At 42.3% G+C, this 71,724-nt stretch overlaps 4 protein-coding genes across 6 annotated transcripts; 3 read left to right on the forward strand and 1 right to left on the reverse strand.

Annotated features, from left to right (window-relative positions):
* Nucleotides 1-4,960: 4,960 nt before the first annotated feature.
* On the forward strand, nt 4,961-14,299 carry atmin (ATM interactor). The gene is made up of 4 exons (XM_078400733.1): nt 4,961-5,229; nt 5,608-5,736; nt 6,595-6,794; nt 11,448-14,299. The coding sequence occupies exons 1-4, from the start codon at nt 4,972-4,974 to the stop codon at nt 13,267-13,269; spliced, it is 2,409 nt and encodes an 802-aa protein (XP_078256859.1). The 5' UTR covers nt 4,961-4,971; the 3' UTR covers nt 13,270-14,299.
* Nucleotides 14,300-21,677: 7,378 nt separating this feature from the next.
* Nucleotides 21,678-27,695, reverse strand: c6h16orf46 (chromosome 6 C16orf46 homolog). Of its 3 annotated transcripts, XM_078400735.1 has the most exons (3): nt 27,422-27,695; nt 24,650-25,228; nt 21,678-22,137 (listed from the first exon to the last, which is right to left on the reverse strand). In XM_078400735.1, exons 1-3 carry the CDS (start codon nt 27,656-27,658, stop codon nt 22,117-22,119), a joined length of 837 nt encoding a protein of 278 aa, XP_078256861.1. In that variant the 5' UTR covers nt 27,659-27,695; the 3' UTR covers nt 21,678-22,116. The 3 variants fall into 3 exon arrangements, 2 of the variants coding, with proteins under 2 accessions (XP_078256861.1, XP_078256860.1); XR_013547380.1 differs by lacking the exon at nt 24,650-25,228; XM_078400734.1 differs by lacking the exon at nt 21,678-22,137 and having other exon boundaries at nt 22,559-25,228.
* Nucleotides 27,696-30,820: 3,125 nt separating this feature from the next.
* Nucleotides 30,821-34,794, forward strand: mplkip (M-phase specific PLK1 interacting protein). Its single transcript, XM_078400737.1, has one exon. It carries the CDS (start codon nt 31,010-31,012, stop codon nt 31,589-31,591), a length of 582 nt encoding a protein of 193 aa, XP_078256863.1. The 5' UTR covers nt 30,821-31,009; the 3' UTR covers nt 31,592-34,794.
* Nucleotides 34,795-49,467: 14,673 nt separating this feature from the next.
* On the forward strand, nt 49,468-61,217 carry LOC144594352 (protein phosphatase 1 regulatory subunit 3E). The gene has a single exon (XM_078400738.1). The coding sequence runs from the start codon at nt 49,681-49,683 to the stop codon at nt 50,551-50,553; it is 873 nt and encodes a 290-aa protein (XP_078256864.1). The 5' UTR covers nt 49,468-49,680; the 3' UTR covers nt 50,554-61,217.
* Nucleotides 61,218-71,724: the final 10,507 nt, after the last annotated feature.

A 71,724-nucleotide genomic window follows, 5' to 3' on the forward strand; every position in this document is an offset into this window, starting at 1 on the left:
CCCAGTGCATTGGCCAATGTTTCTGGTTTAGCTTTATTAGATGAGGGATAATCACGTTCATTTGTTGTAGTTTGCCTTCCCCATGTTCCAACATTCTTGTCGTTATATATTTCAAAAATATTTTGGGGCATAGTGAAAGCATGGATAGTGCTGTATAAATTGGGACAATCAATGAAATAAAGTTATTGTCAAATATTCTGTACCTTCTAACGCCATGATTCTTCAATCCTGAACGATGAGGACAGCAGGTTCATGGGAGTGTTGCAAAGCTCTCAGAACCTTCTGTGGAAGAAATGCTGTGAATTAAGAAAACCATTAAGTCCCTTTACCACCATCTCAAGACAAAAAATGAGTAATAAATGCTGCCTTTGCCAATGATGCTGGATGTACACATCCAGTAAGTTAATAACATTTGCAGATTGTTGCAACTGGTAGCCACATAACACAATTTACAGCTCACTGCCTCATTAGGGAGGTCACAAATTCTTCACAAGGAGAAAATATTTAATCTATTGTATAGATGCTGACAATTTGTGTCTTGGGATTTGAAACAAAACCAGAAAAGGATGAAAAAAGACAAGTAGATCAGATAGCATCTGTGGAAAAGGAAACCTTAAACATTTTGAGCCTATGATCCTTCATCAGAACAGGAAAGAGAGATGCAGGTTGTAGTATTGAGGGTCAGAGGAGAGCCGGGGAGTGGACAAAAGCTGAGGCAACACTCCTCGACTTGGCGGGCACAGCAGTTTCCAGTGGTCCGGGCCTGGGTTCGACCGGGAAGGCGGTGAAAGCCGGCGAGGCAGTGGATGTTGGTGCTGCACCTCGTGGTGGCAATCTCAGCCTCGTGATTTAGGGCAGGCGGCACGGTCCAGCGGTGGAGCCACCGGCCTGCGGGCAGTTGAGTCGCGTGTCGGTGGAGGGACCGGTCTGAAGGCGGGCAAGCTTGGAATCCTTGGTAGAGTCCAGGTAGGCGAGGAAGCTTTTTTTGAGGGCGTGGATCTGTCACTGAATGAAGTACAATTGCGGTCCATTGCAGGTCTGGGTGAGTGAGGCCCGGAGCTGTGGGAGAGTCAGAGCGAAGGTCTGCTGGTGCCGGCCCATCGCAGCCAGTGAAGAACGCAGGGCGCGAAAATAGAACTGTTACGAAAAGCGACAGATCGACTGTAATCTGGGTTGGTCCCGAACTGGGATGTCTGGAACCGGAGCTGGAATCTATGAGGTAGAAGATGGAGGTGCATACAAGCACTGAGAAAACACACGTGGCTGTGGTAGCGAGTCTGGATTTAAAATGTGGTCGTAGAGTTGGAGAGCAGGAGGAATCAGAGAGGGGTAGCAGCAAAAGATGTTGCAGAACTCTCGTCAGAGAGCAGAACTTCAATGTAGACCTACTTTGTAGCGCTGCTGTGAAACTGACACAATTGAGTCATCTAAGGAAGCCAGACAACTTGGAACTTGCAATTGTTCACAATATTCTATATAATAAGGTTTCTTTCCACTCTGGTTTTGGGGATTCTGCGTAAATTTAGTTTTATGATGAAAGATAAAGCTGTTTTTGCATCATTAATACAAGTAAATGAGTGTTTCAGTCTAGCTATTTATTTAAAGATTGCTAGTGCACTATTGAGGAAGGAAGTTCTGGACTGAGAAAGCTAGTATATTTAATTACATTAAATTAAAGAAGGGCAAATGGACTGGTTAGATAGGCAAAAAGTGTTTTGAAAATGATGAAGTCTGAGGTAAGTATCCTGGGGAAAATGTAACTAAAAAACATAGCACAAAAAGTAAGGAGATTTGTGTTTGGTAGATTATTTCTTTGTTGTAACAATGCTTCTTGGCAATAAATCTTATACCGTTGGATAGCCTGTTTATTTCCCTTTTAAATGGCGCCACATTTGTAAGGAACATGCATTTGTGGGATGAGCAGCAGAGCTGAGTATATGGGTTGCGCCCATGAAAAATTTGCCAAATCATCTCTGCCAATGCCAAACAGCTTATTCTGCTGTTGCTATTGACTCTTGTTTTGAGCTTCTGGTACCCCCAGGTGCTGACAATCAGGTGCCTGATTGGCACCTGATTGGCAGCATCTGTGAGCACGGGCCCTGCTACCGTGGTCAGTAGGTGTCTGCTCCAAGAATCGGCATGCCACGTTTGACTGATCTGGATAGGGCCCGTGAGATAGGGCAACTTCAAGCTGGTGTTCCGCAAAACCAAGTGAGCCCTAGTACCATCTCCAAAGTGAAGGCCAAGTTCCATATAACGGGGGATATCAGAGACAGGCCGCGAAGTGGGCGTCCCAAGAAGACGACACCCGAAGAAGACCGTTTCCTCACCCTGTCAGCACTTAGGAACCGTAGGCTGTCTTCTACAGATTTGCAGTCAAGGTTTGCAGGACGATATGGCCGACGCCTCTCTGCCCAGACAATTCGGAACAGACTGCACGCAGCCGATCTCCGGTCTCATAGGGCTGCCAGGAGGCCTGCCATGACTGCCCTTCACCGTCAAGCCAGTTTGCGCTGGTGTCGGCAACACGTGCACTGGAACCTGAACATGTGGAGGAACGTTATGTTCAGCGATGAGTCCAGATTCTGCCTACGGCAGTTGGATCATAGGGTCAAAGTGTGGAGAAGACGCGGAGAACGCTATGCTGATTGCTGCACCGATAGAGCAACATCTTTTGGTGGAGGCAGTGTGATGGTGTGGGGCGGCATCTCCCTCACTGGAAAAACGAGGCTTGTCATCATTGGAGGCAATCTCAATGCAGAGAGATATTGAGATGAGATTCTGCAACCAGTGGCAATCCCATATCTCCACAGTCTGGGACCGAACTCTATCCTCCAAGATGACAATGCTCGCCCCCACAGAGCAGGGTTTCTCAGAGACTACCTCCAGAATTTGGGAGTGGAGAGGATGGAATGGCCTGCCAGCAGTCCTGACCTCAACCTCATTGAACACTTGTGGGATCAGCTTGGGCGTGCTGTTCGTGCCAGAGTGACCAACACAACCACGTTGGCTGACTTGCGACAAATGCTGGTTGAAGAATGGGATGCCATCCCACAACAGTGTGTGACCAGGCTGGTGACCAGCATGAGGAGGAGGTGCCAGGCTGTTGTGGCTGTGTATGGTTCTTCCACACGCTACTGAGGCTCCTGTTTATTAAATGAATAAATTGTTAAATTGCCAATATGTCTTGTTTCTTCAGATTTCAATCATCCAATCCACCAAACAACACCGAACAAGAGTCAATGGCAGAATAAGCTGTTTGGCATTGGCAGAGAAGATTTGGCAGATTTTTCATGGGCGCAACCCACATACTCAGCTCTGCTGCTCATCCCACAAATGCATGTTCCTTACAAATGTGGCACCATTTAAAAGGGAAATAAACAGGCTTTCCAACGGTATAAGATTTATTGCCAAGAAGCATTGTTACAACAAAGAAATAATCTACCAAACACAAATGTCCTTACTTTTTGTGCTATGTTTATATTAGAATGAGCAGTAAATTGAAATAGATCCACTTCCCACAGAGGGAACAATGCAAGGGGTCATGGATTTAAATTGATTGGAAGAAGAGAATTGAGGAAAAAATTGTTTTTCATTGAAGTAATTGAAAGATGAAACATGGACATAGGCTCTTTGGCCCACTGACTTTACACTAGTTTTATGGTATTCCCTATTCTCAGCCAATCCCCCTACACACGGGACAATTTTGAGAGGCCAATTAACCTACAAATCCGCACGTCTGGGATGTGTGAGGAAACGTACATGGGTGCAGGCAGAACTCCAGTGCATACTCCTCACAGACAGCACCAGAGAACAGGCTCAAAGGATTCAGGATATCTTTATTTGTCATCCAAAAAACAAGTTTTTTGGACGAAATTTAGTCACCCACAGTCCAACAATAAGAGCAATAAAATAATCAAATTACACAACCCCAACCAACACAAAACACAAAAAAAAGAAACATCCATCACAGTGAGTCTCCTCCAGTCCCCTCCTCACTGTGATGGAAGGCCAGGATGTCTTTTCTCTTCCCCTGCCGTCTTCTCCCGCGGTCAGGCTGTTGTACTTGCCATGTTCCAGGCCGCGCCGGACGGTCAAACCCAGGTCTCTGGTGCTGTGAGCTAGTAGCTCTACCAGCGGCGCAACATTGCCCTCAATTTGCAGGGGGGGGGGGGGGGGGGTGTAAACCTCATTGGGTAAAAGTTGTGGAGGCAGATGGATAGTGGAAGACCTACAGGATTACACTGGGGTACTGATACCATGATCATATTGAATGGTGGTGCTGGCTCGAGGGGCCAAATGGCCTACTTCTGCACCTATTTTTCTGTTTTTCTATGTATCTGTACTGCAAGAGCCAGAAGTGGAATTAACCCAAGGTGCATGTTTTTGCCTGGTGTGGACACTGTCATGAACAGTCGCTTCTTATCTACAGATTGTTGTGATTGCATTCCATCCCTGTCTACTGCCTTTAACCTTGCCAGCGGCATTCGGTGTTTTGTGTCCTAAACTGTTTGGGTTGCTATGGGGCAGCTTGCAGTACACAATTAATTGAACGCAACAAAATAGCAAAGATAACAAGTATTTTATTGTCATTTTTGGACCGAAATGGAACAATGCCATTTATCTATTTGCAGGAGCAGCAGCAGCACAACAGGTTTGTAGACAAAGTACTCAATAGATGATATAATAAACAAACAGATAAACTTTAATAAATAAAATAAACAATTGTTAACGATGAAAAACAAAGGGAAAATATTGCTTTTCTTTTGTTCGGCCGACAAGTGTTTGAAATAGATAACAATTAAGCGAACTTTACTGATAAAATAAATTGTTTATTGAGCAAGATAAGCACCATCTCAGGGTAATATTTAAGGCGGGGCATGATTTGAGGTCATGCGAACTGACGGGGGTGGGGTCAAGGTGTGATGGACGGGCCCTTCAGCCAATGGGTGGGCGGGACCGCGCGGCAAGATGGCGGCAGCGTGTGCGCATGCAGGCTGCGAGCGGGATAACGGCTCATCGCCCCCGACCCGCTCCCTGTCCGCGCCGCCACAACAGCAACAACAGCAGGCGGCCGGTCCGCCGGCCTCTCAGCTCATCCGGCCGTCGGTCAGCGAGCTGAGTCGGGAGGTGCGGACCAACATCTTGTGCACGGTGACGGGCTGCGGCAAGGTGCTGCCCAACCCGCCGGCCCTCGGCATGCACCTCGCCAAATCCCACAGGGTGCAGGTAGGTGCGGGGAGGCCCGTGGCGAACCCCCCCCCCCCCCCCCCCCCGGCACATATACATCCCTGCCCCTCAACCCCCTCCGGCTCTCTACCCCTCCCCCCCAGCACTCACCTCCTTTCCCAGCCCTCGCCCCCTTTCCAACCATCGCCTCCTTTCCCAGCTCACCCCACGTCTCTCCCCTCGCCCCCCACCCCACACACACACACCCCCCGCACCACTCCCCCTCCCACCCCACACACACACACACACCCCTCCCCCCACCACAAACCTGGCACACCGGGGTGGTGGTAGAAACAGATATGACAGTGGTGTTTAAGAATCCGAATAGCTTTTGTAGTTGTGCGTTATTTATTTATTTGCATTTGTTTCTAATTGCAGGGTTGCAGCCTTAACCCAACTGTTAAGAAGGATTTGAAATCTTCTGTTCAGAAAGTATACTGCTGCCCCATTGAAGGTTGTCCAAGAGGACCAAACAGGCCATTTTCTCAATTTGCCCTTGTTAAGCAAGTAAGCAGTGGTATCCTACAATTCTGTGTTTACATTGAGCTTGTTTATGTTACTGACTGAACCTTGAAGAAATTCAAATCAGTTATCAAATAATAAACTACACTTTCTGGGTTGAAGTTGCAGATTAGCAATTTTGTGGCAATGTATATTTCTTAACCAATTTTCGAAATATAGTCATAGAGTCAAACTGCAAGAACAGGCCCTTTGTCCCAACTTGCTCACATCGGCCACCATGTCCCATCCACACTAGTCCAACCTGGTTGCGTTTGGCCCATATCCCTCTAAACCTGTCCGATCCATGTACCTGTCCAAATGTTTCTCAAACATTGCGATACTACCTGCCTCAACTACCTCCTCCGGCAGCTCGTTCCTTACACCCATCACGCTCTGTGTGGAAAAAGTTACTCAGGTTCCTATTAAATCTCCCCCCCCCCCCCCCCAAAAAAACTATGCCCTCTTGTTCTCAATTTCCCTACTCTGGCCAATTACCATTTTCTAGTCATTACCATTTTTTTATGGGGGGAAACTGCATGGAAATTGCCACATGACTCGTTGTAACAGCACCTTTGCTTCCAAAATATATTTCATTTTTCCAGTGTTTGGTTTCTGACAGCAGCGAGTTAGATCTGATTTTAGGGAAGATTTTTTCACTTGAGAACCTTGTGAAGCAGATCAGCCTTCAGTGTGAAGGAGCTGTTTGTGGCCTTTGGAGAGTGAAAGATGGGAGACTGATAAGAAGAGAATGAGAATAGTTATGTCCAGAGACGAGAATGAAGGGGTTAGCCAGTAAAGGCTGTTTATCCATTTTATCTGCTGCAGTTTAAGCTCCTTTTTGCCATTTTTCTAATTTTTCTCCAGCACTTTATGAAAATTCATGCTGAAAAGAAACACAAGTGTGACAAATGTAATAATTCGTATGGGACAGAATGGGACTTAAAGCGACATACCGAGGACTGTGGTCGTATTTTCCAGTGCACTTGTGGCTGTCCTTATGCCAGCAGACCAGCACTGTTGTCCCATATTTACAGAACTGGACATGAAATCCCAGCAGAACATCGGTAAGTGAATGATATTTTGAGCACGATCCAGGCAGATCAAAATGTTCACAGCATTCTTTGTATAGCTTTCTGTGTGGCAAGTCATCTATTCTGTATCATAAACTGATGATTCAAACAGCTGTTTGTTTTTCTTCTTGAATATGTTTAACCATCACGTTAGAACCATACTGATCTAATCTGAAGAAAGGTCTCAACCTGAAACGTCACCCATTCCTTCTCTCCAGAGATGCTGCCTGTCCCGCTGAGTTACTCCAGCATTTTGGATCGACGTTCGATTTAAACCAGCATCTGCAGTTCTTTCCTACAAATACCGATCTAATGATGAGTATTCTCATTGATGATAAACGAACTCGGTTCTGTAACTTGTTTATATTGGCTGAGTTTCAATAGTTTTATTGCTGGCCAAGCAGTTAGCATTCGGGCCATTATTCTAACACTGACAGCAACTTCTGTCCCGAATAAATATCGGCAGCAATTTGTCCTGGACTAGCCATGTCGAAGCAATGGCCAAGAAAGCATACCAACGCCTCTACTTCCTTTGAAAGCTATGTGGTTCGGCATATCCCCAGCAACCCTTACCAACGTCTACCAGATTTGGGAACAGCTACATCCAAGACCGCAAGAAATTGCAGAGAATTGTGGACATAGCCCAGACCATTACACAAACTAACCTCCCTTCTATTGACTCCATCTACATCTTGCATTGCCTTGGCAAGACCATCAGCAGAATCAAGGACGAGTCTCACCCCAGTCACTCCCTTTTCCCAGCAAGCAAGAGGTTCAGATGTTTGAAAACGTTTGATTCGGGGACAGCTTTTCCCCAGCTGTTATCAGGCAACTGAATCGTACCCACACCAACTAGAGTGTGGTCCTGAATTGTGAAATGTGAATTATATATATATATAGGTCTGAAGTGCTATTCCCTCATCTCGTTTCTTTCTTAATCTCGTGTCTAATCGCATGTCATAGACTAATTTTATGTTTCTTTTTATATATTTATTAAAAATTAGAAATCAGAAAATTTCTTGATCAGCTACTGTTAATCCCCCCGACACTTGCTGAAAAGAAGCACTAGATAGGCCTCGTATCAGGATCTCACGGATTCTCTTTAGGAAGTGCCAGATTAGGAATAACATTAGAAAGCGAGAAGTATATGCCAGCGATCTAAATTATTCATTGTGGGGTGTTCCACTATTTTGCTGTTGACCAGAAAATGCAGGCAATTATTGTACCATCTTTTGAAGGCAGCATGAAGCTTGTGATCAGATGATTTTCTGATAAACAGCTGGAGGCAAAGCAGTGAGCCTGGTGTTCTGGATATGCTAACTCTAGGTATGTGTGTAGGTGACTGATGTATTTTCACAACGCTGTATTACCAAAAATTACCTAAGAAAATATTGTTGATGTTGTCTCCTCCGGTCTCGCAAAGTTTTGAGAGGATTTCAGCTTATGTTATTCTTATAAGAAATGTGGAACATTTTTCTTTTATCCTCTGGTATTTTTGTTTCACTTATTGAACTTGTGTACGATTGTACTAATTCATAATATGATCTGACTGGATAACATGCAGACAAAGCTTTTCACTCTACCTCGGTATACTTGACATTAATATGCCAATACCAACCTCGGTGTTTAAAAATAACTTGCCCTGCAAATCTCCTTAAAAATGTACCCCTTCAATTTTTTACATCAAAGCTATGCCTTCTAATAATTGACTGTCTACCTTATATATACTTCTATTCGGTTTCCCCTCAATCTCCAAATCTTCAGAGAAAAAAATCCAAATTTGTGTAACCTCACCCTATAACTAATACCTTCTAATCCAGACAGCATTCTGGTAAACCTCTTTTGCATCCTCGCCAAAGCCTCCAGATACTTTCTATAATGGTGCAAGTAGAACTGCACACAATACTCCATATAGTCTAACCTAAAGTTTTACAAAGGAGCAATTTGCCTTCCTGAATCTGGAACACGATTCCCTGACCAATGAAGGCAAGCATACACTTTCTTTACCACTCTATCTACTTGTGTTGCTACTTTTGCTATGGACTTGAACCTGTGATCCCTCTGTACATCAATGCTGTCAAGGGTCCTGCCATTCATTAACTGAATATTTTCCCATTACATTTGACCACCCAAATAGCAGCACCTCACACTCACCCATATTAAATCTATTTCTCTCTTCCCCACTAAAACTGTCGTCACTCATGCTTCAATTATTTCCAAGCATTTGGGTCTGATGAAGTCTGAGGAGCGAACCACAATGCAGACTGGCTTCGTCGTCGGTTTAAAAAGTGTAGTGTGGATTAAAGGAGTTTGTAGACCATCTTTAGCACAAGTTACATGCGTTGATTCTTCTGAACTAATTTCATTCTTTCCTTATTTAAGGGCATGTGTTCGGCAATCTTGATTAAGGAATTAATTCCTTTATTAAAATTAATTTATTCTTTTGGGAAACAGTTCATGAATTTAAAATTTGTGTTTTGTGGAGGGGAAAATGGCAGCAGATTTTGCAATGTTAATTATGTAGTTTCTCTACCTAGATAGTCTGTGGAGATAAAATTAAAATCTGTTACATAACGATGAGCTGAAATTTCTTTACACCATTAAGATTCTTCAGTCACCTTCATAAAATTTATGAATGCTCAGTTATTGAATAAATTCAAGGTTGTGATTGATTGAGGTTTTTTGGGGCTTAAGGAATTAGCTGCTGTCTTATTTACTGGCAGTGTAAACTTAAGTCTATGTAGCTTGCTGCTATTCCTTATGTTCTTAAAATAGAGCTATGTTGATCTGGCAGCTTGGCTGCCAAGTAGCAGATTTCAAGTTGCCTCGGTGAAAACATTGACATTTGTGGAAACCTGTTTAATAACTTTGGACTTATTGCAGAGCTGTATAACTCACACATGACTGAGAATCATTTCAGAAAGAGCCAAACAAATGGAGATCTTTTTCACTGAAACTACTTTCCTTTGGTTGATGTGAAATTGTAGTACAGATAGTGTCACGAAGAAGCAGGACTCACAAATCGAATAACTTGATCATGAAAGTTGAATGTTTCCAATTAAAAACTATAAGGAAAATAAAACTCTTGGATCACTCTGGTCTTCAGTGTTAGGTAGAGTAGTCCAGGCCCAAATTAAACTGAACTGCAGTTGGCTATAAGTAGTAAGCTCATTCCTGACTTTAGTTTCTGCATGTTGCAACACTTGAAGTCAGGAATACTCTAGACTTTACATTAGAGATACAGTGTGAAAGCAGGCCCTTCAACCCGCTGAGTCCGTGCCGACCAGCAATCACCCCATACATTAGCACTATCCTACATACTAGGGACAGTTCTACAAATTACCAAAGCCAATTAACCTACAAACCTGTACATCTTGAGATGTGGGAGGAAACCGGAGAAAGCCCTTGCGGTCATCGGGGGAACATACAAACCCTGTACAGACAGCACCCGCAGTCAGGATTGAACCCGGTCCCTGACGCTGTAAGGCAACACTGAGCCTCAGTACAGCCCTTGAGAGGAGATTAGATGCTAAACATCCTATGTTATTGCTGGTCTCAGCACAGAGATTGGGCAGACAGTAGCTGATTCTCGACCCTCTTCAAATCCTGGCTGAACACAATTTCTGTAATTCCTTACTATCCAATCGATCACAGCTACATCCTGGGGTTTCACTGAGGGCTGGTTAACATAAACATTAATTTGTTATCTTCCCCTACCTTGTTACAGTGGTGCAGAATCCAAATGCCCCTTGCCCAATGGGAGGTTTTAATGCCTTTAAATGTATCGATGAATGTTATATTATGTTTTGTTTTTAAAACTGGTTCCCATTTGAATTATCTGACTGCTCGCCCTATTCTATGACTCCTGAAAGATGTCCATGCCTAACAATACCTGACACACAGTAGTTCCTAAAACTGCATGTGTCCTGATGGAGGGTGCTACATTTAGATTCACCCAGCCGTGGGGATGGTTTTAGCTTCCAGAGTCAGTAAACCACTTGTCTGGTGAAAGTTGTTAGTTTGATGTCCTGTGGCACCAGTCTTGCGTTGAATCCTTTCACCTGTTGCAAATATTGACTGTGGCACTTCGACTTTTGTTTTAAATCTAGTATCAGTTGTAATGTTTCTCCTTTCCATTTATGATAAATGAATGAAAAGAATCTTAGCCAGCCTACTTTTATCTGTTTGGCATTGATACTAGATGCCCATTTGTTACAAAAAGTTACCATGATGGAGATGAATGCATGGCTAAAGATAGGTGAAGGGAAAGAGATGAGCAGCGAGTAATTTTTCTTTCCCAAAATTCTGTGGACACTGTAATTGACCTTGGTGTCCATGATTACAAATAGTCAACTATGGTTGTACCCTGAATGCTTCACAGTTGGCAAAGTGCTTGTGTGTGAATGTTTCAGTGTTTAAAAAAACCCTATGGGGCAGCCTATGTTGTTCCATTTATTTTCACTGCTAGATGAGTGATTGGCACGCCGAGGGTGGAAATTATACTTTCGGGCAAATAATTGTAAATGGATTCCTTGATATAAAATTGACCTCGTCCAAAAATAAAAGATTACAGGAATTTTTGCAAAAGAGCTCTAATTTTTTTCATCTACAGGTTGTAATGAGCTAACCTGTCTGTCTACTGTCTAGGGAACCACCATGCAAGAAGAGGAAAAGTGAATGGTTAAATCAGATTCATTTGAACAACATTGCAAAAAAGCAGGAAACCCAGTCAGTGCAAGAGGCGGTGGAGATAAACAAGGGAACCTGCACTGAACACTCTCGTGGAGATATCAGCAATAACCAACCTCCGGCTCCTGTAAAACAAATTCAGAAATTGTTGTTGCCAAAGCCCAAAGCTGCACTTGTCAAGCTTCCTATTATGCACTTAACACCTTTACCAGTTCTTTTATCTTCAGGCATGTCCATGGATAATTCTGTCAAGTCCATTGTTGTTGCTGTTGACAATCAAGGATCTGTTGTGAATACAATGCAAGTTTTGCCTACATCAGTGGGAACTCTGATACCAACAGTTGAGACAAAACCATTGAATTTTAAAGGTGGCGTGCCCACCTCTAAGATGCCCAGCATCATGATGGTCAAACCCGTCAGCACTGCAGTGCAAGTTAACATGGATTCACCTTTTGCCAGTAATCATGGATTACAATCACTCGGAGACCTGGGTCAAAAGAACAAATACATTTCTATGAACGTTCAGACAGACATATCGTACCTTGCACAGAGCACACCACCGGAATCTCTAAATATGTACTGTGCTCCAGAGAGCACTGTGTCAGCCTGTGCACAAACAGTTTTGAGTTTTGGTGCTCAAGTATTGCTCCCTGTAAGTGTACAAACACAAACATTTCAACCAGACTCCAAAATCACCACGTCAATAAGTGCTCAGACAGATCCTTTTGGTCAGTCCAGTTTCCCATTATGTAATGTTTCCAGGAAAGCTCAGACTTTAGTCAACTCTGATCAAGAGAAAGACCCTACAGTTCAAACACTAATTAACGCAAGTAATCACGAGGCGATTTTTGATCATTCTTTAGTTACTTCTTGCAGTGTCTGCAGGCAAACTCAAACTACTTTTGCCCGGGAAGCAATGGGAACGGACCATAGACTATCCTATAACAATGATGCTCTTTTACAGAACTCTAATAAGTCAGCTGTTGATTTTCACATTCAATCCACTTTACTTCAGCAGAACGCAATGACAGACAATCAAACTCAGACAATTAACCTTTTTAATGACTTAGAAAATATCTTATCTGAAAGCATAGCGGAACATTCGTTAGAACACCGGGGTCTTTTATCTGATGCCAGCAATGTTTCTGCAGAGAGTATGACCGGCAGCCAGTCGCAGAATGCGGGTATTGACTTTGACATTGAAGAATTTTTATCTGCAAGCAACATACAGACGCAGACGGAAGAAAATGAGTTTGGCACTTTACAGACAGAGTCTGCATTGGAATCTTTGGATATTGAAACTCAGACTGACTTTTTGTTTTCAGACAATCCTGCCCTGGTATACAACAGCAGGAGACCGTCCAGCTATTTAGGACTAGAAATGTTTGACACACAGACTCAAACAGACTTCACTTTCTCATTGGACAGCAGTCCACATCTACCTCTTGATAGCATTTTGAAACAGCCCAGTTTCTCCCTAAATGTGGAATCGTCTGGGACGGAAACCCAAACAGACGATTTGCTTGGTAGAAATAATTTCAGTAGTACCATTGAAAGCCAGGTTCAGTTAAACTGTGTTGAAACGCAGACAGCCAGTAGTTCCTCTGAAAACCTTGGCAGTCTTTTTTTCACTAGCAATGAAACACAGACGGTAATAGATGACTTTCTCCTGGCTGACATGGCGTGGAAACCGATGGAGTGCCATTTCAGTTCAGTTGAGACACAAACATGTGATGAACTAGTTTCCTTCTTTGAAAATGCTACTAAAAGCACCAATTGAGGTAAAAAGATGACGGGGCATGGATTTCAGCTTTGCGGCTTGGTAGTACCAAAATTTACTGTTCAGTTGAAATACTATGTAACTGTGTCTTGTTTTGAAGCAGTCTTTCGGGGATATCAATTTAAATGGGACTGGAAATCAAAAATAACACAGATATTTAAAATAACGTGGGTATTGGGATCTTTCTTCCTGTTGGGGGCTCTGCATACTTCCTCTTGAATGACACATCTACTGTCTCCTAACATTTTAGACTTCTGATGAAATACAACTGTGATTCTCCATTCATTATGCAAACATTACTTCCATCTCATCCAATTTGCCTGTTTAGCTTCCCTCTCAGTGCCTTTATCGGACACACCATTAGATGTGCGTATCCCACAGGGCAATTGCAGAATCAGATGAAAAACATAATTGCCCCTGTTCCTACTCTTGTATATATCAATTTAGTACATTGTGTGATACTTTTCTTTATTTTTTGTTGTACCAGACTACTTTCTGGTTTAGAGTTTCATGAACGCCTGGCATATTTGTCTAAGGGGTTACTTACATATGTGAATCTTCCTAACCCACAAGAAAAGGCTTTTGAGTAAGAAAGCAGCACGTTGGCGCAGCGGTAGAGTTGCTGCCTTACAGCGATTACAATGCCAGAGACCCGGGTTCGATCCCGACTACGGGTGCTGTCTGTACGGAGCTTGTACGTTCTCCCCGTGACCACATGGGTTTTCTCTGAGATCTTCGGTTTCCTCCCACACACCAAAGACGTAAAGGTTTGTAGGTTAATTGACTTGGTATAAATGTAAATCGTCCCTAGTGTGTGTAAGATAATGTTAATGTGTGGGGGTCGGTGCGGATATGATGGGCTGAAGAGCTTGTTTCTGCGCTGTATCACTAAACTAAATTAAAACATGCCATTTGGCAGCACAAGTTATGTTTTGAGCCTAAGATAGATGTAAAATGCTGCAGCAACTCAGCGGGTCAGGCAGCATCACTGGAGAAAAGGAACAGGTGGCATTTCAGTTCAGAATCCTTCAGACTGAAAGTGTGGGGGGGGGGGGGGGGGGGGGGGGGGTGGGGGGGGGGGGTGGTGGTGAACTGGAGGTAGGAAAGGCCGGAACAAATCAGGGTTGGCAACAAGATTAGGGAAGGGTGGAGGCCATAGTGGCCCATTGTTAGCCTTGGAAGAGGTGATAACGAAGGGATACAGGGATGCGAACAGTGGAACTAGTGGGATGACTAGGGTGGAAGAGAGGGAGTGCAGGGGTTTCTTGAAATTAAAGAAATCAAAGTTTATACTACTGGGTTACCTTTTCTTGCCTCTAGTTTCTCTTCCCCACCCACCTACTTTTAGTCTGAAGAAGGGTTCCGTCCCAAAATGTCACCTGTTCCTTTCCTCCAGAGATGCTGCCTGTCTCACTAACTTGCTCCAGCATTTTGTGCCTATCTTTGGAATAAACCAGCATCTGCAGTTCCTTCCTACACATTATATTTTGAGCTTCTGTCCAATCAAACAGCACTTTTCAGCACGGCTGCCTGCCATGCTGAGTGTTTCTAGCATTTTGTATTTTTATTTCAGATTTCCAGCATTTACATTTTTTTAATTTTCATTGAATGTCCATCATTTCAATAGAACTAATGCACTTCATGCAGTCAGATTATAGTTGTTGTGCGTAATTGCATTAAAGTCTAGATCATTGCTTTAAATAAAAAGGAATACCTGTCCTCAGGATGTTTACTAGTGAACCTCGCCCTTCTATTCCTGCAATGTAGAATCTCCGGTGTAGTTGCTCTTTGCTCTCCTGTCGTTAATTACTAAATCTGCACACAGCAGCTTCAGCTCTTTCATTTACAGAAAATAATTAGTCTTGTGGTCATTAGTATTTAAAAACTCTAGTGTCATATCCTGGATATTCACATATTTACTTCACCAGTTCACATGAAAATATGAAGTTATTCTCTGCTCAGTTATGTGTGCTATTTTTAGCAGGATAAAATGAACAAGATTTTCTTGCATATCATGAAAAGGTAGTAGACTACATGAGGCAATCGGGGATATTATTGAACTATGTGTGACATTCTTCCTGACTTAAGAAATCTCAGCTGAGGTTCCATCCATTAATAGTGCTTACAAATTTATTAAATTTAGTTCTAATTAATCAGAATATAGTTAATTTTCTTCACCTGCAATCTCTTTGCAAAGCATAACTCTGAATACATGCTTATATTTGGCATGCGTAATCATCCTTTCTTAAAGAATTACTCTGGTGCAGGTCCAGGGCTGGGTACTTGCAAGTTAATGCCACCCAAATACCCGGGCATTGGTGGGGCAAATAGACGTCAGGTTCAAGGGAGATCCTGGGCTTCAAAATCAAGGCTTGCAGTGTATATCATGAGTTCCATTCAAACCTGACTAAATAATGTATATAATTGTGTCACTGGATATTTCTGATACCTATTTTGGATCATACAGTTAAAATAATTTTATGGGAAACCTTTTTGCTTGCTGTATCTCACGACTGAATCTTGTTTGCCGGATTCACAGGAAAAATGGTTAATCTTCCATTTCTATATTCTGCGCTTTCAGGTGGATGCTCCTTTTCCATTTACAATCCTTTGATAATTGACATTTTCTGGTGCTACCAATAAACTTGGAGCTTTGAGTGTAACCAGAAGCACTTCTGGAAACCAGCCTCGGCCTGAATTGGTGGTTCCACCATAAAATCGTTACGATGTTTTATCAGAATTGGTGATTCCGTGAAAAGAATTGCCATAAAAAAAACTTGTATTCCATTGGTTCCACCAGTTGAACAGAATTAACAAAGAATCAATAAAGGTCATGAAGTCAGGGATGTATTTGTAAATGTAAATTGCTCTAAGACATGTTTCTCAGAGCTATGGTTGTCTGTATTGGGTATTCATGCCTTAAATAGTGTAAACACTATTCGTAAATAACTTGCAGCTTGGACTTTGAAGACAGTTAAAAGCTATGAGGCATTGGAAACTTTTCAAAAGGGCATTTTGAAGCTATATTTATAACAGGAATGGGATGCAGTGTGTTCCGTAGTGCTGGGGTAGAGGCACAGGGACTAGGCATGGTGTAAATAGCCCTTTCGTAATGCTGTGATAGAATCAGGTACTTTTCTTCCCAGGTAGAAGAATTGGTAAGCAACGGATTTGTCCGTGGATTGCAGTCAAAATGCATATTTCAAGTTGAAATGTCATTTAAATTTTGGAGGTTTCAACTTGGTTTCGTTGATGACAAATGATATGGTGACTTTCTATCTTTCACATATCCTGTCATTTTTCTCTTTCTGAATATTATATTTTACTCGCTTCCTGAAAGTGCATATGGTTGGTGCGTGTGCTATTTGTTTCATTAGCACAGTGTTCACATTTAGGCCAAAAACCATGTTGCACCCAAAATGATCATCTATTTTTTCCAGCCCAAAGTTGGTTGTTTTGCACAGCATCAGCTAGGTTGTCCTATGTGTATTTGTGTTTCAAGGATCACCCTGCATTTGGTACATTTTTAAAATGTTAATTGACATAGGTTGTTCTAATATCCAGGTCAAATTACAAGACCTCTTTTTGCATCTACTCTTTAGGGTTATGCTGCAATTATTGGACCTATTTAACACTGATAGCAAAAGAGTACAGGTAGTTTGTTCATATACTTCTAATATGTAGGTACACTGCTACTATGACACTAATGATTCATTGCCTTAACTTATTTTATTCACCCAGTGCCAGTTTTAAAACTATAACCGCCAGTATTATTTTTTGTTTACAGTGTAGCCTAAAATGATGTTGCCAGATAAACTGCTCATTTTCCTCCAATCCAGTTGAGCTTATAGGACTTGGTATTACAATCCCTACTGTAATCGGCACCTTCTTAATCTCTTGAGTGGGGGTAGGGGTAAAGACTTAATTGGGGTCATCAGGTGGGCACCCTCCTTCCTTGGTGTATCGTTGATAGGCCCACGACACCTCCAAAGGGCTCAACAGCGATACCTGGCGTCCCAGGTGCGCTCCCCTCCGTTTTTACCCATGTTGCTGGTCATTTTGCAGCCCAGTTGGAGTCTTTCCACTTCAGCCACAGCCAGTTGGTGCTTCGCTCGGCAGCCTCTGACAGCGATCTGACGGCTTGCCGGAAGGCCTGTCCTCGGACCCATTCCCTTCAGGAGTCTGGTTGTTGACATGGCTACAAACCCTCTACAACCAACCTCGACAGGGAGCACCTGGGCACGCCAGCAGCGTTGTTCTGCCTCGGCTGCTAAGTCTGAATACTTCATACATTTGTGTTCATGCGCTTCACCAACTGCAGCCTCCCAAGGCACAGTTAACTCCACGATGTACAGGGACTTCTGTGAGGTTGACCACAAGATCAGGTCCAGCCTGAGATTAGTTGTGATGATCTCTGGTGGAAATATGAGCTTCTGGTCTAGATCAACCTGCATTTTCCAGTCCCGGGCAGTGTCTAGGAGGGTCGGTTCCTTTCTTGCAAATGGCTTCTCTGGAAGTTGTCCTGCTCTTACAAAATGGGTGGTTTTCAAGAAACCAGGCGTTGGGGAGGGAGGGCATTGGTGGTAGTTCTTCTTCCTTCCAAGATAATCGTCAGTTGTCGCAGGACCTGATTGTGCCTCCATGTGTAGCGGCCTTGTGAAAGACTGGTTTTGCAACCAGTGAGGATGTGCCTTAATGTTGCTGGGGTTTGGCAGAGAGAACATGATGGATCTTCTCCAAACCACTGGTTCAGGTGTGGGAAGAACATCGTAGGTGGCTCTGTTGGGTTCTTTCCCTCCTGTCAGCTGTCTTTCTACGCCGTCACATGGTCTTTCCCTAGTTGTCAGCTGCACTTTCACAGCAGTCACTGGATTACTCCAGTTTATCAGTTGAGCTTATAGGACTTGGTATTACAATCCCATTAAATAACTGTGATTTATTCCCTGGTGCGGCCTGAAGTTTATGAATAGAGTTTGGCACTTTGATCAAATTATTGATCTTTGTTGCCATAGAAATCATGGCATGACTAGCAGACATTTCAACACAAAGAACTTGGGTTAATTTTACTGTTTCACTTGAAACCACTGGATTATTTGATTTGAGTAAACCATGGACTGCAGCATTGTAGCCTTGACTACTGCCCTCATTAACATTCACCCTTTATTAAAATAAATCATTCCTGTGTTTTGTTTAATTAATTAAGAAAGTGAGAGATTATGGCTTGTTTATTATTTTCCAATGTATATACATGTCCTCTTGCTAAAGAGACATTTCATGCTGGATGAGTAAATAGTAACAGCAATTCTTAAATGATTAATGAATTAATGATGCAGTTCATTTTACATCTTGCACACTAAGTGTCCTGCTATTTTATTCGATAGAATGTAGGATTGCTTTCTTTAAAGCCCCTTTTTTGTAAATGGACAACCAAAGTGAGCTATCCGAATGAAATTGACAGTCACTGTGATATTTATTTCAGGTTGATAAGTAGCATGCTGCTTGAAATTTAGCTTATAACTTATTAATGGCAAGAAACCATTGAAAACTGTCAACTTGTAAGAGCTTCTATATCAGTCCCATACACAAACTCTTTCTACTTGTGATGGGACATTGAGCCATTTCACTGTCCTCCAGATGCCTCTGGTGAATAGAGAATTTTGGTGTATTGCAAAGTCAAACCAACCATTCAGTCAGTCTGAAATGAATTAACATTATAACTGGCATTGTTTGGCTGCTCTTTGCAGCCCTGATATGGAATGGCAACGTTAGATAAGAACGGGATGAGTAGTGAATCGTCACATGCTAAGGCTTGCACATGGGAATAGCCACCTCGTTGAGGTTGTGGAAACTTAGACACCTCCTGGAAGTGGAAGAGCAACATTGGCACAAAGAAAATATGGACAAAATAAAATTCACGGTTCATGACTTCTGCCTGAATTAGCCTTTAGAATACTGCACAAAAGGGTTTATGTGACTGAGATGTTGCATTGATAAACTGCTACTGAATACACCATTGACTTGCATATTTACATCACATCGATTTCTTTGAAAACATCTAAATAATTATCTTCTGTATAGTCAATGTGTAAATGCATGTAATAATGAAGATCTGAATGTGACTTTTCTTTTCAATATTGTGGATTTTTGTTGTTGTTTTTGATGCTTGAGTAATGTTAAAATGTCACAAGATGTGTTGTACTCCAGTTAGCTGAAATTTTGCACATTAAAATTATTTGCTGGTGTCTGATGTTAGTGGATATTTTGTGTCAAACACAGATGCTGGTTAGAATTTTGCAAAGTTGCACAAAATAAAGATCAGTTTCTTCAATATGAACAGTGTGTTGTAGTTTGGTTTGTTGGCATCCATCTATTAAAGTGCTTTGGAAGATTGCTATTTAATATAATTGAATTCCATGACTTGCTTTCTGAAAGTTTTTTTAAAGAGGTGGTAACTGCAGATTTGGCATTTTCTCACATCTGCATGGTTCAGGCAGACACCTAATTAGGTAAGGCATAGCAAGATACCATCCTAATGCAGACAAATTAGATTTGGTACAAATGGACAAATAGGTCGGCATGAACATGATGGGCTGAAAGGCCTGTTTCTGTGCCGTTCAACTCTGACTAAATAATCAGAAGAATCTAAAACAATTTTGCTGTGAAGTATCTGACTATTTAGAACAAAACTTGTTTTTTTTTCTCACCTTCCACCCCACCAGCCAGCGGATCCAACATATTATCCACCAACATTTCCGTCACCTACAACAGGACCCCACCACTGGCCATATCTTCCCATCCCCTCTCCTCTCTGCGTTCCGCAGAGACCGTTCCCTCCGCAACTCCCTGGTCCACTCGTCCCTTCCTACCCAAACCACCCTAACCCCGGGCACTTTCCCTTGCAACCGCACGAGATGCAACACCTGTCCCTTTACCTCCCCCCTTAACTCCATCAAAGGACCCAAACATTCTTTCCAGGTGAGACAGAGGTTCACCTGCACCTCCTCCAACCTCATCTATTGCATCCGCTGCTCTAGATGTCAACTTATCTATATCGGCGAAACCAAGCGCAGGCTCGGGGATCGCTTCGCTGAACACCTGCGCTCGGTCCGCATTAACGCAACTGATCTCCCGGTGGCCCAGCACTTTAACTCCCCCTCCCATTCCCAGTCTGACCTCTCTGTCATGGGCCTCCTCCAGTGCCATGGTGAGGCCCGCCGGAAGTTGGAGGAGCAGCACCTCATATTTCGCCTGGGCAGTTTGCGGCCCGGTGGTATGAACGTCGACTTCTCCAACTTCAGATAGCTCCTCTGTCCCTCCCTTCCCCTCCTCCTTCCCAGATCTCCCTCTATCTTCCTGTCTCCACCTATATCCTTCCTTTGTCCCACCCCCGACATCAGTCTGAAGAAGGGTCTCGACCCGAAACGTCACCCATTCCTTCTCTCCCGAGATGCTGCCTGACCTGCTGAGTTACTCCAGCATTTTGTGAATAAATCGATTTGTACCAGCATCTGCAGTTATTTTCTTATACTACTTGTTTTTTGAGGTTGGTCTTGGGGATAGATAAAGAGTGTTAATGAAATAAAGTAATAGAAAATGCCACAACTAGATTCTAATCAACCTTTTCTACCTTGGTCCTCAGTGTGCCTGCTCTTCTCATTGAGATTTGCACGTGTACTAAAAGGTTGGGGATTAGTCTATGAAAAACGTTATGCAAAGTCAGCCAGAGGATTTCTGCATGAGTGGTTCTCATTGCCAACCTCTTGAGGTGACAAATGCCCTCAAGAGTATGGTTTCACCAGGCAATATTTGACTGACCCAGATAATCATTCACACAAAACTTGACGCGGAAATAAAAATGGGAACTGGAAATACTCAGCAGGTCAAGCAGCGTCCGTAGAGACAGGAAAAGGTGTTAAGGTATCAGGTCACAACTTAATCTGCTATTTTGTTAGCTTCAAAAACCTTAGTTACTCGGCTGTTCAATGGCAGTGGATATTTGTAAATGAACCCAATCCTCGATTTACTGAACATTTAGATTTCTGTACTTTAATAGGCCTTATGTGTGTTAAGTGTGGAAATCCAAGCTAATTTCTGTTTATTTGGAGATCAGCATAAAAGATCATTTATGGTATTCACGCTGTGTCAACTTAGTCTGTAAAAACCTGTGTCGTTCTGAGACGCGGTGAGAAAATGGAGGAATATTGGTGAGGATTTGAGAGAGAACTTTTAGATTTAAATGTCTATATTACATTTGTAATTTAAGTTACGTTTGTAGTAAACATTTGACATGATTTTTGATCAGGTCTTATCAGTATTTTACTGATACAATAGGTGGAAGTCAGAAGCTTGCAAGAATAATTTTCATTTATGTATACATAACATAACATCTCAAGACATAGACGTTGTAAATACAAAAATTGACACTTATCCAAGGATGATATTAGGATAGATAAGTAAAAGATTCAGAAGAGTAATTTTTTTTCTTTTTGGGAATGGTGAAATATAGAACGCAAAAACCAATAGTATCTTATGATGGTTATGGATACCTTCAACAAAGCATTGAACGAAGGAGACCAAGTCAAATAGGAAAACTGGAAGTAACAATGCTCATGGCACTCCATCTAGTGTTGAAAGGATAGAGCTACAAACAATGCTTGCATAATAATACATCCGATCAAGGAGGACATGGTAATATTCGGAAATTACATGTTGGAAATATAATGCGCTGACCAGGTATTGTGGGAGTGAAACTATTAGCATTGATTACGGTTTTACACTGAAATTGTCAGCAGCTTTGGTGTTTCTGCACATGCGCAATTCAGGATGGTAATCTAAACGTTGCCACCTTTACATTTTACTCCGGAGACACTGCAAAAAAGGAAGATCAGCCATTAATGAGAAATCAAGTTACTTATATACTAGTCCCTCTGTAGGATAGACTGAAAATGTACTTTTTTAAAGGCCAAAGTCAGTTTTTATAAAATTGCTATGCTGACCATATTTTCTGTCTTTAAGAAATAATTAATTTTAATAGTAATAACCCTGCCTGAGGTAATTTGTGGCAAGCCTTGATTGGTCCTGGTCTTTTCTCACCTACAGCTTCCCCCCCCCCCCTACAATTCACAACTCATTAATCCTTTTGTCTTGCACCTATTTTTTAAATCTGTGGCCTTTGTCCAATCATCTGCCCTTCAAACCACCCCCCCCCATATGTATCAACCTATTACTTGCCAGGTTTTCTCCTGCCCCATCTCTCTTCCAGCTTCCTCCTCCCCACCCCTCTTCCCCTACAATCAGTCCGTAGAAGGGTCCTGATCCAAAACATCACCTATCCATGCTGTATGACCCCCCTGAGTTATTCTAGCACGTTGTGCCTTTTTTTTGGTAAACCACCATCTACAGTTACCTGTATTTAGCATCTCTTAGTGGTTCTCTTTCCACGGATGCTACTTGACATGCTGAGTATTTCCAATATTTTCCTTTTTATTTTAAATTTCAAGCATTTTTCCCATCTTTCATTTGCTGTTCGTCATGGATTTCTCATCGACCACAAAAACCAAGCCAATATAGATAATATTAATGCCAATCCAGGTTCCTGAGTGAGCATGCATTATATTTGTTGGGTTGTCATTGATCATTAGCCAGATATGCCCATCATCCCACCCTTCACCTCGAGCCTCTCTGCTATAACTCATGTAGGAATATAGAAACATAGCTGCCATACAGCTTATGCCAGTATTAATTAGATTATAGCTGTCATGTATCTTAATTCTGCCACCTTCTTGAAGCATCAATATCCAACTGCTATTGTGTGAATCTCAGCTTTGTAATTCTCAATCTTTTTGAGAGTTTTGGATTGCATGAAGAAATGCTTCCAGATAGTCCTTATATGGTTGCTGACTATTGCAATTCTGCATCATGAGATTCCCCGGAAAACACCATTTCCGTCTCAACTCCTCTCAGGCCTTTTATCAACTCTCAATATCCTATTAATATGAGTTACTTCATCCTTGCGTTTGAGAAATCCTTAATAATCCTTGCCTACTTCAAACGGTCTTCCCAATTTAACTCTGTTACCCCAACTCCAAGTGGTGAACCTTCTTTGCGTCAAGACTTTGGGTAACTAACAGGTTTAGAGAGATAGTGTTGAAACAGGCCCTTCGGCCCACCGGGTCCACACTGATCAACAATTTCCCCTGTAAATTTCCCCGGTGTCGGACGAATAAAGGAATATATTATATTATTATTATTATTCAATCACCACAACTGTCACTAATTCTATCCTACACATCAGGGACAATTTAACTTTTAAAAATGTGCATGTATTTGGGATGTGGGAGGAAATTGGAACACCATGTGGTCACAGGGAGAATGTACAAGCTCCGTACAGACAATACCCGAAGTTGCTGCCTTACTGTGCCATTGTGCCACCCTATGCATATCATGTTGTCTTCCAGCTCTTAACAGAAGACTGGTCTGTTTTGGGGAACAGAACATCTGTGGAAGGGCAATTTGAATTATTAATGAGGTGAGAATTTGTATCAGGCACACAAAATTGTGAACTTCTGAAAATTCTTTCCTATGTTCTTGTTTCTTTCAAGCTGAAATAAAATTGTGACACAAAACCATATGCATTATCAAGATCATAATTTAAGACTTTAAGTATTGTTGTGAGGTATAACAATTGAAGTAAAACATCATCGAGGTCTTTAAAATAATTGGATTCATTTTTACAGAATTATTTACAGGAATATTTTTAACAAAGAGAGGGAGAGAGAAAGTTTGTATCTGATTTGAATACACTCTTGCTACTCTCCAGTAAACATTTCTCAGATTACATGTGTCATTATTGCTAATTTCTCCTTGCCAGAACCAAAGGACTTCTTGTGACACCACAACAGACCTTAAAGTCTATGTAATGCTTTGGGGTCTAGGGAAGAGGATGGGTGATACAATGGGTTTCAGCAAGTGTGGGAGAATGGAAGAGCTAGAAGAAGTAAATTTAAGACTATAAAATTCTCTGGGGCAATACAGAGACTGCTATTCTAGGTCTGGAAGGTGGTGGTGGGCCTGGTTGTGGGAGCATTGGGAAAATATTCTGCCCTGTGACTTCTTGCCTTATTCTACTTTTATCAGTAGAACCACTGTGACTGAAAGCAGATTTCCCAGGAATATCTTGCTTCATGTTCTTTGTGTGATGTTTTGTTATTTTCAAAGGCCGTGGGCCCATGCTGTGGCATCCCTTTAGTTTGGAGGCTGGCACACCATTGATGAACAGATTATGGTTGCCTTGCATTAAGGGGTGTCGCCAGCACCAGTGATTTATGACCCTTGTAATTCCAATAAGTGGAGCTATTGCAGTCTTTTCTATGTCGCTGACCTGTAGCATACCCATGTTACAACAATGGGTCCTGAGGCAGTATTTGGTGGCACTGCTGCAACTGTTCTCCAATGCCTCACTCACAATTTTCATATTCGGGTTGCCATTTTGTGTTCCCCAACTAAAATTTGTCCCTGGTTTGACACTCGGAGCCGACGTTTCACTGTCATTAGCCATTTTTACAGGTGGAAGTAGGGAGAAATGTTTTCTAACGGACATCTGTTGACTGGTGCCCAGGATCGTTTCATACTCTTTTTCTTTATGTGGATTAATTTCAGTTTCTGTCTTGTCTTCAGTATGAATTTCTTTGCTTGCCTTACTTGCTTGCACCTGTGAAACTGTAGAGCTGAATGTATGCATCTGGCTCGGTGGAGTTTTCTCTGGGTTGGAGCTGACATCCTCCTCTGCGAAATCATACACAAATGTGTTACTAAATGATTTGAAATGTTGGCCCGTTTTCCTTGCGACGATGGGCAGCATCTCTGCACAGACCACACAGTGACTGTTATTTCTTGATTTATTTATTTTTTTCAACATGGGAATGAAGGAATGGAGGTTATCTGTTCTCCAGCCATGCACCTGGGAAAAGAAACCTTAAGTTACATTAGCTGTTTTAAGAATTATAAGTGACGGCAGTTTAATAAGTTACAATGTAGAAGGAATATTATTCCTTTTCTAAGTCGGATGGGTAAATGAGTAAATTCAGTACCAAGTGAAACATCTCCATCTTCACCGGTGTCTGGTACAATTCAACCATTGCTCTGTTTTGAAACAAATCATGTCCATTTTCTAATAAGCCATGGAAATCTATGCTTTTCATTTTAAGATCCAACATTATAAGTGTTTGTTTGCAATGTCAATTATTTGTTCTCATAATTGTTATTTGATAGATCCCCTTGGCTTGAGTTAATCTTGCAGGCACTCTTTTAGCTGAGTTTTCCCAATGACTCTCTTTCATTGGTGAAGAGGTGAGATTTTCCTAGACCAGTCAAATCCTCCATTTGAATGTCAAATTAATTAAATCCTACTAGAATGAATTCAAATTGGCCAAGTGGGTAGCGCAGCGGTAAAGCTTTATAGCGCCAGGGACCTGGGTTCGATCCTGACTACCCGTGCTGTTCTCCCTGTAACCACATGGGTTTTCCCCAGGTGCTCTGGTTTCCTCCCATACTCCAAACACGTACTGATTTGTAGGTTAATTGGTTTTGGTAAAAAATTGCGAATTGTCCCTAGTGTGTAGGATAGTGCTAGTGTGTGGGTCGATAGCTGGTCGGTGTGGATTCTGGGCTGAAGAGCCTGTTTCCATGCTGTATCTCTAAAGTAAAGTCTAAAGTGTTCCTAGGCTACACCTGGCAGAGTTTTGAATTCTGACAACAATCTTCTGGCTGTTATCAGATGTGCATAATTATGAGATTTAGCTGCGAGTTTAGCCTCACAACTGTAACGTCAACAAACAAATTCAAAATGTATAATGGATGTGGTAATATTTATGTTTGGCTATCCTGAAGATTTCATGTTGCAGAATTTTTGGGCTATATCACTTCCTGGTATTAATTCTTCAAACATTTACTTTCAATGCAGTTTCCTATATCCAGGGACTGGTGAATCTAGAATCAGTCGATGACCTACACAGAAAGCAGTGCTCAACTGACACTGCAATCAGTTGAGTTTAGTTTATTGTCACGTGTACAGAGGTACAATGAAAAGCTTTTGTTGCATGCTAACCAATCAGCAGATGGACAATACATGATTACAACCGAGCCAATCGTGCAGCATGATTACAATCAGGCAAGCTGAACAGTTTATACCTTCAATTGGAGCTTGTTGGGGGGGAATGCAGATTTCTTTTTAAATGTGAGTTTGCCCCATTATGTAAAAATACACCGTTTGTCATCTTCATTCCCAAATGTCCAATAGTTATTGGTAGCATGGAAGCACACAGTTTGGAAATAGACTGTTTGGCCCATTTGGTTCTTAACTAACTTTTCTATTTTTCCTATCTCTTTTGAAAGTTTATTCAGTTTGTTTCCACTGCCCTTTTGGCCACAGCATACTATATCAGAGATGTGCTGGATTTTCTTTTAAACTGTTTCCCTCCTTTGGTTATTTGCAAAATATCTTATGAGCAAAATTGAAGTTTTTATGGATAAACTGAATAATGCTTCAACAAAAAAATCATTCAAAAAAGGCCCTTAGATATCAAAGGAATGAGACTTGCATAGTAATTGTATTTAAAAATCTTGATCCTATTTTAAGATTGATGGTATTAGAGTGAATTTAGTGCCGCATGAGTTCCAGATGAGGGCTGGTTTGAAAAAGGTGGTCACTGTTGTTCAACAGATAGCCTCTGTGTCTATTATTTTGGTTGCTAGTTGAGAAGCTTACCAAATATATAACTATTTTAATTTAGTTTTTTCTCTTTGTTGTACTTTTGTTCTACGTTTTGTTATATTGTATTGTTATTCTTAGTGTGCTATTTTGCATACCTGCGAAATAATTTACAAATGCAATTATTTTGTGAATGCTGCTGTACTGGAAAAAAAATAAAATTTAAAACAACCTTTCACCATATACCAAGCAAGTATCTTTCTTTGTTTCAATGACAATGGTCCACATTCTTTTAAAATATAGAGCCATTCCACTCCTTCAATTTAATTTAGTATATTCCCCCCACAAATTCTAAATTAGAAATATACAGCAAAATCGGTGATATCAATTAAGTATGATCATGCTTAACAGAAAATTCTGTGGTGAGAAGATTAAACCACTTACTGCATCATCCCATCCACCACAAAGGACAAACGGGTCCATCGACTTTTCATCTTCATAGTCTTCCTCACTAAGTGTGATCAGAACATCAATGAGTTTTCTTTCCGATTCCCACGAATGTAGAGAATGGGTGGGGCTCATTGCTGCATCACTGTCACTATTATCATTACTGTCATCTCCAGGAGATTCACAAAATACCTTTTTATTACCGTCAACCACTTCCTCGTCCCGAAAGTCCATTTTCGAGCTACGGTTTTTAACAGGGCAAGCTCCAACTATTTATCTGATGGAGGAATAGAAGCATGAAGTTAATGCCCCACGAAGTTCAAGTTAAAGCAAGATCATTAAATATTAAATAAGGCATCACAGTTAATATTTGATGACATTGCTTCACATACAGTTACTATTAGATCACTTGCTTCATGTATAAAGAAAGATGCCATCCGAAACAGTGGCAAGTGTTTGATACAGTCATACATAAAAGGATAGTTCAATCACACCAGTATTCCACCTTCATTCTTCCTCTTGCAAATTACATAGGATCAAATGTTTTCAAAAGCAAACATATGCAGGTAATCTATTTCTAGATGTTGTCTTCACCGAATAATACATTACATGGTAGAATGATGGAGAAATACAGCACTGATGTCCTCAGCCCACTGAGTCTGCATCAACCACACTCAACCTACAGTAATCTCATTCTGCAGAAATAAGGAACTGCAGAGGCTGGTTAATACACAAAAGGACACAGTGCTGGAGTCAGGTCAGGCAGCATCCCTAGAGAATGGATAGATGTTGTTTAAGGTCAGACTGATTGTCCAGGGCAGGGGGAGGGGGAGAAGAAAGCTGGAAAAAGAGAGTGGCAGGACCTTCAGGGTTGTTAGTAGGTCAGTACACAGAGGAGGGAGTGGAGCTTTCTCAACCCTTCAAACCTGTCTCACATCTTCCATCATTTCTTATCTTTGGCCTTTGTTCCAACCAGTTGCTTATCAAACCAAACCCCCCTTTGCCCGTTACCTGCCACGTGGGTCCTGCCTCGTCCCTTTTCCAGCTTTCTTCTACAATCAGTCTGAAGAATGATCTTCTCACAAAATGTCACCTATCCATGTCCTCCGTGGATGCTGCTTGATCAGCTGAGATACTCTAGGACTTTGTATCCTATTAATCTCATTCTCCCTACATTTAGTTAATTCTCCAGATTCAAGTACTCACCTACATACGAGGAGCAATCTATGGTGGACTATTAATCTACCCACCTGCACGTCTTTAGGATGTGGGAGGATGCCCATGTTGTCACAGGGAAAACATGAAAACACCATATGGACAGCACCCTGCCGTTGTGAGGCTGCACCACTATGCCACTGAAATGTAGTAAACCATCATTATAATGCACCATAGGAGGAGGGGGGGGGGGGGATGATGTATGTTATTGCCGATTGTGCGCTATAACCCAGTAAAGGTTTTCCCCCATTGACATCACTGCCCGGGTCAGAATCCTGGAACGCCATCACTGAGCCCAGTGAGGCCTCCCTCACCACACGGAGCGCAGCGGCCCTAGAAGGTTACCCGGCACCATCTTGTCCAGCGCAGCTGGGGAACAACAATAACCACTGCCCCTGCTGCTGATTCCCGTATTCAGAGATTGGGAGCATAATGTGAGGTTTGGTGGCGGAGTGGAAACCCTGTCCAGCTCTGAGTGAGATTCCCACAATCAACTGCCCGCTCGGAGTTCAGGGTGAAAGAACATCGATCTTAAACGTTAACTCTATTCTCCTTCCAAAGACACTAACCAGTCTAACCTGCTGAGAGTATTTTTGTTACTACCAGCTAAATATACTAAAGGCTGTTTGTTACGTTATTTCATAGAGTTAAGTGTCAATGGATGCAATGGCTTGTCAATTTCTTGCCTTGTCAATTTCAATAGCCCCTGCAGTGTAATCAGCACCCTGTGTTCTGAAAGAGACAGTCCACTATAGCCAAAATCTATTATAAAGAAGTCCATAATAATGAGGGTTTACTGTATTATATAGTAAATAATATTGTTTAAGTAAAAATAGTGCATCAGCTGATATATCATAACTAATATCACAGAATCTCCACTAATATATTTATTACCTGGAAATGTTTAGATTAAGGGCAGCAGACATCTAGCTCTCAACACCATTTGAAGAGCCCCACTCTTCAAATGGTGTTACATATGCGAGTGAGAAAGAGCCAAAACTTGATCCTAAGCAAAGTTACAAAGGAAATTTTGAGAGCAAGAAGAGATGTGCTAGTTAACCGAAAGTAGCTAAGAAGGAAAGTCCCATTGAGCTTCAAAATGCAGGACAGATATTGGACGAGGAACCTGTTTGTGACGTTGTCAAAGACAGTAAGGGGGTGAAGGAATGTTGTTGTATCAAAGTTGCAGAGTCAAGCTCCATGGAAGAGGAGAAATGTTGAGGTCAAACAGGGGGAAAATGTAACTTGTACCTCAGTATTATTTTCAAGGACTTGGAAGAGAAAATGGAACATGGAGGTCTGGTAATAGTTCAGAGGTTACGGGCGAGTGGTTCAATCACATAAACATTGGACACCATTGCATCTCAATTTGGAGTTCAGCTTTAGGTTAGACATTGAAGAATAGATTTAAGGAGTGGCACAATGTTGCAGCTGGTAGAGCCGCTGTCTCACAACACCAGAGATCAAGGAATGGATCCTGACCTTGGGTGCTGTCTAAGTGGAGTCTGCACATTCTTCCTGTGAACATGTGGGATTCCTCTCACATCCCAAAGACGTTCAGGTTTGTAGGTCAATTGTCCCTGGTGTGTATGGAGTGGATGAGAAAGTTAGATAACAAAGAACTGATGTGAACACGTGATCGATTTTCAGACTGGAAGTGTGGGCCAAAGGCCTATTTTCATGCTGTATCTCTCAATCAATTAGTGCTGGAAGTAATGGCCTCGATGGTGTTACCAAAGATGTCCTACAATGAATGGCCAAAATAAACTGAGGGGAAAAAGGAAAAAAGAATATATACATATATATATATATATATATATTTTGAGCTAGGACCGTTTGATTTGATGGGTCAATTGGACAGTTCTGCAGCAGAGGCAACTGAAATGACAAAATAAATCCCTGACCTCCTCACTTTCACTATGAAAAATGTTGATACATAAATAAAGTTGGCCCCACAGTTAAAAAGTTCCGTTACTTGCCTGTCCAGAAACACACTTGCCAGGTCACATAAAAAATAAATATTGGCCTTTGTTTTCTTTGAACGTTGTCGTTGAACACTCCCTCCACCTTCAACAGCTCAGAACAAGGGCCTGGCAACCAGTCAGCGGTCGCCATGGCAACGGGACGCGGCGGTCGATGCGGGAACGCGCGACATCAGTGGGCGGTCGCCATGGAGACGACGGGGGCGAGCGGAAGTGATATGGGGAGGGCGGCCGGCCTGCCGGAAGGAAGAGCGGACGACGACGGCTTCGACGCGGCCCCTGTAAACTTCGGATCTGCTGTTACAGCAAGGGGCGAGCCGAGCCGGGCTGGGCCGGGGTTGTGAGTGAGTGCGGGAAGGAAGGAAAGAAGGCGGGGGTTGGGGGAGAAATGTTCCGCCCGATGAGGCAGGGTTTCCGCAGCCCGCCGCCTGTAGGCCCGGGTGTGGGCCCGGGCTCGTTCCCTGGCGCGGCGCAGGCCGCAGGCGGCGGAGGGACATATCCCTGGGGGTTCCAAACTAACGCCGGCACCCCGCCGTACGGAATCCGGCAGCGTCCCTTCACCAAGTCCCCTCAGCAGCAGCAGCAAGGCCAGGGCCTGTCGCCCTACCACCAACAGCACCGCTACAAGAGCCCGTCCCCCGGCCACCAGCAGCCGCAGAGTTTCAGAGGCCGCTACTCCTCGCCGCCTTATCACCCTCACTCCCCGGGTCAAGCATCGTCTCAACAGCCTTCCCCCGGTTCGGGGCATCACCGGCGTTACCCGGGTTCGCCCAGGACGTCGACTCCTTTCGGCGGGAGCGGCTGCATCCTGGAGAGGCAATCGCCGGCGCCTGTGGAGCTGTACTACAAAGCTTCCATGCTGCAGGACCCGTGGGCTGACCTGCAGCCCGTCTCCGCCTCTGACATCGACCGGCAGTACAGCAACCCGCAGGCAGCCAGCGCAGTCAAAAGGGGCAGGTACTTCAGCTAACAGCTTCTGCAAGCAACACCAGACCCCCCCCCACCCTCCCCCACCGGGCAAAGTCAAAGAGCAACCTTCTCTCCCACCTCTGGGTAAGGTAGCCAAATTGACCACCGCAGTGCTGTCAAGAACTTAACTGATGCCCATTCTCACTGCTTTCCAGAGACTAAGCCTATTTTTAAAACAAGAATTGATCACATTTTTTTTCCAGATCGACTTTTTAAAACGAGACCTATTTTTTTAACCACACTGAGTTTGTTTTTTCTTTGCAACACGTGGGAGCTCTTTGGATGTTATCTGGTGGAGTGCATCCGTTGCAGATTAGGAAAGTGCCTACTCCAAATAACTCTTTAAAATCACCAGCCAGTGGACAGTGACTAATTGTTTTGCAGATTTCCTCCACTTCTATGCATTAACGAGGCAGGTTTGAAAGCGTGTCATCTATTTTTTTTACTGTAAGCCACTGAAAATGGTCATTTTTTAAACTTTTTTGTCAACTTTTTTAGATTCAAGGTAAAAGTTTCAATGTTTAATTTTTGTAAATCCATATTTCTAATTGTGTGTGTAAAAACTGAAGAAAAAAAAGTTTTGTGTATGATTTCACAGTGAGACGTGTATCTGAGGCATGTGTGCAGTAAAGGTGTGGTGTGTTGGTGTACATCTTGTTTCAGTTTTTAGTTTTTTTTTCTGGAAATTGTAGGTAAGAACTTGAGCAAATCTTTCATTTTGAAAACTACTTCACCCTGGAAATAAAATAACTTGTCCTGGCTTGTATTTGGGACTCAAAGTGAAGGTGGGGAAGAATTTTATTACAGAGTATGGAAAATAGCTTCTTGGTAACAAATAGCTCTAATTATGGCTTGATACCATAAATTTTGCTTGATTTCATTTTTAAGCCAAGCGCAGTAGAAACAATGCTCTTTGGTACCTTCGACCATTGATTATGGACAGATGGGCACTCTAATTCTGTTTGCAAACAGTTGGTGGGCAGGAAGATTATAGAGGTATTGATCTTCCTTTTGATATACTACCATTCTATTGGTATTGGAAGTCTAACGCGACCCAGCTATTGTTGAATATGTTTAGATGATGAAGTTTGCTGGAATATTTGGCGAAATCATTGGTGAATCTCAGTGATGTGTACATCTGGCATGTACTTGATTGAAGCCTTTGTATGGTGGTAGCAACAACAGTAACTTTGCCCTTTCTCCCCTTCCCCCAATCCAACTATTGCCTCAGCTTCCAGATGAGTTTGGTCTGCATGAAGAACAACAGGGAAAACTACACCACCCTAAGCAAACACTTATTTAACTTTGGAAAGCCACCGACATTGCAAATCCATTAGGCATTTTATTGGGCTTGTGAAAGACTTTTATGGTTAAACATGTTTGGAAATTAATATGGTGGATTCAATATGTTTTATTTATTGTATCTAAACATGGAAATAGGTGACTTTTCTGCCTTGTCAAACTTTGGCTGATGTACACTGTCTAAAACTAATGATTTGGGGGAGGAGGAGGGCTTAAAGTAGAAAGGAATGTATATTTAATTTATATATTCGTATTCCAAACATGTCAGGGCCACAACATTTGTCTTTTAACTGACAATTATAGCAAGTGTTTTTCTTTATTGCTTAGATTTTAGTGTTGCGACAACAAATTACTGTACATTAGTGCTTTCTGATTTGTTCTTATCCTTGTCAAACAGCACATCATATTTTAATTACAGGAATCCTTTAGTAATATTAAAGAAAGCTATGTCCATTGCATGTTTCCTGTCTTATCACACTCTAGTCATGTTCCAACTGCCTTGTGAAGAGTACAAAGAAATTCCAAAAATGCACAACCTTAACATCAGCGGGATATGATGATCTCTGCATGTTCTTGCTATTTGATAGTTTTAAACTGTGATTGATCTGTGCTTTGGAACAAAAGTAATTGTAATTATTACTTTGGCCTGCATTAAGGGCCCTATGGAGGTTTACATTTCCTGTCATACTTTCCCAGTTCTTTTCCATTGTCTTCAAATGGAAGAGTCAGGTAAACTACAGGGAGCAAGAAGTCTGGGATGTATATGTCCATCAATTTATCTTACAAGTCACACAATAAACAACAAATCCAAAGTTCTGGTCTGCAACACACGTAATAGTTAAACTCTAATAGAATCTAGTGTTTAATGTTAGCAGTTTGAATGCAAAGTACAGTCAAATTGCTGCCAGTAAGCTTTAGACAGCAATGTCTAAATTTGACTGTACTTTGAGTTGAGGAATAATCTGTTGAATGCTCCTGTCTGAATTATCAATCGGAAGAGATACATTTTGTATTGCACTGGTGGCATATTGTTGATCTATAAATAATTTTGTGATCTTTTGAATAGCTGCTTACATTTTTTAAATGAATGTTAGTCGTCAGTAAATTCAAAATGACATTTGTCATGTATGTGCGCCAAAAACATTAGAACATAATGAAGTTCTAATTACTCCATTAGAGTAAAGGAATAAGAACATAATGGAGTTGGGAAAGTGCCACAGCTGCAAGTGCTTACAGGTTTGTACAGTGATACTTTGATATACAAGTAGAAAATACTATGCAAAGAGAAATTGTTCTGTCATTTTCAGAGATTATGACAGTACCCTGGTTGATTTTGTCATCCAATCTGCTCACATTCTTTCTATCATTGTGCTTGTGGACAGGATGGGGGGGGGGGGGGTTGTTGGTGTGGAAACGACAAAACAAGGCAATGAGAACTCAGAAAATTATTAGGTTGGGAGTTAGTTGACGTTTAAGATATTCCTTTTTCGGTTTGGAGACAGGTGTGTTTAATGACAAGCATTGAAAATTGTAGCGACTTGAATGTTGCATCAAATTGTAAGGAACATCAGAGATTGTGTGTTCTTTGCAAACTAGAGACTGAGTCAATAAATTGCATCTCATAGAGAAATCGGGTTGAGTTAATAAACTGCACGTTGCCCTTGGCTGGCCTATGTTTTTAAATATATTGCCAAGTGGTTACATTTCCAATTTGTGAATTGATTGGTTTGCAAATTTATTTGAAAAGGAGCCTTGTCATCTCCCAGGGAGAACCTGTAGTTAGTGTTTAAATTCATTCCTTTGCGCACATCGTCATAATACACCATCAATTAGTTTTTATACACAAAAAGCTGGAGTAACTCAGCGTGACAGGCAGCATCTCTGGAGAGGAATGGGTGACACTTTGGGTCGAGACCCTTCTTCAGTCTGAAGAAGATTCTCGGCCCAAAACGTCACCCATTCCTTCTCTCCAGAGATGCTGCTTGTCCCGCTGAGTTACTCCAGGTTTTTGTGTCTATCTTTGGTTTAAACCAGCGTCTGCAGTTCCTTCTTGCATATCAATGAGTTTTTAATTAGGATTGGAGCACCTTTTGAAACCCAATACCTAAACCCTCTTTTTAATTGAACGCTTGATGGGGGAAAACAAGGACAGGTAGCTGGTTTTGGATCTGAGCCTTTTGTACGACGCTAACTTCCATCTCCAGTGTTGTTTGGGAATTATTTCCACATAACAGCTTCATAATACATATTTTTTAAAATGACTGCTCACTTCTCAATTGAACATTTCATTTTTGCACAGTTTATACTTCTACTTAATTTGTGTTCATATTTGTAGTGAGTGACAAGGCTTAATTTTTGAAAATATCTTGGGCATGTGTACACTTGAGTAGGACATATTTTGAATTTTGTCCTATTTTCAAGAAAATGTTGCTTGTTGAGTGACTAAAGGGAGATCCAAAAAGAATATTGAACAGATAGTGGTTCCATTTTCTATCCATGTGTATTTAATCCAGGCACAAATTACTTGAACGGAGTGAGCACTGATCATCAGAGAGAACATTAATTATCTCGTTTTAAATTTGTTTAAAATCATTCCTCTATCTCCAGGTGATAATTCCTCTAAATTGAATAACTATACAAAAGATTTTTTACAAAGCTGTTTTATGGCTAGTGTCACATCTATAAAAATAACAAGAATCTTAACATTTGAAATTAATCACGGCAGGACATTTGAATATTATATGCAAAAGTGTGTCATATCCCTACATAGCAGCAATCTTGCTGTTCGTAATTGACCAACAGAGGTAGGTTGCATTGAAATATAAAATCATTTCATTTGTTCAGACCTATCACTCCCGTCACAAGTATAAACTGCTCTACAGAATTTCAAGTCTCGCGTCATGATAGCTCAACCTTATGCCGCCTGGGTCAAGTATTCATTCCATCATGAAGAAACTCCGAGTTAATACTCATTTTGCTTTCTTCTGACTAATGTTCTCCTGGTGTAATCTGGCATTCAGAGTGTATATACTTCACTCAGTCAGACCCGGAACACCCTAAATTAGTTTTCCTTTCATGTTAGAGGTTACTTTGTAGCTTGTGTCCAGGTTTTGAAACCTTGCCTGTTTTTTTTTTGAACCAGCATTGGCTATAGTGAGCATGTACAGGTTTAAGCTATGTTATTTTAACTTCTTGCTCACTGAATTGTTTTAAACACATTGAGAAATTACTTGAATTTGCTAGGCCATGCTTTTGTTTAGATTTATTTGAAGTAGTTTTTCTCTTGCTTTTATCAATGTGTTCTTAATGACTGAATTTGTTAAATGCCAGTGTTATAGACGCCACAGATAATTAAATGTAACTGAAGACCTCTTTCATAGGGTGTGTCTCTATTTATTCCTGATGTGATAATGCTTAGCATAGTGGATTACTCATCCAGGGTCATAAATTTGACATGCCGCTGCATTTAATAGATCTGGTCGTTTATCTGCAAAATATCCACAAAACGTATGGGGCAACCGTGAAAACAAATTTGTTCAGGCATGGGAACTTCCTTGTAATCCACGTGCATGGAATAACGATACATCAAAGGATCATTGCCTGCATTGGTGGTTTGGTGGACATTTTTAACGCTATCATAATTTGCAGTAGTGAATCATAACCATTTCCTTCATTCTGCTAGCATGAAGGAGTAACACCTTGCAAAGAAATCTAGCATCAATTCTGAGTGAATAAATCCTCTAGTAAACTCACACTAAACAGCGGAACTATGTTCATCTATAAATGTCCCTGAATGCATTATAGACAAATGTTTTAACCAGCACTTCGACATACTAATTTGTGTCTGTATCACAGAGCAAAATAATTCAGCCCTACTGAACCATCCCACATTTATGTTCCATGAGGCTTCTTCCCACTTTTAACCGTATAACAGAGCTTTATTTGAAAAAAAGAACACAAATGTCCATCACAGTAACTCCAAACACCCCCTCACTGTGATGGAGGCAACAAAACTTCCACTCTCTTCCCCACGCCCACGGACAGACAGCTCGTCCCCGACCGACCCGCACAGTCCCCGCAAGGGGATGGAAGTCCCCCTGGCCGAATCGCACCGGGCGCTGAAACGTCTCGCGGGCGATGAAAGGCCCCGCGACCAAGCCTTGCGCAGCTAAGTCCCGTGGTCGAGCCGCACCAGCGATGTAAAGTCCCGCAGCCGAGCCGCACCGGGCGATGTAAAGTCCCGCAGCCGAGCCGCACCGGGCGATGTAAAGTCCCGTGGTCGAGCCGCACCAGCGATGTAAAGTCCCGCAGCCGAGCCGCACCGGGCGATGTTAAGTCCCGCGGCCGAGCTGCACCGGGCACTGTTAAGTCCAGCGGCCAAGCCGCACCGGGCGATGTAAAGTCCAGCGGCCGAGCCGCACCGGGCGATGTTAGGCCCCGCGCCGTGAGGAAGAGAAAAGTTTCCCCCACCCACACCACCACCCCCCACCCACACCACCACCCCCCACACATACACAACCAAAAAAAATACAAAAACCATCCCAACACCGAACCGACACACAACAACAACAAAAAAGGAAAAAAGACGAACAGACTGCTAGCGAGCCGCTGCCGTTAGGCGCTGCCACTTCCGCTTTTGCATACAACCCATTAAGATGTCCACTAATCATTATCTCCTTCTCCCTCATCCTGCAGCGACACGTGTCCACGCACATTACCTGTAGTTCCCCAGGCTCTTTCAACTTATGGGATAGCACGCATATCCTGAAAATACATCTAATAAGTTTCATTGGAATATTTTGATCAGTTCTGCTAATCCTTGATTTGCAATATTAACTTTTTCTTTCCATGGATGCTGCCTGACCTGCTGAATGGCATTTGTTTCTCTTTCCAACTTCCAGCATCTGCAGTGTTTTTTTTCATTTTCTTGAGAAATATTTTTACGGCCTTTAATTGGCATACCATTTTGCAAAAGTTGAAACATTGTTTATTTATACATACATCTCCAATGTAGTGAGGTGATTGAATCTTAAACAGTTTCTCTTAAGAGTAACATGGTTTATGAAGTCAGAGCAGATCCTGGGTGATCACAATGTTGAGGATTGCTTCCAACTGTAATGTTTGTTGGGGGTGAAGGGTTGGGTGGTTGACTCAATGCAGCTTTTGGCTGTCTATGTGTGTTTGCCCCGGTTGCAGTAGTTTCCTCCCACATTCTCAGATGTACTGTCTGGTAGATTAATTGAGTGTAGCAAATTGCCTCCAGTGTAGATGGTTGGGAGAGATAAAGAGATCACAGGGAAACATTTGCTGTGATCCAGCATACATGCAATGAGCAGAATGGTCTTTATCATAAGAAAATATGAAATCAGATGCTGTTGGCTAGTTCATTTTGAGGGACAATTTAAAGGGGATGAGGCTGAATAACATTGGGTCCAATGTTTGAAATTAGTACTATCGGGGTCAGTGAGTAAATTGCTGTACTGTGCAAAGATAAAAATGGTGGATTTTTCTTAGAGTTCAAAGACCAATCATTGACTGCTGTCCAACTAACTGTGAGGATTAAATATATTAGCCTGCAGTTTAAGATTTTTAAGTGAGCGTTGAAAATGTGAATGCTATACAGCTGCATTATAAACATTCAACATGAGTAGCATTGTAGAGTTGGGGTGAATCCAGTATGTTTATTGTCATAGACGTAAGTCAAATGGCCTGCTGCAGTGCTATATACCCATTCATGGGACTTTTATCTCCTTTGTACTTGAATGATTGGGGTTGGTTACATCCAGACAGTAATCAAATTTAGTGTCCTGGTTTTGGTCTTGTGGATATGATTAGAATAAGCACAAATAAATGTAATTAATGAGTTCAATGGCAATGCATCACAAGTTTTGCCATGGTGCCCAGATTTGTTCCTCTCAAGCTACAACCATCATTATTATTTGGTTTACTAAAGTTGCTTTAGTTCCTTAAAGAAGCCTTAATTCTTATGAAATTACATTTACTTTTAACTGAGTGTAAATGAGAATTTGATCAATTGTTCCCCATGATTCCTTTACCAGAAAAATATATATATCTATCATCACACTAGAATCACCTAATTCTTTCCCCAAGTCTCCTTTTGCTTTCTTTCAGCTGTCAACTAACTAACCCTGTATCAAGAAGCAGCTTTGTTTTTACACATCAATAAATTAGTTACAACAATCAATGTTTGTGTGATAACTGCATGATTATTAAATTGCAATTATTTTCAGATATTTATTATTTGAACATCCCAAAATTTGTCCATTGTACAGAAGCAATGGATGAATCAATGAAAAACATTTGATCCCTTTGTCACATTAGTTCTTGTGTATTTTGACCCTTCTGCAATAAAAGCTCAAATGGAGGTGGTAGGCATGTCACAAAAGTGTAGAAATGTTTAGTATGGTCTTGCTGTCCATGCACATAGACTTTGTGATCTCTATCCTGATCTATTGGGAATTAACCAGTCTTTACTCCACAGATGAGACTGGAACTTGTTTGACGAATTGTTAAAATATTATCCTTTCACTTGAATAGATAAATAGAGAAAGACGTGCAAATGTCAAACTACTGCAGCTTTCATTCCTTGCCCATCCATAGAACCATTTGTCCTTGGGACTTTTTTTCTAAATCTGGTGCAGAGTTCCTGCATAAAGCCCTCTTGCGTTTATAATGGTGTCCCTGTTCCTTCAAATGCTGTGGACTTTAATTGATTCTACCCAGAAATGTCATACTTTCAGCACATCTGTCTCTTGAAATGTAGGTGGTTATAAGAATGATTTTTGCTTGGGGGAATCGAGTGGTATTATCACATGGCTTTTCTGTGAGACTGGGAGACTTTGATAAGCATTTAGAGCTGAATGTCAAACGTCTCAAAACTTGCTGCTTTAGACAAACAAAAATATATCAGGTGCTGGTGATTAGTGTCAAAAACTGGGCAGAAATTGCAGGTTAATACAACCCCAGTCGTAGAAACATCGAAAATAGGTGCAGGAATAGGCCATTCGGCCCTTCGAGCCAGCATCGCAATTCGATATGATCATGGCTGATCATCCAAAATCAGTACCCTGTTCCGGCTTTTTCCCCATATCGCTTGATTCCCTTAGCCCTAAGAGCTAAATCTAAACCTCTCTTGAAAACATCCAGTGAATTGGCCTCCACTGCCTTCGGTTGCAGAGAATTCCACAGATTCACAATGCTCTAGGTGAAAATGTTTTTCCTTATCTCAATCCTAAATGGCCTATCTCTTATTCTTAAACTGTGACCCCAGCATCGGGAACATTTTTTTGTGCATCCACCCTGTCCAATCCTCTAAGAATTTTATATGTTTCTATAAGATCCCCTCTTCTAAATTCCAGTGAATACAACCCCAGTCAATCCATTCTTTCATCATGCGTTAGTTTTGCCATCCCGGGAATTAACCTGGCCAACCTAGGCTGCAATCCCTCAATAGCAATAATGTCCTTCCTCAAATTAGGAGACCAAAGTTGCACACAATACTACAGGTGCGTTCTCACCAGGACCTCCTTGCTCCTAAACTCTTCTTTTCAGTGACTGATGTACAAGCACACCCAAGTCTCGTTGCACCTCTCCTAATCTGACACCATGGAGATAATCTGCTTTCCTATTCTTGCCACCAAAGTGGATAACCTCACATTTATCCACATTATACTGCTTCTGCCCACTCGCCCAACCTTTCCAAGTTACCCTGCAGCTCACAGCATCCTCCTCGCAGCTCACACTGCCACCCAGCTTTGTGTCATCCGCAAACTTAGAGATGTTACATTTAATTCCCTCGTCTAAATCATTAATATATATTGTAAACAACTGGCCCCAGCACCGAGTCTTGCAGCATCCCACTAGCCGCTGCCTGCCATTCTGAAAAGGACACGTTAATTCCTACTCTTTGCTTCCTGTCTGCCAACCAGTTCTCTCTCCATGTCAATACCCTACCCCCAATACCATGTGCTCTAATTTTGCACAATAATCTCCTGTGTGGGACCCTGTCAAAGGCTTTTTGAAAGTCCAGATACACCACATCCACTGGCTCTCCCTTATCCATTCTACTTGTTACATCCTCAAAAAATACCAAATGCCATGCATGATTTCCCCTTCATAAATCCCTGCTGACTTTGACCGATCCCGTCACTGCTTTCCAAATGCGTTGCTATAACATCTTTAATAATCATTCCGGCATCTTCACCACTACCGATGTCAGGCTAACTGATCTATAATTCCCCCTTTTCTCTCCCTCTCTTAAAAGTGGAGTTGCATTGGCTAACCTCCAAGTCCACAGGAACTGATCCAGAGTCGAGAACATTGAAAAATGATCACCAAGGCATCCACGATTTCTAGGGCCACCTCCTTGAGTACTCTGCGATGCAGATCATCAGGCCATGGGAAATTATCTGCCTTCAACAGTTTACCTAACACCATTTTCTGACTAATGTGGATTCCCTTCAGTTCCTCCCTCCCACTAGATCCTCAGTCCCCCAGTATTTCCAGGAGATTGTTTTGCGTCTTCCTTAGTGAGAGGCCATTCTGTTGATCTTGGCAAGTATACACAAGTCAAAAAGATTTTTTTGTGACATTTCGTTATCTGTGTCTGAAGTTTTCTGAAAATGTCAGACCTAGAAGATAAAATATTGCTTCATTAGTCATTGTACGGTTTTAAGATCAACAGATTAATTGTGAATGTGGGGTACTCATTGGCCACCTCCATTTTCTAATCTTCATTCCCATACGAACAAGGACCTTAAGTGATCCCCTGATCCACTTTGCTCTTCCCACATAGTTTCTAGAGATGCACTACGGAAACAGTTCGGCCTACCAAGTCCACACCGACCAGTGATCCCCGCGTGCTAACACTGTCCTACACACTCAAGGGACAATTTTATATTCATATCAAGCCAATTAACCTACAAACCGGTATGTCTTTGAAGTGTGGGAAGAAACCGAAGATCTCAGAGGAAACCCACGCGGTCATGGGGAGCACATACAAACTCCCGGCAGACAGCACCCATAGTCGGGATCGAACCCGGGTCTCTGGCACTGTAAAGCAGCAAGTCTACTGCTGCACCACTGTGATACCCTGCTGTGATGCCTTGAGTTTCAATATTTACATGCCACCCTAACTGAAAACCAAACACATCTAGAAGATGAGAACTAAAGAGTAATAAAATAAAATTATCATCACATGTAAATGGTGTGGCACTCATAAGTTTGGCAAAGCAGTTATGAAATTCAATGAATATTCTGTGATTTGATCACTTTACTGGAGGTTCATGTAGAATGTTTCATATCAGAAAATTGGATGCAAAATTCAATTACTCAAGCATGCTATAAATGTTAATGTTGGTTATTGCTCATACCAAAGTCTGTAATTGTAATTTTCTGATACATTAATATACACTCTTTAATTTCACTGGCACATGTAGAAATTAATAGTTCTGTTATTTGAAACTAATTGAAAATGGTTTGCTCTTGTGTAATGAAGCATCAAACTGACATGGTCAAAATGTCATGCCTCACCAGCACGACGAGTCCTCTTGAGACCAACTCCAACTTGTATGTGCCTATTGTTTAAGAGTTCATGAATTAATGTGATGTTTTCACTAACTAGTATTCACTGCGTGGATGTTTCAATGCGACGTTTCAAGGTGAGTGCTTGTGTGACTATATAATTGAAAGCGGTATATTGTATATATTTAAGATATTATTTGGTGCAGTGCTAAGTCATTGGATGGACAGTTCATATTTAAAACAAAACTGTAACGCAGTGATTCTTGCATCTCACAGCCCATTATCAAGCTGAGGCAATGTTGATAATCTGAAATTGCTCTTTGCAGGCTAACATGAAAATGATGTGCTTTTACATGATGCAGGAAGATTTTTAATTTTGTTATCTGGTTCATATCTGCTGCCCCTGTTCAGTGACATGTAGTTGAAATGTTGACTTAATCTGTAAAATATTTGTCTTTTGATTGTTTATTGATAGGAACAAATCATTCTGGTGCATATAGCCAAAGCGATGAAAAGCAGAACAAACTGTTCATTGCGTAATTGATTTTCCTGCTCTCCACTGCCCACAAAAAAAATCCTGTTGAAATGGCTTGGTTCTTTTAAAAGTACTGATGCAATTGGTGTGGATGACATCTGTGGGGAGCCTGTTTCAAAATGTCATCACGAGATTAATCCCCGGGGTGGTGGGACTGTCATATGAGGAAAGATTGGAAAGACTGGGCTTGTATTCACTGGAATTTAGAAGGATGAGAGGGGTTCTTATAGAAACATATAAAATGATAAAAGGACTGGACAAGCTAGTTGCAGGAAAAATGTTCCCAATGTTGGGGTAGTCCAGAGCCAGGGGCCACAGTCTAAGAATAAAGGGGAAGGCCATTAAAAACTGAGATGAGAACAAACTTTTTCACCCAGAGTGTTCTGAATGTGTGGAATTCTCTGCCACAGCAGGCAGTAGAGGCCAATTCACAGAATGAATTCAAAAGAGAGAGCTTTGAGGGCTAGCGGAATCAAGGAATATGGGGAGAAGGTGGGCACGGTTATTGATTGTGGATGATCAGCCATGATCACAATGAATGGCGGTGCTGGCTCGAAGGGCCAAATGGCAGCCTCCTGCACCTATTTTCTGTCGTCAATTTTGCTCTCTATGATAATGGTTTGTGTTATGACTAGATTACTGTTGCAGTTTTTAAATGAGTTAGCCTATTCAATTACTCATGGAACTGAACAATATCTTTATATAAAAACACGCGACCAAACCTTTGCTGTTAATAGAACGATGGCATCAAGCAGCAAAATTGTAGTGAATAGTGCAACAGTTCTATTTTTTTCAACTACAGCATAAGAGTTTGAGGGTGAAAATAAAAAGAACACTGACGGTTTTTTAGTTGAAATCTCCTGCATAAATTACATGAATTGCCGTTGCGATTTCCGATTCTATTTCTTATTGCTGCACTGTACTTGGGCAACGACATTATCTAATCTCGATTATCTCGTCTCGACCTGAAACGTCACCCATTCCTTCTCTCAAGAGATGCTGCCTGACCTGCTGAGTTACTCCAGCATTTTGTGATACCTTCGATTTGTACCAGCATCTGCAGTTATTTTCATACACTACTTATCTAATCTAATACTAAATTTTAATTTTCAGTAAAATATACTTTTCCTTCCTCTCCAAATCTGATATTTAATGGCAACATTTTATCGTATGTATTTAAAATGTTAGTCCTGTTTGCTACTTTGAATTTTTGCCCTATTGTACTTCTGCTCTTTTGGAGGTTGCCTGACAGGAACTGAACAATGTACGTGTCGGGAAATAAATTACACAATTGTTACCATTGTTACAATTGGACGTTAAATTCAGGTCTCCGTGGAAATACTAGATATCCGGATGCTTGCCAAATCCCCTCCACGGTTTTTTGTCTTCAAGTGCACGTGACCGAGTAGGAAGGTTCCTTCCACAAAGACACAACCTAATGTGCTATTTGAAGGTAGAAACAAAATGCTGGAGGAACTCAGCGGGACAGGCAGCATCTCTGGAGAGAAGGATCTCGACCCGAAACGTCACCCATTCCTTCTCTCCGGCCTGTCCCGCTGAGTTACTCCAGCATTTTGTGACTACCTTCGATTTAAATCAGCATCCAGTTTTTTCCTACATTAATGTGCTATTTCTCTGACTGATCCCAGATATCTTCCAGCAGGGATCTTTAGATTATGAACGGCATCACAACGCAAGACACTCAATCGCAGAGAGCCCCCATTGTAATCAAAAGAAAAGGGAAGTAGTTGTTGGCAAATAGCCAGCACAGGCTGGAATAAAAGCATCAAACCTTTCATTGAACTCGCCAGTCATTCCCGGACGCTAGGAACGTTTCTCCATTCCCCAATAAGGTTGGAAGGGACAATTATTTAATTATTCATTGCCTTTCATAGAAGTCGTCAATTCAAAGGAACCATTCAATTCCAATAAGCGTCATCAACTTGAATGCCATTTTCTTATTATTTTTAGCTTGTGCATTGATAGACAAAACTGGAAACTCGGTTGATTTTTAAAAATTTCTGCATTTGCGAAAAAGAATGGTATGATTATTAATTATGAGCTCGGACTAAATATCCCTTCTGTTGTAGCGACGATGGTTGATTGTGATCTGTGAATGTTCTTCAACTAACATTCTCACGCCTTAAACCCATATCTATGAAGTAGATCTGGCCATTTGACATGAATCAAGAGATAGGCCCAAAATGACTGCGGCTCGGTGAGTAACTCTTGGAGTCAGAAGCTTGTGGCTTCAAGACCAACACCGAAGATATGCACAAGAAGATGGAGACACATTAAGTGCAGTACTGTACTGCAAGGTCAGTGTTCTGGCCTTCAGGTAAGGTGTTAAAACTAAGGGGCCATCTATTGCCAGTTGATTTTGTAAAAATCCGACTGTCCTGTGGAAACCTTTTCCCTGGTGTTCTCGGCAATATCTTTGGACTACACGCCTCCTGAGGGCACCTGTTGCCGACCCTATTTTGCTCCGGTCTTCTCTATATTTTAGTCTGAAGAAGGGTTTCCTCTAGGCATGCTGCCCAACCCACCCAGTTACTCCAGCATTTTGTGAACACCTTCACCCTTCAGTAAACATTACTGAAACACGATCTGTCCATTTTCATTTTGCTGTTATGCGATGTCGCTTGTACGTCTCCATCGCGTGTCTACGCGAGTTTGGGCACCATTGTAATGTGGCTCTACCGCCGGCAGAGGACAATAGACAAAAGACAATAGGTGCAGGAGGAGGCCATTCGGCCCTTCGAGCCTGCACCGCCATTCAATATGATCATGGCTGATCATTCTCAATCAGTACCCCGTTCCTGCCTTCTCCCCATACCCCCTGACTCCGCTATCCTTAAGAGCTCTATCCAGCTCTCTCTTGAATGCATCCAGGAGTTTGGAGTGTGGTTGAAAACCTCAATCTACAATAAAAGTGGGATTTACACTCGTCGGCACAAACTGACGTAACTAACAGGAGGCCAGCCTCTTCTGCATTTAATAACTGAACTCTCCCAGAGATGCATAAATTCAAACGTGCGATGGTATTTTTAAACTGTAATTTCACAGGTTGCAATTGCAGCTATTTGCAAGTTACTGACCGGGAAATAGATGCACATTGTAACTGACGACGTGTAGGAAGGAGCTGTAGATGCTGGTTTACACCGAAAATAGACACAAAGGACTGGAGGAACTCAGCGGGACAGGCAGCATCTCTGGAGAGAAGGAATAGGTGACGTTTCGGACCGGCTGAGTTATTCAGAATTTTGTAACTGACAACATTTGGTGCTTATTTGAAGCCTTTACTGAAAATGAAGTGTGGAGGGGATCACGTTGCTTACGTGACGTATGTAGAGTTTCCCCCTCGTCTGAAGAAGGGTCTCGTCCCGAAACGTCACCCATTCCTTCTCTCCTGAGATGCTGCCAGGCCTGCTGAGTTATTCCAGCATTTTGTGAATAATTCCCCCTCGTTATATCAACGCAAAACTGCTTTTCAAAACAAAATGTATCTCCCCAACGATTGTCATTGGCAGTCTCGGGCATCCCTGTGGCAAAGTATATAAATACGAATTTATTGGTTCATCTTTGTGGTGGGTCAGGCGCACGTACAGAGTTGTGCATTTGTCCGCTCATTGGTTCTTCTGCAGCTGATAACGTCAGGAAATGTGGAGGGAAGAGCAAAGATTGAGTCATCAGTGTGTGTGTGCGTGCAACTGTGCATGTAGCAGTCTCTCGCTCGCCTCGGGGCATCACATTGCCTGCGCACGCGCACGGTTCCACTCCACACAAAAACAAGGTTGTGACACGACTTAATCAGAAATGAGCCCGGTAGTAAAAGATCAAATAAACACCCATCTCTATTGCTGCCATCACGAAGATGACACCGCGTATTTTATAGGGCAGGACACCGCATGAAAATCGCGATTTAATCTGGCTTTCACACGCCAGAGGAAATTACAGAGGAAATCAATATCTTGCCACGAATGAGCAAGATCTACAGATCTAAATCTACAGATCTCTCTCCCCATCGGTTGTAATACTATTTGATGATTAAATCCTAAACAATGAAACATTAGACGTGCAAATTAATTTGGGTCTTTGGGTCAAACATAAAAAAAAGCATAACAATCTCCATTTAAAACATAAAGTGTTCGAACATCTCAGCGAGTCAGGCGGCATTTGTGGAGGGAATGGACAGACGACGTTTCGGTTCGGGACCCTTGTTCAGACCGATCAAAGACTGGACACCGCCTCTAGTATACTTCATCATACCTCCCTCTGATCGGTCTGAAGAAGGGTCCTGAACCGATACCTCGCCTGTCTCTTCCCTCCAGAGATGTTGGTTGACCCGATGCCAGACCGATTGCATGAAGGAGTGGAAACATTCAACACTAAAGGACACAGTTATAAGGTGAGAGGGGGAAAGTTTAATGGAGATGTGTGGGGCAAGTTTTTTTACACAGAGTATGGTTGGGGCCTGGAATGCAATTCCAGGGGTGGTGGTGGAGGTAGATATGATAGTGGTGTTTAAGCTTTCAGGTCGGCACATGGAAGAGCAAGGAATGGAGAGATATATATGATGTACAGTCAGATACGATCAGTCTAACTTGGTATCATGTTCGGCTCAAACATTATTCTATGATCATTTGGATTGGCTTAGTGTTTTAATTTTTTTATTATTCCTGCCAAAATAGACAATTCACATGTTCTCACATTATACTCCACTTGCTTGATCTTTGCCCACTCACTTATCCTGTCCATGTCCCCCCTGTAGCCTTCTAGCATTCTCTTTAAAATAGTATGAATTAAAATAACATAAAATGTTGGAAATGCCCAGCAGGACAGACAGCATCTGCGCATGGAGAAACAGATTTAACACATCAATGTTTTTTTTACATTTACCAAGTACAGTGAATACTTTATTGCATACAGATCAGTAAGATTATTGCCATACATAAATAAGTACAATCCCTGATTAAGTACAGAATGCATTCAAACAGCCCACTGTCTATATGCAAGAGTCGTCCGGTTTTGGCACCATTTTCAAAGTCCCAGCATTAGCCTCAATTCCAGATCGCCAGTGAACCGTTGTCCCTCTCGTCGCCTGGTCACCTTCAGCCTTTGTGCCCCGAGGGGAGGGGGAGTCCTAGTTCTGATGAAAGGTCATCGACTTGAAGCATTAACTCTTTCTCTTTCCAGCCTGCTTCATCCTTCTGCTTGTATTCAACCAAGATCCATCCACGACCAGACAACATTTATCTGTCTGTTCCCTTCCTAGATGTTGCCTGACCTGCTGAGTTCCTCCAGTGCTTTGCGTTTAGCTCAGCATGCCAACATCAGCAAGATGTGCCTCCAAGGTTAGTTCTTCCATTTGTAACCCAGGAACAGCTTCATCCCCTCTGTTATTAGGCTTCTGAACGGTCCTTCCATAACTTAGGGTATTGTCCCATTCACCTCTACGCCATTGTGTACACTGGCCTTGGAACAGCTGTGCTCCAATGCTGAGAACTATATTCTGCACTGTAACTTTCCCTTTGCTCTCTCTGTTGTACTTGAGTTTGACGATTGTATTTATGTACAGTATATCCGGTATGATGGGTGTATGGAATGAGTTGCCGGTGGAGGTAGTTGAGGCAGGTACTATCATAACATTTAAGAGACAATTGGACAGGTACGTGATAGGATAGGTTTAGAAGGTCATGGGCCAAGTGCGTGTAGGTGTGACGAGTGTGGATGCGAACATGCTGGTCGGTGTGGGCAAGTTGGGCCGAAGGGCCGGTTTCCACGCTGGAGACTCTATGAGCTGTTTGGATAGCATGCAAAGCTTTTCATTCACTGTACCTCGGCACACGTGACAATAGTAAATAAAGGCCCACAACTCTCGTTCCTCTCCACTACCCCAAACTCAAATAAGATTCATCCAACACCCCTCACAATCCCCATCCAGTTCCAATCTGATCCTGTTCCACCAAATTCAACCATGACACCCCCTACCATTGCCATCTCCCTCCCGCTTCCCATGACCCGTGTCCAGGTCGAAATATGTTTCCAGACATTCATTTTGATGTTGACACCCTGTCTTTTGCCGTTCTTTAAAAAAAATAAAATATAACAATAAAATTTATTCAAAATGAAAAATATACACAAAACAAGAATTGCACAAAAAATTCTTCCGACGTTCTCGGAGGCAGCGTCGTCTCGTAGTGGGCACAGAAATATCATTATACCCGGAACCCTTGCCATTCGTGTGCCGCCTGGGGCGATATCCCTTCCTCGTTTGATGCTTCAGTGTTGCTGACCATTTGTGATCCCAGCGAGGCTCTCAGTGGATCTCCGTTTGATTTATATGCTGCCACGCTTAGCGCTTTAAATTTTAAAGAGTAGCCCGCCCCCCTCTCTCTCACGCCTCCTCCCTCCTGTTCGGCGACTGGAAGTCCTCGTCGGCCGGGCTGTTGCGAAGGTTTGATTGTCATTTTGCGTCACTGCACTTTGAGCCTGAATCGTTCCCTCGGTTGTTTAATGTCTTTCCCTCCCCTTTATATAAGGGCAGGTTGTGCCGTGCTACTGCGGGAGCCGGGGCTGTCCAGACTCACAAGGGGGGGAAATAATAATAATGTGGGTTTAGTGGGGTATTTTTTGTCCCCACTATTGAGCTGCTCGGGCTCATCTCTTGCAAACCCAGTTCCAGCAGAGAAGCGACTTGCCTGACACTAATGGAGAAGCCGGCGGTGCATTCGAGTCTGTGCATCCCGCGGAACTTCAGTTGCATGGCGGAGCTGTACGGCAGTTTGGGCGAGGAATGTGCCGGCGCCGGTCTGGATGGAGGGAACGATTGTCACCCCATGTGCCAGCATCAAGAGAGGAGCCGAGAAGGCGGCTTTCCCAGCCCGGGTCAGCGCAGGAGGGCCAAGTCGCTGCCGGCTCCCGCCGACCGGAGCGGCACCTCCCTGGAGAAAGCCAGCGCCTGCCGAGCCAGCAGGAAGAGCGTCCGCTTCGCAGACTCCTTGGGGCTGGAGCTGACCACCATCAGGCACTTCTGCGACGCCGACATGCCCCAGATCCCTCACCGGGTGATGGCCAGGCTGATGAAAGAACGACCCGAGCGAATGCTGCCCGCCAACATGATGGACATCCTGCTGGACAACGCCGCACACACCCTGGAACCCATGTTCATCAACCCGGCCAGTTGTCTCGGCTTCCTGGAGAGGGTCAAGACGGACAAGGTGTGCTTGGAGACCATCTCCACCGACCACTTCAGTATCCTGGGGCTCATCAGGGTCTCCAACATCTCTTACGAGAAGCAGGTGTTGGTCAGATACACCCTCAACCAGTGGATATCATACGTGGACATTGGAGCCAGCCACAACGCGCACTCTGCCGACGGCCAGACCGACACCTTCTCCTTCAAACTGGTCACCCCGCTTTTTCTGGACACGGGCGGCACTCTCCAGTTCGCCATCCGCTACTCAGTAGCAGGTCAAGAGTTCTGGGACAACAACAAAGGCCACGACTATCATGTACTAAGCCACAAGGTCAAAGTGTCCCCGCCCAAGGACTGGGAGAACGGCTGGATTCACTTCATTTGAGCCAAGAAGGGGGGGAAAAAAGTTTATTTACAGCATCAGGGATGGTGGTACAGTATTTGGCAGTCACGCCCAGTCCTTCCTCCCCGTCTGCTACAAGGGTTTCGGTTTCTGTTTGAAGGTAAATTCTGAGGTGGGACCACCGTGAAAACTGGAAATTCTCCTCAACACCTTCCAGCCAGTGTTTGTGTGTCAGGGAAAGTTGGTCACAGACAATGCAAGCAATAAGTTGAGTTGAATTTTAGTTCTGAGGGTGGAATTGTGTGTCTGAATTGTGAATGGCACCTTGGTTTCCAAAATAGCACTGTTTGATTGACTACTTTACCAGATATCTTTAGCTAATTTCTAAAGCTTGCATCACCTTTAGAGGGGGGAAAAAGTGTTGGTGAAATGTGATAACCTTTTCAGCACTTCTGCAAACGCGTTGCAAGTCTACATGCCACTTGGAACAAATGAATGCATTGACTCATACAGACATCCTTTGACTCATACCCCCTTCCCAAAGAAAGGTTACATGATCTGGCAGCCCTCCAACGAGGTGACCAGAATAATCTCTCAGAGCTGATAAGGGTGCTGACAACCTTGGCAAGCTGCATATTTTGGTCACTGGGAGATTAGAGGGAAGTGAGTGAGACACCAGTGATGTATTTTTGGACAAAGCGTAAAGAGTGAGTTATGAGGGAGGGGAGTTTAAGTTTAAATTATAACCAGAGTGAAGCATCAACCTGACCAGCACTTGCCCAAAGGTTCTGATGGTTCTAATGCTTCTGATGGTTCTAATGCTTCTGATGGTTCTAATGCTTCCAATGGTTCATATATCCATCCCTTCGTTATCACCTCTTCCACAGCCAACAATTGTCCCCCTTTCCATGGTCATAGGTGTCGGCTCTGATTTGTTCTGAACCTTTTTTCATACCTCTAGTTTCCCTCTCCCCTGACTATCAGGTCTGAGGAAGGGACTCAACCCAAAACATCAGTTATTCTTTTTTTTCTCCAGCGATGCTGTCTGACCCACTTGAGTTACTCCAGCATTTAGTGTCTTATCTCTGGTATAAACCAGCACCTGCAGTTCCTTCCAATATGGTTCCAATGGTTTTAATTGTTCTGATGGTTCTAATAGTTCTACTGATTCCAATGGGCAGCACAGTAGTGCAGCTGGTAGAGCTGCTTCCTCACAGCACCAGAAACCTGGGTTCAATCCTGACTACAGGTGCTGCCTCTGCGGAGTTTGCACGCTCTCCGTGTGATCATGTGGGTTTTCTCCAGGTGCGCTAGTTTCCTCCCACATCCAAAAGACGTGGGGGTTTGTAGGTTAATCAGTTTCTGTAAATTGCCCCTAATGTGTAGGATACGAAAGTGGGATAATATAGAAACAGTGTGACCGGGTGATCGATGGTCTTGGTGGGCCATAGGGCATGTTTCCATGCTGCATCTCTAAACTAAACTAAACAATGGTTCTAATGGTTCTGATCATTCAAAGGCTCTAATGATGCCTTGTTTCCTTTATTTAAAAAAATCTGCAAAGGACATAATATAATATATTTGAAAAGATTTGAAAAAAATTATCATTGATAATTATTTTCTGGACAAGTTTTAGAGTATTGTGAAGGTATGTCTGAGTGATGGACAAGAGAAATGAACTCTATGCACTTTGACCAACAGATAGTAATCTCTATATTTAGATTTAATTCATTTGCTCTTGTAAACTTTGAAGCCCTTGTTTAAACCATGAAGCAAAGATGGACTTTAGCTTCAAGATTTGTTTAGTTTCAACACTAACATAGCGTATTGCAGACTTTACATTTGGTGCTACAACGTCCAGGGATATGAGTCACATGATGTAATTTGAAGGTGTGTCAAATTGTATCTGCTTAACAAATGTACCGTGTGCCCCTTTAAATATACCCTATTATTTTTGTGAATGAAATATACCTTTAAAATGAAAGCCGTTTCCCTGTGGTTGAGCTACAAAGTTTAGTAGGGATCCTCCCAGTTTTGGTCTCAGTTCTTGGCAGAGTTGTCATTCAGAAGACAGAAGATTTGCTTGGTATAGACTATCGCCACAATTAGTGTGGGCCGAAGGGCGTGTTTCTGTGCTGCATTGTTCCATGTTCCATATTGAATGCGACCAATTTTTATCTTACCCTTCCTATTGACAAGTCAGAACTTATGGAATTAAAATTATGGCACAAAGGAGGCCTTTCAGTTCCCAGTAGAGTGTTTTAATAAGTTCATTTCCCCATAGCTCTGCAAAATTATTCTCTCAAGTGAATATTCATTTCCTACTTGAAGGTGCTGATTGATTGTGTTTCCACCACTATTTCAGGCAGTGAGTACCAGATCATTATCAGCTGCATCTGCTTCATGTTTTTCCTAATATTCCCTTGAATCTTCTGCCCAACATTTTAAAACTCTTTGCCACCTGTCTTTCCATCTGCGTACCTCTATATAAACCACAATTTTCTACCACTCTGATAAATCTTAAATCGTCATAGCATTGAACAAACAGAACAACTCCATCTTCTCTGATTTGAGATTATTTCCCCTCTCCCCTGACTCACAGTATAAAGAATTGCCTCGACCCGAAACGTCACCTATTCTTTTCTCCAGAGACGCTGCCTGACCCGCTGAGTTGCTCCAGCATTTTGTGTCTAAAGGTAAGTCAAAGATAGACACAAGGTGCTGGAGTAACTCAACGGGTCAGGGAGCATCTCTGGAGGAAAAAGGATGGGTGATTGGAATCAATTCAACTCGTGTTTATTGTCAAATGCACAAGTCTGGTCAGGTACAAGGAAATATTGCTCACCTGCAGCATCACACAAACATAGACTCAGGACAGACACGCCAAAATAAGCAGCAGCAATAACTCAAATCCTTTACCCCTGTGGAGGCCTTATTAAAAATTCTACTTGGTACTTCTGCCTAGCTTCTTTTGTTAATTTTACCTATTGAGCAGCATGCACATCACAAGGAATCTAATGCATTATGCCAAGCTCAGCATGCTTATGGTGTGGTCAAGCATTAGCTGGCCATCCGGAGATTAGAATTTCTAAAATTCAATGAGCTCTGAGAGATCAGAATAAAACAGAAATAGACACTGATGTCAAGTTTTCAATGAGCACCAGGAGACTCCTCTATCATTATGAATTGATAAAGTATGTACTCAGCTACACTTATAAGGAGAAGTATTTTTTGAATGTTATAGTTACAGTGGTGCAGCTGGTAGAGCTGCTGCCTTACAGCGCCAGAGACCTGGGTTCAATCCTGACCTCGAATGCTGTCTGCGTGGAGTTTGCATGTCCTCCCTGTGACCGTGTGAGTTTCCTCCGGGTGCTCCAGTTTCCTCAAACGTCCTGAAGTCTTGCAGGTTTCTAGATTAATTGGCTACTGAAAATTGCCCCAAATCTGCAGGGAATGGATGAGAAAGAGAACTTGTGTGAACAGGTGATCGATGGTCGGCGTGGACTTGGTTTGCCGAAGGGTCTGTTTCCAGGATGCATCTTTAAACCAAACTGAACTAAACTAAACTAACCTCAATTTTTTAGTTAAATATAACACAAAACAGAACACCAAAATTACACAAATTTAGATCTTTTTTTTGATGAACTATATTACATCCATATTAGTGTGAGCTATGGTGAGACTGCAGAAACTCGGTTTTCTTGTTGCAACCATGAAATTTGAAAGGTGAGTTTGAAGGTATATGTTTCCATGGAGTGTATTTGGGGGGGGGGGGGCTGTTTCCACTGACAGATGAACTGTTAACATGGGGTATGTTGTCTTGATCTGAATGGCACACACTGAAGGGATAATAAGACAGATTCAATGGCGACTGAAAAAATGAACTGGATGAGAAAATTTTCAGACGTTTTGGAAAAAAATTATGAGTTGGGTCAAACTCCACAGTCAGCAGTGATTAGATGCATCAAAGGGCCTCTCCCTGATTTGTACAATCGTTTCTATGACTCAATATTAAAAAATGATTTTTACAGTAATTTGTTTCAAGGATTATGTCAGCACAGAACAAGTGGACTAAATTCCACAAAGTTGTTTCACTTAATCTGTTAATTTTAAAGTGATTTTCTAAAAGAAATTGCTTGCTTCATTTCATCAAGCAAGGAAGAAAGAAATGTACAGATTTTATCTGGAATGTATTTGATAGACTGGAATACTTCTAACCCCATGCATGCACTGGTATTAATCTGCAGAGTCAAAGTTGCTGTGTTGCTACAGATTATTGTTAATTTGAAGATTATTGTTGTGGCTTTATTTGTGTTGTGAATATAATTTTTTTTAGCTTGTTCCTTTGAATCTTGAAATGTTTTTAAGATGAGAAGGATCTCTTTTTTTTTTAATGGCCAGTACAAAGTAAATCATCCAACTCAATATACTGGTGTGCCAATTTTGTGGTATTTTCTGACTAAATAACATTCTGATAAATAATTTTGAAAGCAAGCAAAGTTAGGGGAAACCTGCTGGTTCTTTCACATTGTTACTGGTGTATGAAGAAACCTGCAAATATATGAGCACACACTTAGGCCACACACTGCACTTGAGTTTCCTTATCCTACTATTCTACCCTCCCCACTGTTCACCCTTCCTGAAAACAGCCCCTACTGTAGATAGTAAAAACAAAGAACTGCACATGCTGGTTCATACCAAAGATGGACATAAAACGCTGGAGTAACTCAACGGGTCAGGCAGCATTTCTGGAGAAAAAGATGGATTTTGTTTCGGGTCTGGACATGGATCTGAGTCGGGTCCTGACTCAACGTCACCATTCCTTTTTCTCCAGAGATGCCGCCTGCCCGCTTTGTGTCTATCTCTACTGTAGATAGTTTAGTTTCTTATTGTACCTGTACTGAGGTACAGTGAAAAGCTTTTTGTTGCATGCTATCCAGTCTGTGAAATGACTATATGTGATTGCAATCAAGCCGCCCACAGTGTACAGATATAGTAAAGGGAATAACTTTTAGTGCAAGATGATGTCCAGTAAAAAAGATAAACAAGATTAAGCTGTTGTTTCTTTACAGTGTTATCTTGGTGCAGACTGATTTATAATTGTGTGCCTTTGTAACAATTAGTTTGAACTTTAAAGTTTCATGTGGAAGGGAATAACAATGCCAAAACTCAGAATTAGTCATGAAACATCTTGGCGACTGTTGCAATGTTTGAACAAGAGGACAATTCAATGTATGAGCCATAGAATATACTATTACTAGAAATGGGGTGCAAACAGGGTCCATAGAAGCTAATATTAATCTTATTGTGGGAATGGGAGCAGGAATGAGCACCATAAGCCTCAACCCTGCTCTTCATTCCGTAAGACTGATATTTGTCCGCTCTCCTGCTTCATTGTAATATCTCCTAATCCTTTTGGTCCAAAAATCCATCGGTCTTAGCCTTAAGCATGAATGCCTGAGCATCTGGGAAGGAGCTTCACCACACTTTGTACTCTCTTCGCAGCCCTAAACTCTCTATCCTGAGATAATACACTGATTTCTGGCCTTCTTAGCTAAAACTTGCCATCCACCCAGTGAAAGGTTTGCTCACACAAAGTTAAGGCCAACCCAATCATCGTTGTAAAGATAATAATCGCAAACATGTTGCTGATCTGATTCTGGCATGGAAAGGCCCAACTCTACTTCAGCTGTTAGCGATTAATCACCTAAACTGACATACATCCCCTTGATTGTGAAATTCTGTACAGAAATGCAGGTTCTATCACAACATTTAAGAAACATTTACACAGGTACATAGGACAGGTTTAGAGGGATATGGGCCAAACGCAGACAGGTGGGACAAGTATACATGGGGCATGTTGGTCGGTGTGAGCAAGTTGGGTCGAAGGGCCTGTTTCAACGCTGTATGACTCTATGACTCTAAATGAGAGCCTAGGCCAATCCTAACCAACCTCAACTTTTGAAACAAACGAGCCTTAATTACATAACAGTGATTGAATGGGAATATTAATAATTTCTGGAACTACTGAGTTGTCTATTCTCCACAGTCTTTCTACTTGCTGAAGAAAGGTCCCCATTTAAACGTCACCTAACCCATGTTCTCCAGAGATTCTGCCTGACCTGCTGAGTTACACCAGTGCTTTGTGTCCTTCTTTCTACTTTCTTCCTGGCTTAAGGGGAAATGTGGCCCAACAATCTCAGTTATCAACATCTATTATTATTTCACTCCTGCTACTCATTCCCATCAACAACAGGTGACTACTAGTTGGCACAAAAGAAAAACCTGGCTTGCTTAACACAGCCACAATCAGAAGGATTGGTGACTGTGACAGTATTACGCTGTAACTCCACATTTTAAAGCTACAATTCTTTTGGTTGGACAATCATTATGTATTATTTCTGTGCCATTAACACCTTGTTTAATTAAAGTGGTGAATGAATAAGCCACATGGATCAGAAAAATTCCCATATCTGATCTATTTATAATATTTTATGTTAGTTGGAAATAATAAAGTTGACCTGAGCTAGGAGCATGAAGGTCACCATTTAGTTATATTGCTGCAGAGCTATATTGGATGAGAACTCAACCGTTCATGATTGAATAGTTTCTTGCTGTGCACTGCCCTCCATTTATCGGTATACTGTTATTCAATGTTATCTGCATTTGAACATAGAACAGCACAGCACTGGAACGGACCCTTCAGCTCACAATGTGGTGCCAAACATTATGCCATTAAACTGATCTCATCTGCCTGTACATGACCCATGTCCCTCTATTCCGTGCACTTCCATGTGCCTATCGAAACGCCTCTTAAATGCCACTATCTTATCTGCCTCCACCTAGCAATCCTTTCTAGGCCCCCCACTACTCTATAAAAAAAACTCACCTCCTACATCTCCATTAAACTTTTCCCTCTCACCTTTACAGCTATGCCCTCTAGTGTGGACATTTCCACCCGGGAAAAAGGCTCTGATTGTCTACCCTATCTATGCCTCTCATCGTTTTATATACTTCGATCAGGTCTCCTCAACCTTTGACGATCCAGAGAAAACAATCCAAGTCTATCCAAACTCTCCCAATAGCTGAAACTCTCTGATCCATACAGCATAGTGGTAAAGCTCCTCTGCACCCTCTCTAAAGCCTTCACATCTTTCCTGTAATGGGGTGACCAGAACTGCACGCATACTTCAAATAATTGAATGTGCACCTCAACCTTAATCAGTACATTGAAGGGGAGGAGAAATTGGAGAAACAATAACAACCTAGATTCTAAATTTAAAAGAAAGCATCTTTTCTTCCAATGCAGTACTTTAACAAACCTATAAAACCTGTTAGCTTCACTTGTTTGCAGATGATTTAAATAATGAATGCCACTTATTTAGAGTAGGTTGTGTACCATTGAACTGAATTCAACACAACGATAGGCAATTTGTGGACTTCAAACCACATTCAGTTATATCGCAACCCCTACCTAAGAATATGTCTAGCATGACACAAAGTGCTGAAGTAACTCAGCAGGTCAGGTAGCATCTCTGGAGAACATGGAGAGGTGGTATTTCAGGTCAGGACCCTTGATTCTGTGAAAGGTGCCAAGGTGTTGTATTGTATCATGGAATTAAAACATCAGGAGGAGATCATTAGATCAGTCGAATCCATGCCATTTCTGATTGATCCATCTTCTCTGTCTCACTTCCCACCAATTTCTCTATAATCCTGCAAATTATTTTATCTCATGTACCCGTTCATTTCCCTTTGAAATCTCTGACTGGCTTTTTTTCCATCATCCTAACAGCAGTGAGTTCTGGATCATGACCAGTTCCTGTGCTTCAAAGAAATATTTTTCTTAAATTCCAATTGATCTAATGTCCATTCCTTGACATCTGTGTCCCCTTCCCTTGAGCAACTGGATAACGGGAAAAGGTTCCCTGTAAATCCTGAAGAAAATAGTAAAGATTATATCTCTTCCACCCCTTCACTTTTCAAAGGCGTTGAGTTTATAAATAATGGGATACAGGAACAATGAAAATCTTGCTTCAGATACACACACGAAACAGAAGTTATACATAAATTATGCAAGAGACCAAAATGAAAAAGTATGCAAAACGTGAGTGCAAAATCCCAATTGGAAAAAGATATCCATGGGAGTGCAAGAGGTAGTCTGTAGTGTATTGTTGATGAGGTAGGATTAAGGTTGTGCAGGTCGATTCAAGACTGATGATTGTAAGAAAGTAGCTGTTCCTGAACTTGGCGGTGTGTGGGACTTGAGGCTTCTGCGCCTTGATGTAGCAGCGCGAAGAGGGCATGGTCTGATGGTGGGGGTCCTCGATGATAGACGCCGCCTTCTTGAGGCTGTGCCTCGTGTCGATGTTTGTGGGTGATAGGGAGGGCTGTTCCCGTGATGGAATGGGCTGAGTCCACCACTGCCTGCAGCCTCGTGTGCACTGGGATTGCTGTATTCGGGGATGGTGCAACCACCGTTTGTGCGCATCTTGTTTGACAAAGTATTGAGTGAAATGCCAAATCTCTTTCAACTTAAAAGAAAGTAGAGGCGCTGATGTGGCCTTTTCATGATTGCATCTATGTGCTGGGACCAAGGCAGATCATCTGAGATGTTAATGCCCAGCAGTTTCAAACTTTCTCGTTGAAATGTATTCCCTGTGGTGGAATGCAGCAGATGGTGCATATAATATTGTATGGAAAGAGAGTGCTGTGCACACACAATGGTGGAATGCTATTCTCGTGTGCATGGTTCTAGTCTATGATACCACGGAAGAAAACTTCTCTCTCCTGCCACCTCTGACTCGCTTTCAGAGAAGGCAGCTGCTCCCAGGCTGCTGTGGAGCAGAAAGGAAGATAACAAAGGGCAGCTGAGGGACATGGCCAACAGAGTGACAGCTCTTATTCTGAATGATATTTCCGAGCCAGTAAAGTAGGATGTACGTAACGACCACAGAGTTTACTCCGAAGTCTGTAAATGGAGAGGCAGCGAAGACTGTCTAAGATAAACACAGACAACAGATAAGAAAACCAGCGAAAGTAAGATTAGAAAATATGCATTATATTAACCACCCATTTATGAAATTTACTGGGAATTTAAAATGTAAATTGTGTTGCAACACTTTACTGTGATAAATGTCTGTATTTTTTTCATGTACGTAAAGAATTGAATCTATTTTTACAAATTAAACATCAGCATGTGTTGTATGGAATACACAATTTCTGTCAGATTTATCTTTCTCATTCATTATGTATGTGACTTGAAAAATGCAATCTTTTTTGACAGATTATTTAAAATTTCTACCCTAATATTTAATGGCAGAGTCGGCGGTTGTTAACATATTCTGACTGAGCGAGCCTTAGGATTTATTATGAATATTACTAAACTGCCTTTATCAGCATCCCTCTGTGCAGCTAGTATTCCTTATCTGGGCTTTTATTCTGGTGGGATGTCTATAATTAACATTGGGTTTGCAGTTTTGGCAAAAATAAACCTGGCAAATTGTCAGTGCTAAGAAGTTGTAAGTGAGTCATTTTGCATAGACTCGAATTCTTTGTCCACCACCGATTTTCCGGCACCCTTGGCTCCAGAGCCTTTCCGGATTATCCATTTTTCAGGACCAACCAGAGGGCACGGCCTCGGGGGGCCGAAATACCGGCCCGCAAAGTCGGCCGTGGAAGTCGGCTATGGGAACGGATCTGCCGGCTCTGACTGGGCTGGAGTTCCAGAGCCCCTGGCTGCAACCCACCGATCGGCATGGATGTCCCGATGAGGTTGAGATCGACCACCTCACCCGGCCCAGGCGCCACATTTTAGGGGAACCTCCGGGGGCGGGGGGGATTTTGTCCAGATTAAAATGGGGCCGGACCAGCAGTTGCCGGAAAATCAGTGGTGGACTTGCACTAGGATCTTCAGGGAGAATTATTAGATAACTATCCTCCAATGGTTTCTAGCAAAGTTCTGCCCGCACATATTATTATGTTTTGTTCTTGGGCGATTTTCGTACGTTATTTTGTTTTCAAATGCATCAGTATTATAAATATTATCAATAAGTTAATTGAAACTGCTTGTAAATTTACACGCATTCTCCAGTAAATTTCACATGTATTTGCTATTTGGAACATACGAACAGTGCGAACATATATTAAGATTTTTTTTCAGATGTTGAGATTCTATCATGACTTTTACTAGTGCAATAGTACATTGTGAACTGTGCAAAATTAATCACAATTGATTACGTTCTACCAGATCTGCCAAAGTATTTTAGTGGAATATAGAACTCCCATTCTTTCTACATGATCTCTTCAGTTTATGTAGTACATGTCCGATCTATGTCTGATTCAAACGACTGCAATTTGTATGTCCACGTGTCTGCATGTTGTTCCATTTTAGGGAGTGAAACACTGTTATCAAAACGTACTTTAAAATGCTACTAATAAGTTTTGTCATCTTGTGTCAATTTGAAAGGAATGATTTTTGTCTTAACCTTTGTAATGTTTAGTTTGTGGTCAGATATTCTGTTAATAATCCAGTAAATCTTGGCTGCCAATTACATCTTACGTAATGGTCAATGTTGTTTGATTACAGAATGGAACCGGCCGAGTGACCAATCTAGGCCAAGTTGACTCTATTCAAAATGGTACTACTGTATTTTCTATTTGTTAATTTTGCTTTGTGAAAAAATTGCTTTATATTTTTGTACTTTGATGTCAATAAAATTCTGTATGGCACTTCTAGCTATGAGTTTTTTATTTAATACAATGTATTGCCTTTAAGTAAACGTGAAGACATCCGTTATTCTAAAGGAATGACAGTCAATCTGTTAAGAACATGGAACATGGAACATCGCATGTAGAACATAGTAACAGTACAGCACAGGATCGGGCCTTTTGGCGCTGTTTGTGCTGAACACGATTCCAAGTTAAACTGATCTAATCTGTCTAGACATGATCCATATTCCTCTATCCCATGCACTTTCATGTATCTATCTGAAATCCTTCTGAACACCACTATCATATCTGCCTCCACCGATACCCCTGGCAGATGAAATTTAGCGTGGGAGAAATAAACATACACCATTTTTCCAACACACATACATTTGTAAAATATGTCTGCCTACCCTTTACATTATAATATTTGTAGACCAATATATAGCTCCATAGATTGCACTCTGTCAGCCTGATGGAGCATAAAGCATAGAACAGCACAGCACAGGAACTGGCCCCTTCAGCCCACAACATCTGCGATGAACATGCTGCCAAATTAAAAAGACCCTTCTGCCTGCACATGATCCATATCCTTCCACTCTCTGCATATTCATGTGCCTGTCTAAAAGCTTCCGAATGGCCATTATCGTATCTGCTTTCTCCTGGCAGCACATTCCAGGCACCTCCCAATCGTTGTAAAAACTCTTGCCCTGCACAACTCCTTAAACTTTACTCCTCTCATCTTAAATCTATGTCCTCTGGAATTTGACTTTTCCAATCTGGGATAAAGATTCGAACTATGTGACCTAGCTGTGCCTCTCATAATTTTATTTTCCAGGTCTTATCTCAGCCACCAGTGCTTCAGAGAAAGTGATCCAAGTTTGTCCAACCTCTAATAGCTAATACCCTCTAATCCAGTCAGCACCTTAATAAATCGCTTCTGCACTGATTTGAAAGCTTACAAGCAATACTCCAAATGTGACCTAACCAAAGTTCTATGAAGCTGCAATGTAACTTCTTAATTTTCATACTCAACGCCTTGACTATACCACATCCCCACTTTCTCACATATTGCTTGTGTTGTTATTTTCAGGGGGCTATGGACGACCCCAATATCCCTCTGTACAATAATGCTATTAAGATTCCTGCCATTAAATGCATACTTTCTCCTTGCATTTGTCCACCCAGATGTATTACACCTCAGACTTGCCTGGATTAAAGCTCACCTACCATTTCTCTGTCCATATCTTTATCTGTCTCCTTTTGACAGCCCTCTTCACTGTCCACAACTCCACCAATATTTAAACTTAGTATGCAAACTTAATAACAAACCCATGGGCATTTTCATCTAAGTCATTTATATATATCATGAACAACAGAGGTCCCAACCCTGTTCAAGTTTCATTTCACGCTATCATTGCAGACTGTAGGTTTAGTGCAATATCAAGGGAGTGCCGCATTATACAGTCTGAAGAAGGGTCTCCGCCTGAAACGTCACCCATTCCTTCTCTCCAGAGATGCTGCCTGTCCTGCTGAGTTACTCCAGCATTTTGTGTCTATCTTGTGTTATATCGAGAATTAGATTGGTTTAGTTTCGAGATACAGCGGGGAAATAGGCCCTTCGGACCACCCAGTCCGCGCTGACCAGCGATTCATGCTCACCAACTCTATCCTACACACACACGAGGGACAATTTACAATTTCACCAAGCTAATTATCCTACAAACCTGTAGGTCTTTAGAGTGTGGGAGGAAACTGGAGCTCCCAGAGAAAACGCACGCAGGTAACAGGGAGAACGTACAAACTCCGTACAGACAGCACCCATGGTCAGGGTCGAATGCAGGTCTCTGGCGCTGTAAGGCAGCAACTCTACCGCTGCACCACTGTGCCGCCCCAAGGAGTTTAAAAAAAGATACTGGAAATGTAAAGTATAAACAGAACCTGATGGAAATGGCAGGTCAAGCAGCTCATATGGAGAATGTTAGCTTTTTAAGTCAATTTCCTTTTCTTACCTTTCCTAGTTCCAATAAATGAAGTTGTTAAGAAATACATGTTTTTAGTTGTAGAGGAAGAGGAGGGGTGGATAGGGCAAAGAGATTGATAGGGGGCGGACCAAGGGAGGGTCTTTGACATACGCATATTGACATATGAGGAAGGCTAATAAAGGTTGCTTAATCATAACCCATCTATCTGGAGGAGAGGATATGGAGCAGGATAGAAGAGGGCTTGGATTTAGAGTTTAGAGATTTAGAAGTGATCGTAGTGATCACCTCTGGCAGGGTGGTTCAGTAGGTCCATTGTTGGCTGGGGAAGGTGTGATCTCAAGAGGGGTACATTGTTGTGAACTGTGGAACTGGCTAAAGGACTAGGGTGGACAAACGGGGGGGGGGGGGGGAGTGAAGTGTAAGTAAGTTACTTAAAATTAGATCATTGAAAGTTCATCATTCTGGCATTGTCTACATGAAGCTCTTCAGTGGAGATATGGCAGAGCATATTCATAAGTTCATAAGTTCTAGGAACAGAATTAGTCCATTCAGCCCATCAAGTTTACTCCACCATTCAATCATGGAAAGATAGAAAATAGGTGCAGGAATGGGCCATTCGGCCATACGAGCCAACACCGCCATTCAATATGATCATGGTTGATCACCCAAAATCAGTACCCCATTCTGGCTTTCTCCTCATATCCCTTGATTCCCTTCACCCAAAGAGCTAAATCTAACTCTCTTTTGAAAACATCCAGGGAATTGGCCTCCACTGCAGAGAATTCCACAGATTCACAACTCTGGGTGAAAAAGTTTTTCCTCATCTCAGTCCTAAATGGTCTACCCCTTATTCTTAAACTGTAACCCCTGGTTCTGGACTCCCCCAACATTGGGAACATTTTTCCTGCATCTACCCTGCTCGGCGTGGACTCGGTGGGCCGAAGTACCTGTTTCCACACTGTATCTCTAAAACTAAAGTTAAACTGTTTGCAAAAGAAGAATTTCACAGTGCTTAGGTACACGTGACAATAATGTACCATTGAACCAGCTGTTAGACACAAAAAGCAGGAGGATCTCAGCGGGACAGGCAGCATCTCTGGAGAGAAGGAATGGGTGACGTTTCAGGTTTAGGCCCTTCTTCAGACCCAGCTGTTGCCACATAGGAACATTGAAGCATCTTTGTAGACAGTATTTTATGATAAATTGAAAATGCCCGCCCATTTTGGTGGTTTTACAGAAGATATTTCGTGGGATTCTGTTCATTCAACACCCATAGTTGACCCACATTAGATCTTGGTCAGTCAACACCCATTTTTATAATTCTCATATGTCGAAGAAGGATTCCAACCCGAAACATCACCCATCCTTTTTCTTCAGAGATGCTGCCTGACCCACCAAGTTACTCCAGCACTTTGTGTCTATCTTCTTTATAATTCTCATTCTTCTTTTCAAAGCCTTCCAAAGTCTCTCTCCTCCATGTATCTGCATCCCCATCAGCCCTCCTGGTTGCTGAGAGCTTTGCTTTGCTCTAATTCTGACATCTTGCAAATAACAATTCAAATAACAATCTTACTGAAAAGATCCATGATGTTCAAAACACAGGGACATTTTAATTGCTACACCAGTGTTAACTCTACTTTCAGCTGCTTAGATCCCGAACTCTGAATTTTCCTTTCTAAATCTCTCCAATCATCCTTCTCAAATCACTTTAAATCCTGATTGTCCTAATTGTGGTACAATTTCAGATTTTGCTAACCTCCCTGTGAAACAAGTCATAGAGTCATAGAGTGCAGAAGCAGGCCCTTTGGCCCAACTTGTCCAAGCTGACCAAGATGCTCCATCTACTCATATCCCACCTTGCCCATGTTTAAACCATATCTCTCCAAACCTTTTCTATCTGTGTACCTGTCTAAATATCTTTTAAATGCTGTTGTAGAATCTGCCTCAAATGCCTCCTCTGGCAGCTCGTTCCATTTACAGACTTTATGTGAAAAAGTTGCTCCTCGGGTTCCTATTAAATCGTTCCCCTATCACCTTGAACCATAAAACGATGCCCTCGGGAGATGGTCTGAATTTGGGGATACTTTACTGTGTTAAAAGCCCTAATAATTACATTTCAAAGGGTATTTACAGGGTACTTACAGGTTAAATTATTAAATGGTAAAAAATACCCTGTAAAGTCCTGGTAAATTATTAAATGGTAAAAATATCCTGTAAAGTAGGTGCCCACTTGATAACCCCAATAACATGTCTGCCTAGCCTTTCTCAACATCAGAGGAGAATAGGTGAGTGCATAAGCCTCCCATTACCACCTGGAGCAAATTGACATTTGGCACTTTGGATTTCTAACATCTTGTCCTGTATATTTGGAAACATGAACCATTCACAATTCCTGTGCAACAGACTGTTCCTTTAACTATCCATCATATAAATGAACATCTCAAGATTTGGTGTCAAATAATGTAGCTCTGTCAAACTTAGTTTTTGTACTCATCTCATCTTCAGGAATGGATGTAAAGACTGTCGGTACCTAGGGATGAAATGCCAGCCATGTTTATTAAACACACACGTAAAAGGGCAGTAATCTGTATGTTCAGCGCACGTACAGTCATTGCAAACTTTGCCCGAGCCCTCTCTCATCTCCCCTTCCCGCCCCACCCCCACTCTGCCCAGCCAGAATGTCTAAAACCAACACAGATATTTTTCCCTCGATAACCTTTCGCTCTCACCTGAACTTTGGAACCTGATTCCCCCAGATGTCACATGGCCGGCCATTAACATGGAGTGTTCTGACCTTACTGACTGCTTAGCTTGTGTTCAGACAGCCAAACAGAAGGCTGTAATTGGATGCTACTGAAGGCTAGATTGGCTGTTGAGGGGATTAAGTTCCCTGGCTCTGTATCCATTTGCTGACTTATCACTCTGCCGCTGTGAAACAACTTGGGAGGGGTCCAATACTACCTCAAAAAATACTACACAAATGCAAATTATTTTGGGCTCTGTTACAGTCTTAGGCATCCTTACATAAAGTGGTTTGAAACATGTAGCTGTGTTAACAATCTTGCACAAGTCCAACTTGATTCCAAACCCTTCACAGATGCAGCTGCAGATTGAGGCCAATCTATTAAAAAACACAAATTTAGATGCCTCTGACCGCCAGGGCCTGCTGGATCGTACCTTTAGAAATGAGATAAGGTGGAATTTCTTTAGTCAGAGAGTGGCGAATCTGTGGAATCCATTTCCCCAGATGACTGGAGTCCAAGTCAATGGGTATTTTTAAGGCACAGATTGACAGATTCTATGTAGATAGGGGAGGTAGAGGGATACAGTTCAAGAACTAGGGGATGTAGATTCAACACTTTGCACAAATGATGTTAGTGGGGTGTGAGGAATAGTTATGCAAAGATTCGGTCCTTTCTCTCGAAGAAGGTGCTGGTATACATCGGCATAGAGACATAGAGCAGATCCTTCGGCCCAACTTGCCCATGCCAACCAAGAAGCCCCATCTACACGAGTCCCATCTGACCACGATAGGCCCATATCCCTAAACTTTTCCTATCCATCCCTATCCATGCATGTCAATTAAAATTAAACTACATTTATCCCCAATTTTTTCCCATCAATATACCCTCCGAAATAAATGTAGAAAATCAACACGTGTTCAATCGTAAACATGTTATTAAAATGATATCCACTATAAATCTAAAAATGTGAAAAACTAGTTTTTAACTCTTTAGAGGTTCCGATATGACATACAGAAGTGTACTTTCACAGAAAAAAAGCATTGCAAAGAGTAGATATCTTCAGGAACACACGGGTAGCAAAAACAACTTATCACGAACATTAAACCAGAATTGGAAAGGCATTTTAGTTTAGTTTAGTTTAGTTTAGTTTAGAGATACAGCAATGGAAACAGGTCCTTTGGCCCACCGAGTCCATACAGACAGTGACCTCCCCCCGCACACTATCATTATACAACACACTAGGGACAAATTACAATCTTTACCAAAGCCAATTAACCTACAGATCTGCATGTCTTTGGAGTGTGGGAGGAAACTGGAGCACCTGGGGTAAAACCATGCGGTCACTGGGAGAACGTACAAACTCCCTACAGACAGCACCCGTATTCAGGATCTAACCCGGGTCTCTGGCGCGATAAGGCAGCAATTCTACTGCTGCAGTACTGTGCTATCCACATATGAGAAAGAATAATTTACAGGGCCATGAGGATAGCATGGAGAAATGGGATCAATGGGATTGCTGTCTTGTGAGCTGACAGAGGTTTGGTGGGCTGAAGGGCTTTCTCTGCCATAACAATTCTATGATATTTTTGATGTAGGATCCTTGCAGAGATGTTGATGGAGCACTGAGGTAAGCCTTCGCGCTTGCCCACCGCGCCTTCAGGGAGGTTGCCCTGGGGCACGAAGATGGACGGGTGAGGAGGGGGACGTCAGTTCACAGGGCAACCCACAAGGCAGCCTGGGACTTGCCTGGATCGAGCGCTGCACATAAAAACTAGAGCGTGGACTGGACTTTGAAAATGGCGCCAAAGCCTGGCGCCTCTTGCATGCGGGATCAGTGGACTATTTTTTTACACTTTGCTAATCGGGGTGTGCTCAGGTATGGCAATACCCTACTGGCCTGTTTGTTGGAAAATAATTTCACTGTCTATTTGCACATGTGACAATAAAGCACCATTGAACCTCTGTGTAGGAAGGAACTGCAGATGCTGGTTTACACCAATGATAAGTACAAGATGTTGGAGTAACTCAGCGGGACAGGCAGCATCTCTGGAGACCCGAAACGTCACCTGTTACTTTTCTCCAGAGATGCTGCCTGACCCGCTGAGTTACTCCGGCATTTTGTGTGTACGGTGCAAACCAGCATCTGCAGTTCTTCCCAAGGTAACCCTGCCATATTACCCTACCATTGAATCTTTAGTGAGATATTCAATTTGGCATCATGTTCTGCTCAATAAATGTGCACTTTTTCACTCATTGTTTTTTGCAATGTTTATCTTTCCAGCTTAAGCAGAATGTTTTTCACTTTAAAGGATTCACAGCACTCAGCTTCCTTGGGAAATCTAGGTTAATGCATGACGCATCTTCTACGTGTGTCCTGTCAACATGATTTGCAACAGGCCATTTCAGCATTGAAGGGTTGTTTCTCAGTGTTCAGCATTCATGCTGCTCTCTCTCTCTCTCTCACACACATACACACACACACACACACACACACACACACACACACACACACACAAATTTAAAGAGTTTTAGTTGCTTATTCAATCTTTATGTGACCTGGATGATTTGTTCACCAGCCTCACTTAAAGGAATTGTTTATTTGGAAATAAAATTGCAGCCCTGGCTTGTTTTATCCTGTGTGGTCAGTAAGTAGAGTATCAGTGATCTCTAAAATGTAGACGCTGAATATGATCTAAAAAGGTCAGCCGGGAGGGGGGAGGGGCAGGGAGTATTGTGGCCTGACTCAACCTGAATACTGAAGAGCATTCAGCAACACTTGAAACAAAAGGAAGACACTACTGTGTTCTGTACCCATGCCAAGTAATTAGTGGAGAATGTATAAGAAGGAACTGCAGACACAAAATGCTGGAGTAACAGCGGGACAGGCAACATCTCTGGAGAGAAGGAATGGGTGACGTTTCGGGTCGAGACCCTTCTTCAGACTGGAGAAGGGTCTCAACCCAAAATGTCACCCATTCCGTCTATCCAGAGATGCTGCCTGTCCTGCTGAGTTACTCCAGCATTTTGTGTCTATCTTTGGTTTAAACCAACATCTGCAGTTCCTTCCTACACAAAAGGAACTGCAAATGCTAGTTTGCACTGAAGATAGATGCAAAATGCTGGAGTAACTCAGTGGGCAGGCAGCATCTCTGAAGAAAAGGAATAGGTGACGTTTTGGGTCGAGACCTATTCCGTTTTCTCCAGAGTTGCTGCCTGACTCACTGAGTTACTCCAGTATTTTGTGTATATAATCAGTGCAGAAACTAGGAACTGGAAATGCTGGTTTACACAAAGGGACACAAAGTTCTGGAGTAACTCAGTAGTTCATGCAGCATCCCTGGAGAACATGGAGGGGTGATGTTTGGGGTCAGGACTCTCCTCCAAACTGATTGTTGTGGGGGAGAGGAAGCTGGAAGAGAGGAGGGGCAGGAGAAAGCATGGCAGGTAATGGGTAGACACAGGCCAGGCAAATTATTTCTTTGGCAGATGTTTGGACAAAATCAAGAGATTAAGACAGAAGGTGTGAGGCAGAATAATTAAATAGTTGTGAATTGTGAAGTCAGAGGAAGGAATGTCGGAGGAGGGGGAGGAGAGACATAGGTGCAAGTCCAGGGCACTGGGAAAGAGGGGAGGGAAGAAAGGGGGATGTAGGGGAGAAAGGGAAGAGGTTGCTATAGGTTACCTAAAATTGGAGAATTCAATGTTCATACGGTTGGGTTGTAAGTTACCCAAGTATTTGGGATTACTGATGTCTTCGCAAAAGTACATTAGCAAAGTACAGTTCTAGACTTGGCACCAGTGAATGCCAGAAACATGAAAAATTAACCTTTAGTTTATTTTAGTTTAGAGATAGAGCGTAGAAACAGATCCTTTGGCACACTGTGTCCATGCTGACCAGCGATTCCTGTACACTAGCACTATCCTACACACAATTTATAATCATTATCAAAGCCAAATTAACCTCCAAACCTGCACGCCTTTAGAATGTGGGAGCAAACTGGAGCACCCGGTGAAAACCCACGCACTCACAGGGTGAAGGTACATACTCTGTACAGACAGCACCAGTAGGCAGGATCGAACCCGGGTCTCTTGCACTGTAGGGCAGCAACTCTACCGCTGCGCTACTGTGCCGACCTAACCTGATGGAGCACATCAGCTCATCACCATTAACAGGTGTTTAACTTAATGCTGCTGTCACTAAGATCAATGATCTCCATGGATGAATGAAGATGGGTGGGTGATCTTCACACGAGTACACACATATTTGTTGAAAACGATGTGTGCATGCCTTATCACTAAACCATGAAACCATTCCAATCACCAAACCATGAGGTCTTCGGCTAGATAAACAGCCCCATCAAGAACAAAGTATCTTCAATTGAGATCACAAAGTGCTGGAGTAACTCAGTGAGTCAGGCAGCATCCCTGGAGAACATGGATAGATGTATCAGGTCCAGACCCTTCTTCAGACCCTATGCACGTTATCCAGAGATGGTCCCTGGCCCGCTGAGTTACTCCAGCACTTTGTGTCTTTTTTTGTAAATCAGCATCTGCGGTTCCTTCTTTCTACATCTTAAATTGGGGAATGGTTTATATAAATAATGGGAAGTGATAAAATAAGAAACTAACGATGGAAGAATCTTTGCCGCAGATAAACAACGATATTTCTGCAACCCATCAAGGTCTTAAGAGGGTTGATGTGGAGAGGATGTTTCCCCTTCAGGACACATTTGGAACGACAGATGCCTGTTAAATACATAAGTAGTTGCCTGATTTAGACTGAGGAGATGTTTTTTGTCGCAGGGGCTTTGAGTCGTTGGTACATCTCCACACAGGAAGCAGAGACATTGAATATTTTTAAGGCAGACCGACCGCCAAGTCCATCCAAGACCACAAGACCCTCAGACTATCTTTGTTCAGACTTTATTGGCTTTACCTTTCACTAAAAGTTATTCCCTTATCATGTATCAGTACACTGTGAATGGTTTGATAGTAATCACGTATTGTCTTTCCGCTGACTGGTGAGGACGCAACAAAAGCTTTTCACTGTACCTTGGTACACGTGACACTAAAGTAAACTAAAATATGGAAGCATATTCTTGAACTATTTTCCAGCTTTCTCTCCCCCACTCCGATCGGACTGAAGAAGGGTCTCGACCCGAAACATTTGCCTTTCCATGTCCTCCATACATGCTGCCTGAGCCACTGAGTTACCCCAGCTTAGAGTCATAGATTCATGCAGCATGGAAGCAGGCCCTTCGGCCCAACTTTGGGGAGAGTACTAAAGATTGAATAACAGTATGAGCAAGGGTCTTCTGCCTTTCGTTGGAATCAACCTCATTGGCTCTGCAAATAACAAAAACATAGACCTATACCAGCACAGAAACTGGCCCTTCAGCCCAACTCATCCATGCCAGCTGGGCTCCAACTACTAGTTTGTATAACTGAACTCGTCCCACTTGCCCGTAGCACTCAAAATCTTTTCTATTCATGTAGAAATAAAGAGCTGAAGCTGGTTAATACACACAAAAAAAAAGACACAAAGTAACCCAGCAGGTCAGGCAGCATCTCTGGAGAACGTGGATAGATGGAAACAAAGATGCTGGTTTATACCAAAGATAGACACAAAATCCTGGAGTAATTCAGTGATGCCAGGCAGCATCACTGGAGAAAAGGGATGGGGGAAGTTTCAGGCATGGACCCTTGTAGACCCTATTCATGTACGTGTGTTTTAAATGTCCTGCCTCTGCCACTTTCTCTGCCACTTTCTCTGCCTG

Source organism: Rhinoraja longicauda, chromosome 6, assembly GCF_053455715.1.
Source record: "Rhinoraja longicauda isolate Sanriku21f chromosome 6, sRhiLon1.1, whole genome shotgun sequence".
NCBI lineage: Eukaryota > Metazoa > Chordata > Chondrichthyes > Rajiformes > Arhynchobatidae > Rhinoraja > Rhinoraja longicauda.

What these genes read in the sequence shown, in the direction of transcription:
- atmin (XM_078400733.1), top strand. Translation starts at nt 4,972, where the DNA reads ATGGCGGCAGCGTGTGCGCATGCAGGCTGCGAGCGGGATAACGGCTCA. An exon ending in CCAAATCCCACAGGGTGCAG is followed by an intron (nt 5,230 to 5,607) that starts GTAGGTGCGGGG and finishes TTCTAATTGCAG; the next exon opens with GGTTGCAGCCTTAACCCAAC. An exon ending in AATTTGCCCTTGTTAAGCAA is followed by an intron (nt 5,737 to 6,594) that starts GTAAGCAGTGGT and finishes ATTTTTCTCCAG; the next exon opens with CACTTTATGAAAATTCATGC.
- c6h16orf46 (XM_078400734.1), bottom strand. Translation starts at nt 27,658, where the DNA reads ATGGACTTTCGGGACGAGGAAGTGGTTGACGGTAATAAAAAGGTATTT. An exon ending in GTGGTGGATGGGATGATGCA is followed by an intron (nt 25,229 to 27,421) that starts GTAAGTGGTTTA and finishes TTCTTTTCCCAG; the next exon opens with GTGCATGGCTGGAGAACAGA.
- LOC144594352 (XM_078400738.1), top strand. Translation starts at nt 49,681, where the DNA reads ATGGAGAAGCCGGCGGTGCATTCGAGTCTGTGCATCCCGCGGAACTTC.
- mplkip (XM_078400737.1), top strand. Translation starts at nt 31,010, where the DNA reads ATGTTCCGCCCGATGAGGCAGGGTTTCCGCAGCCCGCCGCCTGTAGGC.